The following is a 57,621-nucleotide window of genomic DNA, read 5'->3' as shown; positions in this document are numbered from 1 at the left end:
ACTGCGCGATGTATTTTAGATGGTAGCAGATACCGTACGTAGGTAGCTTGTGTGTTATAATACTCGTATAAATACCAGATACTTATGTTGGTAACTGCAGTGACAAAAGGCGGACTTAATGCTACACGGCATTCTCTACCAGTCAACCTTTAGGCCAAACAGAGAAACATAGTTGGCGCGGGGTATGTAAAGAACACTAAAACTAAATGCTTTAATAGACTCAAATATAAATGTAATATGTAGATAAAATAAATATATAGGTACAACAATAAATATATAAATATCAATAAATATAAATCATCTTGCTGTTATATTATCAATAACAGAAAAAGGTGTATAATTTACTTTATGTAAATATATATACTTCTTTAGAAACTTATGTGGCATATTATATTTGGTTGGCATTTGTATTTTAAGATTACTGGTAGTTTGAAAATTATAGGTGTATTGTTGTGTATTTTAACCCGAGATTTTTCGTGTCATAATTTAATACGCTTTTCTTTGTGGGCGTACCCAACAACAAAGTAATAATAGGCTTCAGTACAAAACTTACACAATGTCTAGTAAAATACGTCTATACGTTATGAGAAATAACCCCTCGAGAAATTTCAAAGACCTAAGTCCCGGGGCTTCAGTTACATTTTGATAACAAGTCTAGTTATTGTATTACATGACAGTTTTCTCTTCTTTAAAAACTTTTAATTAGGCCCCTCGTACATCTTGGCATGACTTTTGAAATTATAAGATAATTTTCCGACATATGTACAACTGAATATTTTGTAAAGGATGTTGACGTGATCCCATTCCGCATGTTTTGTTTTTGTACGGAACCTAAAAAACTTGATTTTAACATTTTGTTAGTCTTATAAAATGTTAAGCTGTTCAGGCAATTAGTTCTTGGCTTTTTCTGCTCTGATTTTAATCCTAGAGCAATGTTGTTATAATTGCATCTGTTTTTTTAAATATTTAATATCGTCGTGATAAAACTCTAACTAATACCAATACCAATAGGTTCCAATTGGTAAAATACTTTCACTCTCGAAAAATGAATAATTCATTATGTACAAAATGACATGTCTGTCAGCCTTTCAATTAACTACCTATACACGTTCGCAGATACGAATACCACATATTATCAAATACGGTAAAACAAATGCAAAATATATACCTCGACATTCTAATATGACATATCTCATGCTTACACGTGCGAAAGTACGAAAGTAAGACGGAATCTTATATTAGGCCTGAAGGTGCGCGATAATAACATGAATGTCACATAAATACGCGTATATGCTCTCTTACGTTATGGGTAAACGGAGTGAAGTGACTCACTCGTTCACGTTATTTAAATTGCTGGTTGTAGGATCGTTAACCGTATTTACTTCTTCTTCGTCGTTTTCACTTGACAGAGTGGTCGTAGTCATCATGTCATCGACCTATTTACTACCGGTTTGTATATATATTTTATGATAATGTGGGACCGTATTTACGGTCTACACACGAATTCAGAGCAATTGCAGGGGAGCCCCGCTTTGCTTGCTACTGAGTTGCTAGGTACATACCCGCATTCATCTCCCGCGCCCTGAAGGTCTACCGCGAAAAGCGAAATTTCGTTAGAGTTCTTATCTTATCTTGACTTGTCTGCAACGATTTTGATAGCACACGCAGTGCAAGTTATTATTTATACGTCATAATTTCATAGAAGTTTGATAAGATAAGATAATTATTTATTTGTTTAAACATGGTAATGGTTAAACATAGTTTGACGTTTGAAATAACACTTGGACTGCGTGTGTTATCAAAATCGTTGCAGTCTTGTCTTGGTTTGACTCTATCTGCCTTTCTTGCACGTACATATTCGAGAGATTGAGAGGCAGATAACGAAATGTATAATTTCGATGTTTGCGGTAAACCCTCTCTTTGTTCTTGAAAATCCACGGAGCACGTGTGCGGATTGGAAGTTACTTAATAAAGAGGTAGCTCCATATATCCATCACAGTTCAATAGTTGATTTGCAAATTTTTTTTATTGTGAATTTTGGAGAATAAATATGTACTTTTTTTATATTTATTTAAACTTTATTGCACAAGCAAAGAAAAAATGTACAAATAGCGGACTTAATGCCAAAAGGCATTCTCTGCCAGTCAACCATTAGGTCAAACAGAGACATAAATGTTGCTGCAGGATAGATTCATAAATTATAACGAGAAATAGAACCAAAAAAAAGTCAAATATTATGTATATATATATATATATAAACATAATAACGTAAACTAACAAAATTATGATTAAATACTAATACTTAATATATGATATACAAAAGTTAAACTAATACATATAGTACATACAAGATGGAGAACATTATTTAAATTCTTCTGACAGAAGATGCTTGCGGAGTAAACGCTTAAAAACAGGCTTGCTTGGGGCTTGTCGAATCGAGAGAGGGAGGAAATTCCAGAGACGGATTGCCTCAACGGCGAAAGAGTTGGACATAAAACCAGTACGGTGAGAAGGGATGGAGAGTTTGAGTGAGCGGGAGGAACGCAGTTCACAGCCTGGACGGGGGGCGACAAAAGTGAATTTACATCTAAGATATCCTGGTGTAGAAGGCTCGAACAAGATGGAAAATAATATACTCAGGATTCTAAGGGACCTACGCCGACGGATGGAAAGCCAGTTGAGCTGACGTCGATAGAAAGAAACATGGTCGTATTTGCGAAGGCCGAAAATAAAACGTATGCCATTATTAATGAGACGGTCAAGTTTATTGAGGTACTCCTGCGAGATATTAGTCATACATACGTCCGCATAGTCAATGACTGGCAAAACTAGAGCCTGCACTAGGAGTTTTTTGGTACCTACTGGGAGAAAATTCTTAAATTTGTAGAGATTACGCAGCGTCCAACAGACTTTCCGACTAACTTCTGAGATTTGGTAATTCCAGGTAAGGCTTGGATCTAAAACAAGGCTGAGATCTTTCACTTGTTTAGATACTGGAATGATGGTGCCATCAAACAAGATCGACGCGATAGAAACCGCACCAAGCTTCACTAGTTGTTGTTGGCTTCCCAGAATAATAGCCTGACATTTCGATGGATTGACACTAATGCCAAAGCTACTGGACCATTCAGCTATGTGGACTAGGTCATCGTTGATGAGGGAAATGGCAGAATCTATATTTTCGACAGAAGCTTGGGCATATAGTTGCAAATCATCTGCATACAAATGATAAGAGCTGCGGATTTTGGAGGTGATTTGGTCAATAAAGATGGAGAATAAAAGAGGGGAAAGAATCCCACCTTGTGGTACCCCCGTGTTCAGGTCACACCAGGCAGATAAGCAACGACTGGCTTTAACTGCTTGAACGCGGTCAGAAAGGTAAGACGCGAACCACTCAGTCGCTTTTGATGAGACCCTCAGATGTGTAAGAGTCGATGTATGAAGGTGCTCAAATACAAGCAGTGAACTGCTATGCACTCGAGGCACAATACATGCTAGAGATGGGTGTAGCCGCCGTGCAGGTCTCGACCATGTCTCGACGACTCAAATAAAAAGGCTTCGATTTAAAGTTAACTGATGTAAATGTAGATAAGTGGTGGTTATTGTATGGATGCTGATGAGAGAGTGATCTAGCAAAATTAAATATTAAAAAAGTGGTTTATATTTAGGTGCCTCTAATTGGCCGCGATACAAATTATGTGGAGCTAGCCGAGCCCAACGCCTGCGTTCAGCTACTGCATTGGGAATATTTTAAGATTTTATACAAATAAAAGGTTGCGTTCGCAACAATGCGCATATCGACCGGCGGCCTGGCCGCCATCCTACCAAAGTTTGATGCAGTTTTGTTATATGGTATAGAGGAATAAGATAAGAACCTCATTGTACTATCTTCATTGTACTTCGTGAAACCAATTCTTGGGAGTCGATAACATAAAATTGCGATAGGTAATAATATGTGAGTGATTGTGATGTGTTTCTTAATAAGTAGGTAATACGTGTATTACTCAAAGTAATTTATATAGTGACTAAATCTTTCATTGTTGTTTAGTTACTATCTATACATATAATAAAGCGGAAGAGGGTCGAAAGTCTGTACATGGAAGATATTCGAAAAAAAATTGGCTGGGGATACTTAGAATCGATAACAGAACACATTCCAACAGTTTTTAGAATTTTTGTCTGTTTATCTGTTTGTCTGTTTATCTGTTTGTCTGTTTATTTGACCGCGCAACTAATGAAAACGGCTGAACGGATTTTGATGCAAACTTTACTAATCTGTCGAAAAAATCCACGGCCAGGTTATAGGCTATAAAAAATTGAGAAATTTTACCCCTAAGGGGGTTAAAAAGGGGATGAAAGTTTGTATGGGGTTCAAGATTTATTTTAAGCTAGCAATTTGAAACTTCGTAAGAAGATATATTATTGAAATACAAGAAAACTAATTTCAGCGTTTTTGAAAATTCATCCCCTAAAGAGGTGAAATAGAGGTTGAAAGTTTGTATGGTATGGAGATCTTTTTTTTTAGTGCGTTACTTGAAACTATGTATAATGGGCATATTATTATAATACAGGAAAAGTGATTTTAGCGTTTTCAAGAATTCGTCCCCTAACAGGGTTAAAAGGGGGTTGAAAGTTTGAATCCATTACAAATGCTTTGAAACTTCTTAGAAAGGTATGATAGACGATTACAAAAAAACTAATTTTGACGTTTTTGGAAATTTAACCCCTCAGGGGGTTGAAAAGGGGATGAAAGTTTGTCTTGGGGTGCAAATTTCATTTTAAGCTAGGAACTTAAAACTTTGCAAAACGTTATTATATTAAAAAGCAAGAAAATTACTTTCAGCGTTTTTAAAAATTCATCCCCAATGGTGGTGAAAAAGGGGTTAAAAACTTTATCTTGATAACTATATCATTTTAGCTACTAGGCCAAGTTAGGTATCGTTTTTGTATAAATCGGGTATGCCGAATTCATTTATGATATCAAAATGACACCATTCCCGAGTGAAAACACAAAAAATATGAAAAAACTTTTTTTAATTTATTTTTACGCTTAAACCGCTAAACCGATTTAGATAAAATTTGGTATAGAGATAGTTTGAGTCCCGTGGAAGAACATAGGGTAGTTTTTAACCAAAAAAATGGAGACTGCGTTTGCATGGAGAAACGGCCGTGCCCTTTCCTCTTAATAATGGTCACGAAGGTGGGTACTTTAAAAAAAAACATTTTTCAGTAAATGTCAAACGATTTGGGACAAACGCGTTACCATGCCTTCCCGAAAAAAATCGAATCTTTCGCGAAAGTCTCGCAATGCATTGCGGCCACAAGGGGCACGGTCTCAGGAGTCTAAGAAAAACCACGGTGAGAGACTCAGTGGCGCTCTAGCCAGGCAGGTCGCTTCGCTTTCGGCTGAAACGGCAAGCCAGCGCGAGTTCGATTGTGATCCCAAATACATCGTACGTAATACATATGTACGCCGGAGAAGCCGTGTTCATCCCGCGTATCCCCCTCATTCCGAGCAACTTCCCGTTCCGCTTCAAGCGCCTACAGGTCCCCGTGAGCGTCTGCTTCGCTATGACCATCAACAAGTCGTAGGGGCAGATGCATTTCCCACTCCGAAAACAAAAAAAAAAAGAGGCAGACGCTGCCCGCCGCCGGCGTCATGCTTAGACTGATTTGACTGGAGGACCGATTTGGATGACATGATTTTGATGGGAACACCCAAATATTTTCCTTACGTTTTTCCGGTTTTTATAACCACGACTTTCATAATCCCGATTATTTATAAGTCCGAAATATCAAAATTACGATTTTTAAAAACACGATGGAATAAAATCACTAATGTGCTATTTCCAAAAACTTAAAATCCGATTGTCACTTGACAGAAAGCTTAAAGTTCCGATTTTACACTTTTCCGAAAATATTTTTTTTTTCCGAAAAATCATTGTCCGATCGGAAATAAAATAATTCGGTATTCAGAAATTCGGTTTTTTACAAGATCGGAACAATGAAATCCGTGATATTCAAATGAAGACTCACGTTTTAGTAATTATTACGGGTACCTGTCATGCCGCATCATGTTAAATTCGGCATAAAATATTTTTGCCATAAAAAATCGGCATAAATAAATTAGACAGAACTGCGAACCTGCGAACCTGAACTGTTGCTAGAAGTGGGTTAGGTTAGGTTAGAACACGAATTAATAAACTAGTGGATGTGAAATGACTCCTATTTAGTATGAAAACCAGTGTCGCTAAACTCACACATTCATAGCCACGTTAAAATACGTCACACACTTACAAAATTGCTCTGATTCGTAGCAACTTTCCATACCAAAAAGTTATTACCGGTGGACATTTCTCGAACGAATATCAACTGTAGGCTACATGAGTGACGGTTTAAAATATAATGTCAAAGCTATATGACATACGACTCTTTCATTATCTCATTCATCTCACAAAAGCTCGCTCAACGTTCACCTAATACAACTACTCAACACCAGATGGCGTTATTTTATATAATTTTAAAATCACTTACTTATTACAGGCGAAAAGGGCTAAAAAACCAGTATAAGTAAGGTCTAATTACGCATGGTTTGTTACGGATCTCACGGTCACGTTACACTGGTGTTTTCGAGACCTCTACACGCCTGCGAGTAGCTAACCGTTGGAACTTCTTTCCATTCGACGATATAGGGAGGGGACAGTGTAATCGGAGTGTTTTATCGATATTTGTGTGTTCAGTTAGGTATTGATATTTCATTACCGTATGTTTTAACACATTTAGATGATACTTTATTTATGATTATAATATAGGTAGTGATAATCGTGATTGTATGAAAAATAATATGTAGTACAGTACAACAAATATCTAACTAGAAATTTGTTTCTTATTAATTGACCAACTAGGTTGTTAATGTGAACATTAAATATATCTTAAAGTCAAACAGATAAAATCATAGTTCTTTAAAGGTCTATTAACTCGGTATTGCTGTTATTTTGTGATCACAAATCTGCAATTACTTACATAGGTAAGTATTCGTCTTTAACAATATATTTACTTGTAGCAGCATTTAAGGCCAATCTAGACGGGACAACCTGATTAAATTGTCAAATTAATTGTATGGTGTGAAAGCATACATGAAACTGGCTCATCGATCCCACTTGATTTGATTGTAAGATTGTGACCTATCAAATCAGGAAGGGGGGCGGCAAAATTCCAATATTTCACGCTAGTTTGCGTGGTACGGAAAACTTTTTATTAATTAAGTGAGCCCGAATGTCACTAATAATTACTAAATTAGTAACTAAGTTTTAGGCGTGTGGACGCTAGATGAGATGTATGGCAATTTTATCTCCAGAAATCTTTCTCTAAGAAATGCTCCTAGCAAATGGTGCTATATTTTTGCGGAAACTAATTTTCTTGCCCAGTAGCATTGACCCATTTATTTTTAATATCGGCATCTTGTGGTAACCTACAATAATTAATAATAAAGAAATAGAAAATATAAAACGTTTATTCATGGCACATTGCATGCATTGTACGCATAAGTGCATTAAGTACCTAGTCTAATTATATTAACGATGAAAATATGATGGGTGTAAAAAACAAAGACGTATGTAAAGGAATACGAAGGTTTGAAAGGTTGCCATGAAATGACCCCGACTTAACTTAGTGCTTGATGACCAGAGCTGCCATATTTACTAAGACATTGATTATCCCAAATAATAATTAGAAACGTGTCTAAAATAATAATTTATTACCGAACTACCAAACATCAAACTTGAAATATCGTAACTTTAACTTTATCGATATAAATATCGACATTGCGCAGCATCTGAGTAGCGAAGTTATTTGACATTTAGGATAGCGAATATTCCAGATAAACGTAAAGAATAGTGACAAAGGATTGTGAACTCTAAGTTCTAACTGATAAAATATAGATTTACTTAACGAACATTCGTAAATAATGCAATAGAAACAGATTTTTCGTATTTATCGGATTATATTTAAATAAATAACCACCGGTGATAGGAAATACCTCCACGTGAAAGATTTTTTAAACCGCTGTGATTTCTGCAGCTTAATACTGCACAATACGGCATTTTAAATTTAATTATCAATTTTTGTTAGACGAGCGTACGTACGACGTGAATGTCATTCGAGCATGAAGTTTACACAACAACTGAGCATAGTCTGTGCATAAAGTGAGTCGGTCGCTACTAACTGTCGGATAGACGGGAACGCCCACTTGCCATCTCCATCCTACTCCGTGGGTTAGAACTGCGACCTAGCCCCCCCCCAGAGACCTAGCCCCCCCCCCCCCCCCCCCCAGAGAAGGGCCCGCTGCATGTGGTAGTGGCGGGCGGCGCCGGCGTGGTCACGGTTGCGTACTTAAGAGAACCCGTGGCCACGCCCCATTGGCGGCGCGCAGGCATACCGTTGGTTTTTTAGTGGGTAGTGGCGCCTTTTGCCGAGTCCCACATAACCCGCACTTTCTCCCCCGAGGGTGTGGGTATGCATAAAGCATTTTTCCAACGAAAAAAAAAAAAAAAAAAACAAAACAAAAAAAAAAGGTTAGAACTGCGACCCCCAAGAAAACGAACTGTTGCCAGAAGTGGGTTAGGTTAGGTTAGAATTGCGACCCCCAAGAAAACGAACTGTTGCTAGAAAAGTGGGTTAGGTTAGGTTAGAACTGCGACCCCCAAGAAAACGAACTGTTGCCAGAAAAGTGGAAATTAAAAAATTAGGATATTTAAAATAGGAATCACGTTAATTCGGAATAAGGGCAATTCCGAATTCGTGATTTTGAAAATCGTAAATGTTAAATTCGGTGTTTGCCACCATCGGAATTGTTATAGTCGGATGTAGTTCGGAATTAACAATATTCGGCTTTTTGGGTTTTCGGAAATATAAATCTTCGTGGTTTTCGAGAATAGGCAAAAGGTAGTAGCGACATCTGATCGAGAATCAAATTTTCGTGATTTTCTAGGCACTTTTTTTCCTTAAACTGTATCCATCTATTACGGAGTTATATCTATCTTTGGTGGTAGGTACCTAATTGTAAAATATTTTATCTGGACTACAGTCCTCTAGCGTATCCATCTGTCAACTTTACTTTAAGTTCTGTCTCCAGGGGACAGGGAGATAAATTAGGGGTGAATTAGCCGCTTACTGACACAGACCGAATTCCACGCAGGCGAAGCCGCGGGCACAGCTAGTCTAAAATAAAACTGTTGGGAGAGGGAAGAAAATAAAATTCACTTCTTGAACCTTATTGAGCAGACATCTTTATTAGAATGTTCAAAATAATACTCATCATTCAATTTATATATAGGTACTATGTTTGACATATACCTGCTCAATCGTGTTATATATGTCAAATAATGTACTAATATTATTTGACATTGCAACACGATTGAGCAGGTATATGTCAAACATAGATAAATTAGTTTCGAACATTCCGATAAAGATGTCTGCTCACAAGGTTCAAGGAGTGAATTTATATGCTTCCCTCTCTCTCTCTCTTTGCAGTTAATATTATTTATTTATTTTCATACATGTCATATCCTCGACTTACAGTGGAGATCAAACGCAAAAGCATCGGAAAAATGTGTCAAAATATTTTATTACCAACCTTCTTAACAGAATCATGTAGGTAATCCTTTATTTTCAAGGCCAGGCCAGCGATAACTTGATTGGCTTATCATCACAAGCCTACACTGCTGAGCACATGCCTCCTCTCAGCTGTTTCCGAGGTCTGGTTACTGAAATACTTGGCTCATGATGCGAGGAGGTATGGTACATGGCGCATCGTCAACGTGAACCCGTTCTTGGCAATCTTAGTGCTTGAAAGAGATACCTCAGGTTTTTTGGATACATATCGCGCAAATGACTAAAAACACTATAAAGAGTTAAACAGTAAAATTAGTCTAATGTTAGCATAGGTACTATTTAACAGTTTAAATTCGACTATGTGGGCTGTGTGTAATGATGTTTATATCTGAATTTTAAATCGTCTTTTCCTAAAATTGAGATGTTAGAATTTTTTTAATACATATTTAAGTAGATAAACATAAGTAGATATTTTATTAATAGGATCGTACATAATTCAACAGATGAGTTCCTCTTGGATAAACTAGGTTTTTCTTTTCGCATTTGTGTTTATTTGATGTATAGCTTTGACACAAATTGGGTTGTTTAGGAAGTTTGTTTACCGAAATACAATACTTCAACAACAATGAAAAGGAAACATAACAAATAGTATAGAATAAAGTACCTCATTTGGAGTATTGTTTAATAAATATATACGAAGATCACATGACACTGAAAGAATTTTAGGTCCAAATTGCATAGGTACCTATGGATTATGGAATGTAAGTAAAAATAATAATAAAAGACACTTTTGTACGTAACTAGGTTCTAATATGTAGACAATAATATATGTATATAAAAGGATTTATGGACATATGTACGTTCGTATATATCTCCATATAAAGGTATTTATTAAAATCTGAACGTGATTTCCTGATTTCATATTAATATTACATTAGGTACTGACATGCATCCCGCTCTTGCTTATAAAAATTGCTCTATATAAAAAATAACCGGCTAATTGCGAGGCGGACTCGCGTTCCAAGGGTTCCGTACATTACACAATTTTTTACAATGTATTTTTTTATGTGAAACGTGAGTGAAATGTCTTCAAAAAACCCGTAGGGGTCGGATCAAAAACTAAGTAATTAAGTACAACTCACGCTTGAATGCACATTTCTAATAGGTTTTCCTGTAATTTTGTGTATTTTTTTCTGGACCTAGTAGTATCGAAGATAAAGGGGGAATGGTCAATTATTGTCTATTTTCTTTAATAACTTCTAAACTATTTATTTTAAAATTACAAAAAAATATATACATTTGAGATTCTTAAAATAAGGTGTTTCATTTGATATGTAACACGATATAGTTTGAAAAACGTTATTTTTTAATTTTCTCATTTACCCCCCAAAGTGGCCCCATGTTTAAAATTTATTTGTCCGTCTTTGGGTCACAAATTTACATATGTGTAACAAATTTCAACTTAATTGTTCCAGTAGTTTTGGAGAAAATGCGCTGTGACGGACAGACAGAGAGATGCACGAGTGATCCTATAAGGGTTCCGTTTTTTCCTTTTGAGGTACGGAACCCTAATAACCGTCATAGGGATCATCATTCGGCGCACCACTGGCGAGGCGGCGCCAGGTATAGAATTCTTCTACTTTGAATAAACCTGATGACTTCTTTAACTACCTAGAGGAGAAACTAGGTATTTGCATTAAATCTAGTTTCTACAAGTTAATTTAAAAATCAAATGAGATTCGTATTGACTAGTCGCACTAAACTATTCGTGCTTTTATAGGAACCACAGAGGTTCCAACCCACACTGGCCGTTTATTTACGATAAAAGATATAATTATGTCGACAGACTTAAGTTAGAAACGAGTATGTTCTATGCAAATATAATGGTTTTTTTTAAATTATTTCTCAAAAATTATAAAGCTATTCATTTATTCGTTTAAATACAGTTTATGAATGATTTGCAATGGTTTGATTGTGAAACCACACCTTCTATAACAAGAATAATTTATCTAATAATACCTTCATGGTAGTTTATGGAGTCTTTCTGGGCGACTGCAATGAGGACTACCGTTTTTGTGCTCACCCGCTGGCGCCACTGTAGATGTAGGTACAGAAATACAGATCTCAAAATTCTTCTATGCTTATTTTTATAAAATCAATACGTTCTAATATACATAAAGGTATTTTAACGTCTGAATGTGCGATTTTTTCAACCTGTTTAATTTTGTATATATTTTAGTTGGCACTTTTTTTAAACCACTAACATTTATCGAGCTTTTATTGTTTACCATGATTAATCAAAGATGGACAAAGATTTACCACAATTATGAATAAGGAGTGAAAATTCCCGATAAAAAGGCTTAAACCCCCAAAACTTCTATGCATTTGACATTTTGAAAGACCTCCATCTACACTAGCGCCCCTAGCGGCGAAATTAAACGCGGTAGCCCTCATTCGGTGGACACAATGGGATGATTCCAAAAAGTGCTGGCCTCTGCCCGTGTAACCGTTGTACGTGATTCGCGTATTAGCGAGCGGTAACGCCAATCTGGGTGTCTATTAGATACAGCCAAATTCATTATTTTCTATATCTTTATTAATATAGCCGAGATCTGCGTAGATTTTCCTTACACAAGCATTAAGCACATAAATATTATACCCAGTAGAAGCATAATGTTTGTTTATGACAAATACGGGCCATTGCGATTCAGTGGGCAATGTGGGATGATCCCAACAAGCATTAGCCGGCGCGCTTGTAGCAGTGCGACGTGCTCTCGGCGTGGCGAGGGGTAATGACGAGCTCGTCCGTATATTATTCAGACACGTAAAATATGAATGAAATCAGTGCGACGTCTTAGTATATAAACACAACACAACAGTCACCAAAATTGGTATCAAAATTGAAGTCTCTAAATACAGAACATACTTATATTAGACAGAAGCCAAAATTTTGTACATAGTTTTACTCTTACTTCCTAACATTCCTCAGCCGTGCACGGAATTCGCGCGCGGACAGTATTTGTAGACTACCTTTCATTTAGCATACTTACATCATCATTAGCAAAAATCAAATAGTTTTCACAATTAGGTATGTTAGGTAAGTGACGCTTGCGAAGTTTAATGCTAGTTATTTTATAATTTTCTTATTTATATTTTTACGTCAAAAATTCCTGAAGCTGCCACTTTCCTCTGCTTACCTTTTACTACTTATTAATGGTTCAGTTTCCAGCAGCTATTCGTAGTAGGAAAGCTTAGGAATTCCCAACAACACTTGCGCAAAAATAAACAGCGATATTTGCCTGGCTGACCAGCTTGGGAAATATGTTTGCTCCGGGCTCCCTCCGGGCGGTTAATTGAATCAAGTGATTCAAGTGGAAGAACTTGATTGTTTGCGGATAACCCACTTAACCTGGAGTTTTTTTTTATGTAAATAGTAATCGAACCACTAATTAATATCGTTGAACTGCCCTTTTATTTATCCATTAGGTATTTGTGAACGGGATTTTAAGATAATAACGGGCCAATTCGAACAATGATCTAGATATCCACTAGATATGAAACAGAAACGATAACGAGATATTTAAGAAAGTCATGTCAAATTTGACATTTCCGCGATTCCGAATATCCTCTTGAACGATGTCTAAGATTTGCTTAAGATATTACTTAGACATCCAATGGATACCTAATGGATATCATATCCCAAAACGTCACAATAATAATTGTAGCGTGAAATGACAATTGGTTTCTCGAATCGAACTGCAAAAGATAACGAGTTAAGAAATAAACTATAACGTATCTATTAGATCTCGTATCTAGTAATTATCACGTTGTTCGAATTGACCGGTATATCGATGCAACTATTTAGACATATATATATACCCGGCTTATATACACCACTAGAATACGTAGACAGTTATATATACCTAAAAACTCTTTCACACATCACGGCAGTAGAGTTGACCGGCCGCATTGTACGTATACACGTAGGAGGGCTTAGGTCTTTCCTTTAATTCTTAGGATTAGTTTGCCACGGCAAAAAGCCGAGACAACGCCAAGAAAATGATGATAATTAAGTATACTTATTGGTGCGAGAGGGATGCACTGAGAATGCTATCATCATCACTACATAGTATAAAACAAAGTCGTTTTCCGCTGTCTGTCCCTATGTATGCTTAGATCTTTAAAACTACGCAATGGATTGTTAAGGTTTTGTCACAGAATAACTAATGGTTTTGTGTAAATTAGTTGAACTACCCGCGCGAAGCCGGGGCCGGTCGCTAGTTTTAGTATAATATGTTTTCGACTTGAATTCACCTTAGAGCCAACGTTTGTCTAACATGCTTATTAATATGTATTGTTTATGCTATCTCGATAATATCCTGGCAAACTACTTGCCTTTGATTTGTGAGAGGACATGTATACCTTCTACATAATTTACTGACTATTAATTAATGTACCCACTCGTATGTATTGTTCGACGTCACACAAATTTACGGTAAGCCATCTGTGAAATTCTGGAATTGAAAATGAATTAATGTTTTCCATTTGATTTAAGACAATGTATTTTATAAAGTAGGTACGATTAAAACATCGAGGTAGTGTTTCTGCAGGCAAATTAATGAAACAGGAGATTAATGAGATCGTGTCATGATTTATGACTTTATAATTTGAATGCATAATTAATAATTAATTATGTAAATGAAAAACTCCGACAGTGTTCATTAATAATTAGTTAGTGTTTCGTAACGAAGTAATCGAATGAAATGATAACAGATAAAAGGAATATTTATTTGTACAACAAGAGAGCAAAGTTTGATATTTCTTCGAATGGTTATTTTGAGTCCCGTGCAAGCGAAATATACTATAAGAGATTCAATACTAATTTAGAATCTTGAGCGTAGTAAGGGACTCAATAGCGCACGAGATGTAAATAACTTTGATTTCGTGTTTTACATACAAACTTTCACCTCAGCAGTGAGAAAAAAGCAGGAAAAATAAAACCTTAAAAATGTAATATAAAATGTAATTCACTCATGTTTTCGATACAATACGGGCCTATAGTTGCAACCGCTCTGTGGCGCTGTCGTCGTGCACGGTCCTAAGACTTTTCTATGAATTCCAAATGCGGTGTTTAGTTCAATATATGAATTTCACTTTACTCGATTAATAAACCACAACCACATAACGATAACACGACATAACGATATTTAATAAAATTGCCACGCAGGTTTAGCAAGATCGTCGCCACTGTTGCCTTATGGATGATGAAAAAAAAATTCTGTTATATAGCACAATTGCGTTCACCATAATCGTATTTTTATCGAACAAGGAGCGGTTTCAGTTAGATCTCGGAGCATGATTACGGCCGCGGATTTCATATTAGCTATTATTAAGAATTGATAGAGGGCCCGAGGGAAATTTCACTTAGATATGAAAGAAATTTTCAATGTGATGCTTTTTGATGTTATTCGGTGATTTTTATTAAAAATTATATAGGCTCCCATTCTACAAATCTTTACGACTTACGTTTTGTAAATATTGTTATATACAGTACACACACACTATATACAGTGGAAGAAAAAATGAGGTAAATTTCTGACAGTCTTTATTGTTATTAAGAAGAAGCTAACAACATCATCAATATAAAACATTGTATAATAATATAAATCTGGAATGAAGGCACTCGGCGAGTTACATAAGGCCCTAATCTCTAGTATACATCGGTGAGTTAATGCGAGGAAGCCTCAATATTATAATACGATAAAGCAAAAGTGTCTGCCTAAAATAATGCATAACCCTTTGACACTACAATCCCAGTCGGACAGAATCGTCTAAACGTCGAGTAAACGTCACAGCACTTGAAGCAGTCAATATTGCTCTGCTTATTAAAGACAAGATAAATACCCTGGCCGATTTGAAGTATGTTTTATCAGACGAACAAGATAATGGTACTTATGTAGTGTTACTACTGTCCGCGCGCGAATTCCGTGCACGGCTGAGAAATGTTAGGAATGTTGGGCGTTATGACCGAGTGGTGTCATTTTGTACGTACGGGCGCGGCGCACGCCCTCCCACATCCTCGACCTCCGAATGCACGGAATTGGCGCGCGGACAGTAGTTAAGAGCCAACAGGAGCCGAGACCAAACTCAATTTTGAGATTTGAAAGAGAATATCGTCGTCGCGCTGACGGGGGCGGTACCGCGTACCGAGGGACTATCCCAGTGTGTGTGGTGCACGCACACCGACGCGCACGTTATTTGCGCTCCTCGCCGGCCTCACGCCGCTCGCGTTTTTAGTAACTAAATTCAATATCCTTCTACAACCTGCAATCTAATTAACATTTCGAGTTACAGAATAGTAAAAAAACATAACATAACATGGACATACAAGAAAACATTGTTGTATAAAAACATACAAGATAACGGCTGTTAAATTAATCTAATTAAATATTTTTAAATATGATAAACAAAAATATTAAATTATAGTCGTGAGTATTTTAAAAGTAAAACTCCCTTATACCTTGATTTTAAACAAAGTATTTTACTTATAACTTACTTGGTTCGTATGAATTAGTGATATACCTAATTAAAAAAGAAAGCTATAACTCCCGCGGAAACAATATAGGCCTTTTCCCTTCAGTACACCTGCATGAAATAAGATCTTTTCGAGCAAGCGTCTTGAAAAACAAATTTGCCGCTCTCCGGCTCCGTTGAATAGAAAAAAAGAAAGCCTCAGGTTAGATAAAATTATCATAATAAAGAAACATGTGACATGTGATATTTCTTACTTTGATGTAATTATACAGTTTTATTGATGGTCCGTTTTTTTATTTATGTGTCAGATTTTGATAAAAATAGGTATAAATTGAAGAGCTCCTAATTCTGATCGGAATAAATATGAAACCCAATAAATAAATAAATAATAATAAATATTAAATCCATATTATAGGACATTCTTACACAGATTGACTAAGTCCCACGGTAAGCCCAAGGAGGCTTGTGTTATGGGTACTCAGACAACGATATACCTATACATAATATATAAATACTTAAATACAAATAGAAAACACCCATGACTCAGGAACAAATATCTGTGCTCATCATATCATATCATCGAACCCAGGACCATCGGCTTCACAGGCAGGGTCACTACCTCCTAGGCCAGACGACCGGTCGTCGCCCAATATTTTGGGACAATAGTCTAGTCTACAAAAGGTTCAAGGTGGTGAAAAAAATAGTGTAAGCTGTTCGCATAAAAAAACCGCAAATCGATGTACAGGTTAGCCGTTTGGTACACGTATATACTAGTCAAAACAAAAATTTTGACCCGCAGTTCCTAAAAAAAATTCCCTTAGGAGGGGAGTGCTGAAACCTTTTTTTGTATAAAAAAAAACTTTTTTTTTAAACCTACTTCTCATCTATCATACGAAAGGGCTTTTTGAAGCGATTCTGAAAATATACCACATCATTGCATTTTAGCCATTTTTAGGGTTCCGTAGCCAAATGGCAAAAAACGGAACCCTTGTGGATTCGTCATGTCTGTCTGTCTGTCGTCCGTCCGTATGTCACAGCCACTTCTTTCCGAAACTATAAGAACTGTTGAAACTTGGTAAGTAGATGTATTCTGTGAACCGCATTGATTTTCACTCAAAAATAGGAAAAAAAAAACTAATGGTTCCCCATACTTAGAACTGAAACCCAAAAATTTTTTTTTCATCAAACCCATACGTGTGTGGTATCTATGGATAGGTCTTCAAAAATGATATTGAGGTTTCTCATATATTTTTTTTCTAAACTGAATAGTTTGCGCGAGACCGAGAGACACTTCCAAAGTGGTAAAATGTGTAACCCCCCCTCTAACTTCTAAAATAAGAGAATGATAAAACTGAAAAAATATATGATGTACATTACCTTGCCAACTTTTACCGAGAACTGGTTTGAACGAGATCTAGTTAGTAGTTTTTTTTTAATACGTTATAAATCGTAAACCACAATTTACCTTTCACTCACGTTTCACATAAAAATACATTGTTTAAATTGTGTAATGTACGGAACCCTCGGCGCCCGATTCCGATTCGCACTTGGCCGGTTTTTTCTTAAATTGAAAGAAAAAGAATTTTCTAAACATACCAAGTTTGGGCTCCTCCAGATACGATATGGCTGATTTTTTTGTACAAATGATACGTGATATCCTCATATGTAACCCCAAAAAAGCAATAAAAAATTTATTTAGTTTTTTTTTTCAATACAAAGTGACACAGTTCTACTTAACCCTTTAACTTGACCCCAAACTTGGTGTGTTTTGAAAATTCTATTTGTTTTAATTTACAAAAAAATGGCTAAAATGTAATGATGTGGTATAATTTTAGAATCGCCTCAAAAAGCCCTTTCGTATGATACCACACACGATAGGTTTTTGGAAAAAAATATGTTTTTTTTTTTTCATACAAAATACAATACAAAATACAAGCCGTAAGGCCTGCGTTATTATATGGATCGGAATGCTGGGGTTTAAGGAAAGCTGACGAGAAAAAACTTCACACCACCGAGATGAAGATGCTACGTTGGGCGGGCGGCGTCACAAGACTTGACAGAGTTCGAAACACCTATGTCCGAGGAACTTTTAAGGTTGCTAGCATTAGCGACAAATTGGCGGAAGGCCGCCTACGCTGGTATGGCCACGTCATGAGGCGTGATTACGAGAGCGGTATTAAACATAAGGGAGGGTAACCGAGGCCGAGGACGACCCCCCACAACTTGGAGCAGCACCGTTGAAGGAGACATGGAGGCAGCAGGCATAGATAAAAGTATGACAGCAGACCGCATAAAGTGGCGTAATGGTATAAGGAGGGCCGACCCCAACTAGAGATGGGAATAATAATGGCCAGGAAGAAGAAGAAGAAGAGACAAAAAAAATGTTTCAGCATACCCCTTTTTTTAGAAACTGCGGGTCAAAAAATTTGTTTTGACCTCTTAGTATGCGTGTGCCAAACGGCTAACCTGTACATCGATTTGCGGTTTTTCTTTGAAATTGGGCTTGTACGGCTGCCACTAATAGAGATACTCACTCCTAAAAATACGTATGATACCTCATTGGATTCAGAATGATGTCTAGAAAAATGTATTCGAAGCGTTTATTCCCACATAAAAAAAGTTCAAAGCTATTAACAAAAAACGGCCAAGTGCGAGTCGGTTCCGTACCATTACGCAAAAAACGGCAAAAAATCCCGTTTGTTGTTTGGGAGCCCCACTTAAAAAAATATTTTATTCTGTTTTTAGTATTTGTTGTTATAGCGGCAACAGAAATACATCATCCGTAAATATTGCAACTTTTTAGCTATCACTGTTCACGAGATACAGCCTGGTGACAGACGGACAGGCAGATTGACAGACAGACAGACAGATATTATTTTAAAGGTATTAAATATTCTTTTAAAAATTAGGAAATAATATGGTGTATTTAAAACATATCATGGAATATACTACGGTTATAAATTGATATTATGTAAAGTAATTTTTTCAACAAGTTAGGCAATTATTAAGTAACCACATTTTTTTCGAACTTTCGTCTTTGTTGTAAATTAAAAAAAAATAATAATAATTGGCGTAAAAAGTATTTCGCCTCGTGGAGCCCCTTTCATGAGATCACGTCACAAAAGTTTTAATAAAATTAATACTTTGTTTAAAATAAATTTTTGAATAATAGTGAAAATTGTAAAATATAAAGCAATATAATAATACGTACTTAGAACTGATACTTTTCTAAATAAAGAATGAATAAACTAAATTGTGTAATTAATTTTGTGCAAAGTGCAAATCACCACAATTTGCTTCTAAAGAGCAAATCTGTGACCAAAAATTATATATAGTTTTAATTTTTCGTTCGTATATTCAGATTTGTGTATGAAAATGTGAAACTATTATTTCTAAAATAAATTATTCGTCCCTAATTTACACAAAATTTATACCAAATTTGATCTCATATCAAGAGATAGGTAGAAATAGAGGCAAACTGGACCGCAGAAGCCGACTTTTCCCCTCCCTTTTTGGGGGGTAGCCAGGACTTAATCTCGTAGCTAGTGCGTCAGCTCAGCTTTGTATGAACCAAGGAATAATAAATAGTGTTAAACGATATCCCCTGAGGCCAAAGTGCATACTCACTTTACTTACTTCGCCTACTAAGAGGCAAATCGCGACTTTGTTATGGTTTATCGATAACTTATCACATCACTAGATTATCGACTTTCAATGTCGACTATTGCCCATCACTTTTCTGTCCGTGTACGTATTTAGAAACTTGACCCCGCCCCTAAAATTAGTGCGATAAGGACAACTGCAGCTTAGGCGAAAAATCCTGCGTAAAAATCTCAAAAATCGAGGTTTCGTACTCGACTGTTTCCTCCTCCAAAACTTAAGCAATCGTAACCAAATTTGGAAATCTAAATGATTATGAAATTGTCTGTGTCGGACTGTTTTGATTTTTTGGCTAATTGATACCAGTTTTGAATACCACGCCTCTCATTGCGGCATAGTCAGTGAGGCCATTTTTGGCCATGTTTGAAGGGCTCTAGCGCCTTAAAAAACAAAAATATCAAAAAAAGCAAAACACACCGACACAGATATTGACAATATTAATCTGTGTTGAAAAAATCATTCCTCTAGCTTCAAAAACCAGGGAGGAAACAGTCGAGTACGTTTGTATGGAGAAATGACCACTCCTGTTGGCTCTTAAAGTTTCGGACTAGCGACAATACTAAATATTGTTTCATATAAAGTTCGCTCAATAGAAAATCACTAATCGACATAAGTATACAATACATTTCGCTTTAAAGGATGATTCTCACGCTAGAACGGACCGGGTCCGGGCCGGCGCGTCCGACACCACAACTTTCTATAGAAAACATCACGTTAACACCCATCATAGGAAATCAACAAGCATCAGACAAACAATAAGTAACAAAAATGTTGTTTCATATAAAAATACAAAAACATATCGTGGAGCAGTTATCTCCGTGTACTACCGAAGGTATCAAAATAAAAGAAAAACTATACGCCTGTGCAAAAGCGCATTTTCAGCACATCTTTTACATACTTACAGACAATCAGTCGCCTTACTAAATATATCCTAATTTTTTTCATATATTTCCTGGGGTAATTGAGTCCATAGATCAAATTTAATGTGCTTTCTAATTAGTAATTACCAAAATCTGGTAAGTGCAAAGGCAAGTGTAAGGAAAATACATCTTCGTTGGAAGTGCACCTAACCGTATCACATTTCTGTAATTCTACAGAAAGCTAGTTTCCCTTACGGACGCAATTATCTCAGATTACCTTATTAAAATACAAAATATAATAATATAAAATACTTCGACTCAACATGAGTCAAGCTAAATGTTGTGTTGTCAACATTAAAAAATATAAGTAAAACTATAGTTTTCAGCTATAACTTGCGTATATAAAACCATTGTAATATATGTATACATATCCCCCAAGGCACCTGAAGTACTAAGGACTGTGTGTAAATATATATTTGATATAATATCTTAAATAACTAATATGTATTTACATTTAGTTTATCTTATTTACATGGCACATGATTGGCTTTGTCATATTGGAAATGCCTAGTTTTAGTAGCAATAATATTTACATTTGTAATTGTTTAACTTAATAAGATTTTATAAAAATAGATTGTTTTTACAATTTTAATCACCATGGCACTGGATTTCTCATAAAATTCACTCATTCATAACCGCTTATCACATTAACAATACAAGGAATCATTGAAACAACTTACACAAAAAAAAAATTAACAAGTAGTAGGGCAAATTCAAATGTGACGTGACTTTACACGTGAAGTTACCTATTATTATTAATATTATTGCGGTGCTATGCGACGTAAGCGCCAGCCGCCATAAGGTACCTATTACCGTGGAACGTCACAAATTATTAAAGATTATTCAATGTCAATATTTAACGGCATCTGCTGTTTCTAAAATCCTTTTAGAAACATTCTTTGTTTCCAATAATTCTCAAGGAGTGGCAAATAACACTATTTCTTATTATCTACTAATACCCATAGTTCAGGCACATAACGTCTAATCCCAACGGTTGCGATACAAAATTGTACACAACCAGTGTCATGTGTCTTCGCCCAACTGATTCACACAAGGCTAATATTAACCCCGTAAAATATTCCCATCAGAGATCTGAGAGAGATAAAGCACTGCGACCTTGACATGGTCACGTTTCCGCCATATTTAGACTGCAATATGAAACTGAAGGCGTTTGTCTGTTAATATTCGTCAAGTTTACCCAAGTTTGACCAAGTCAAGTTTAACCAAAATCATACTCGCATTTCAAGTAAAAGGTACCACATTGTCGCTTAACATAAGGACAAAATTTGCTGGTATCTTTATACGAATAACCTGTCAGAGCGTCCTTATGGCAAGCGACAAAGTGGTACCTTTTGCTTGAAGACACATTTATACTGTAACCAAGTCATGCTTAGTATTGACTACCTAAGTCAACAAGTCAGGAGCGTAAGTAATGAGCTAGCTAAGGCTTGTCTCACTACATAGACAAATTGTAAAAAATTTGAACCTAAACGGGTACACCCGCGAGCTAAACCTATGAGCTAATAAAACTTGTCCTCCTCACTGTCAAGGTTGTTCCTATTATTGGGCTGGTTGGAATGTCTCCGCAGCGTCCCCATGGAGTCGTATTCATTGGCGATGGCTTTGGGGTAGAGCTTGGGCGTGGTCGCGGTGTTGTTGTGGTTGTTCGCGTTGGCGATGTTGTTGCTTTTGGAGAGCAGAATGCCGCTCGAGTTGCCGATGCCGGTGAATGATGGCTGTCGCTTTGCTTTGCGAGGCTGAAGCAAAAATAAACCAGTTGTGTCAGATTATTTGTACATTACTGTATAGTAACAATGTAACTGCACTAAAGTGGAGTTCAATAGAAAAGACAAATAATGTAAACAAATATGATTTTGTTAGCATTTGACGTACAACCTAAAAGTTTTACGATGGTTGTTTTAATTGAAACATTAATAATTAACATATATTTTAACTAGTAATATTGATATAAAGTGTTGATAAAATCATGGTTGTCCACGAAAAGTGCGAGATTACGAAGAAATGAAGGTAAATTGGTTTGTTTAAGTACATTATTTGTCTTTTCTATTGAACTCCATTTTACATATAAACACTTAATGTAAAAGAAAAACAAACACGAACTTCAGCTATAGTTGGTCAAGCTAATCCTGTCAGTAGAAAAGGCGGCAAATTTAAAAAAAATATACGCGCGAAGGGTTATCGCCCCATAGAAAATTAGAATTTCGCGCCTTTTTCTACTGACAAGATTTGCTTGACCAACTATAGCTAACGCAGTTATCACACTAATGCGTATCCGCACGCCGCTTCGGTGTGAACAAGACAGCACCATGCACGTATGTATACTTGTATCGCATGTATATGGTGTCTCGCTCGCACACCGGAGCGGCATGCGCAGATCCACATCCAATGTGTAGCCGCTATATGTGACGTTTTGAATCAAAAGGTACCACATTGTCGCTTACCATACGGACGAAAATTGCTTGTATCTTTATACGAAAAACCTGAGCCTCTTTATGGCAAGCGACAATGTGCTATCTTTTGCTTGAAAACGACACATATTAAGATTAAAAATAAAAATACTTACAACATCTTTCAGCGGGACTGTGACATAGCTGTTCTGCTTGGCCGTAATGTAATGTGGGCTTGAAGGAACACGAGTTGAGCGCCGCCACGGTAAGCGGGTACCGCGTCTTTGGATGTATATCACGCCCGCCAAGCAAACTAGGCAGCCTGAAACAAAAGGTAGTTGATTTTGTGCGTCACTTAAGTGTTGAAGAATAGATAAAAACTTAATGAGGGCACAATTGAAATCAAGATGGGCAAGAAAACCGTTTTTTTTAATTCCTTTTTACACGACGGGTCTGCAGTTAAATTATACCCCGTTTTTTTGGCATTAGAAAAAAGGTAAATGTGTCGTTTTCAGGCAAAAGGTACCACATTGTCGCTTGCTATAAGGACGCTCTGACTTCTGACAGGTTTTTCGTATAAAAATACAAGCAATTTTCTGTAGTACCTTTTGATTGAAAACATCACAAATAATGACGCGTCTTTTTATTGAATATCATAAGTCACGGCAAATATGCAACAATTATAAATCAAAATACGATTATTTAAAAACTTTTGCTTTCATAAGTAATAGTTACTGATTTTTAAAGTGTTTTTCAATTAAAAGACACGTCAAGATTGTTTACCTTTTTTTCTAATGCTAAAAAAACGAGGTAAGTATATCACCAAATTACAAGAACAACAAAACATCAAAAGCAAATATTCGTTGTACAAATCGAACAATATTATTTGTAAATACAAAAACCGCTACATTAAAAAAATGTGGTCAAGATTGTGCCCTTAACCATTTTGTGTGTTCCATCCTTGTCAAGGGGAGTGCTAACCGTCTCTCCTTTCAATAGACACGGGCTGATACAGTTCACATTTTCTTATATACTAACTCCAGTCAAAACTTTAATAGCGCGTTTTACGAAATTTGTAAAAAAAATTAACAATACAGAATTTTTTATAACATATTCGTACATACCGTACAATAGTAAGGCTTTAAGAATTGTATAGTTATAATTAAAAATTTATATAGTTAATATTGGTAAAAAAATCCAGATAGTAACGAAATTCAACCAGACTTGACTCGTTAGCGCCATCTATTGATAGTGTTGCGCAACTGATAAAGTAAAGGTCAAGTGCTCAAGCAAACAAATTGCCTACAGACATTTACAAACAACATTCAGCAGCTAAACACGTAAATCTCACGGCCTGATTCGAACTTTGATATACGTCAAAAATTAGTATCTATGAGCAAATTTGGTGGACTTTATGCCTTTTGTAATAATGTTCACCGATGGACAGTTAACAGTGTGGGCGATGGTACCCACAACACAAGGCTTCTTGAGCTTTAATGTGGGACTTAGTCAATTTGTGTAGAGATGTCCTATATTAATATTATTTAATATCCTATAATTTGTCCTATAATAATATATATAACACGGCTTCGCACGGGTTGTTAATAACTAATTTACACATAACCTTTACAAATTGTACATATAAACCTTCCTCTCGAATCACTATCTATTAAAAAACCGCATTAAAATCCGTTGCGTAGTTTTAAAGAAAGAAATCTTATGTATGTTTAGCATACATAGGGACAGACAGACGGACAGACAGCGGAAAGCACTTTGTTTTATACTATGTAGTGATTATTTGTGCCATTTTCATCCAAAAGGGTATAATGTATTTATTGTCGGTTGTCAATAAGGCGCTATTTCCATACAGCTTCAATTTGAAATCAACCTTATCGACAAGCGACAATGTGGTACCGTTTGGTTGAAAACGTCACATTTGTTTTATTTATTTAAAACATTGCAGTAGACGTTTCATCATCATCTTCCTCCCGTTTTGCCGGCATTTTGCCACGGCTCATGGGAGCCTGGGGTCCGCTTGGCAACTAATCCCAAGAATTGGCGTAGGGTACTACTACTTTTTAAGAAAGCGACTGTCATCTGACCTTCCAACCCAGAGGGTAAACTAGGCCTTATCCAGATTAGTCCGGTTTCCTCACGATGTTTTCCTTCACCGAAAAGAGACTGGTAAATATCAAATGATATTTCGTACATAAGTTCCGAAAAACTCATTGGTACGACGAGCCGGGGTTCGAACCCGCGACCTCCGAATTGAAAGTCGCACACCCTTACCGCTAGGCCACCAGCGCTTATAGTAGTAGTACATTGCAGTAGACGTTTATTGACCCTATAATACAGACACAAAAAATAAATGGTTTTTATTTTTTGCTATCCCAATGAAAAATTAAGTATCCCATATTGTGAACCTTATGCCATGACAATAAGTAGCAATATTAATAACTTACCCATAACGAAGGCGGCTACAACGCAGCCAACAATGCCTCCTACGCTGAGTGAGTCTCCCGCCCTCACGAACGAGGCCATCTCGATGCTGTCGCTGTACGCGGGCAACGCGTATAGTTCTGTGAAAAAACATGTCGATAACCGTCATCTTGTGATGTCTTTGAGAGGGCTCAAAGTAGACGGCGTTACACTAACATGCATGATAGAAAGCTGAATCGTTACATGTACCTCTTGCGTGATATAATTCGCAGATTTCTTGTCTAGAATTTGAGAACTGCAGAATTTGCATTTAACATTCATTTTGTTTTTTCCGTCTTCAATGAGATCTTCCTTCGTGTCTTTGAGAGGGTTAAAAGGAGTTGGCGTTACAATCTAATATGCATGAATGCCTTTATTATGTTTCTTTTGCCTATGACAGCAGTTAGGCAAGTCGATCTACATAAACGATAAGGTACGCTTATTTTATTATTCATTTACTTTTCTCCAAAAGCGCAAACTGATAATCATTTATGTTTTTGTACGTGCCATGAAATTATGAAAGAAGGCGATGTAGGTCGGTCTGTTAAGACATGCTTCTTGTCCGCGCGTTTGTTTGCCTCGGACGAGGCTCGTTTTCAAAAACCGAGTTGCTTGTTGAGCAGCAATTTTTTTGGTTTTATACTGTGTGGCCGAATCGGATAATGATATGTTAATTTCTTACAAGAAAGACGATTAGTTTAATCGGGTGTTGTTATCGGTAGAGTACTAACCGTTGGTCATGTCGTCGTTGTCGCAGGGCGCCACCTGCAACACGGCGCCGGCGCAGGCGCCGCTGCCGCAGCTCCGGCGCCGTGTCCGTTCGTTATTTTCGCACTCGCTCCATTCGCCCCACGCGCTCCAGTTGCCTTCCGATTCTGAAAATAATAAATACTATTCAGTACAGGAATTTCTGGTAATTTCAAACATTATTAAACATCGAGGATTTCCTTGTTCCTTATTGACAAGTGTTGCTACAGTCTGAAGGAATGTTTAGTTAATTAACTGTCACTTAATAATTTGTTTGTAACAGTCCACGTTAATGACTTAATGGCTTTATAACTAATTTTTATAATGCATGTTTTGATTAAAATAATAATGTCAATTAAACTTAAATTTAGTATAATTTCAATTTGCATGGCTTTATAAAGTCTAAATGTGTATGGCCCTATAAATAATAATGTAACACCATTGTATATTTGTAATTTAGTGTCGATACAAACCCGATAGGGTTTCACGGCACTTTTCTGTCCAATTTGATGTAAGATTGTAATATAGAATAAATAAATGAAATAAAGGAGTAGATCTATATATTGTGTAAATAGAATAGAAACCTTTCTACCGATAAAGCACCTGCTTTATAGATTACATAGACAGAAGGTCATATAATTTGTTTACTAGTGCCAGCTACAGTGTAGTCTGCGGTGTCAGATGTGAAAATGAGAGGAGCAGCGTGTAGGGTCGAGTCTCGTACGGTAGTACCTGCGCAGGGCAGCACGCAGACGCGGGTCTCGAGCGCGGCGCCCGCGTCGGCGCAGCCCTCGTGCGAGCGGCACGTGCGCGTGCGCGAGCGCCGCCCGGCCGCGCCGCAGCCCGAGCTGCCGTCGCTACTGCACGGGCTCCACTCCGACCAGCACGACCATTCTCCTGAAACAAATGTAAACTATAGGTTTATCGCATAATAAAGTCCCTCCTGTTGACAATTGAGAGTTTGAAGATTAGAGTAGCTAAGCAAACGAGAGCTAGTTGAAATATAGGTGCGTACCGGAACAGGCGTGAACGTTACAGGCTCGGAGCATGTCAGGCGCGCCGGCGCAGGGCGGGCGCCTGCAACGCCTGCGCCGCGCCTGCTGGCCGCCGCCGCACGGCGCCGAGCACGCGCCCCACGCGCCCCACGGCTCCCAGCCCGCGTCGTCCGCTGATACGCATGATCCTTGAGGGTCGCAGTAGCGCTCTTCTTCGCGGGCCAGCGTCAACTGGTCAAAACAAATGTATGTGTAAATAAGTAAAAGATTAATTGTTTTCATTCAAAACTGACAGACCCGATGCTGTTATAAAAGCGACGCAGGTGCCCGCTGTTTATAATTCACTAAAGCTTACGTTTCATTATACTTGTTGCGAACTTCTGGTCTATGTTTAATTATATTTTTTAAAATGTATATTACCCATGTATTTCTTTGCTTACTTTTACTTGTTCCGGAGATGGTGCCTTACATGAGAACTTGAACCTCTTTTCTGTGTAGCTCCCATCCGAAGCATTACCTGTAAAAATTAACACGCAATTAATATTATAAGTTATAGCAACATTAATTGTCACATCATGTTAGTTTAGACCGAGGAAACCACCAGACCAGACTAAAGAACAGTAGCAAACGGTAGCAAGTCTCATGGTGTGCACCTAAACAGCCACAAGAGAAGCGAATTCACCATTTATAACGTAAATAACGTTCATTCAAGAAACAACTTGTTCAAAACTCTGAGCTCTGCAGGTATCCTCCTCCTTAAACTGGGTGACATTAAATCACAATATGTTACCCGGTATCTGCACCCAGGGCGTCCAGGCCGTGCCCTTCCTGATCTCGCAGGGGCGCATGTCGCAGACCTGGCGGTCGACCCGGCCGCCGTCGCAGTCGCCGCCGCCGTACTTGGGCTCGGGGTTGGTGCAGGCGCGCCTGCGCTCCTTCCAGCCCGCCGAGGGCCCGCAGCCCGGCCCGCCCGCCGCCGCGCACGGAGACCAGGGGCCCCACGCCGACCAGCCGCCGTCTACGGGGGCTAGCGCTGGATCTGAAAAAAATATAAGGTTATACTACTCAGTGTTCACACACTTGGCAGGGTTATAGCCAGTACAGCCCGAGTATCATGTTCACGCTTTTTCGACCGGTAAGGATGGTATTTCTTGGTCCAATGTGTATTTGCGTCTCACATTTTGTCTAATAAAAGTGAGACGCGATGCACATTGGACACAGAAATTTAATAGGTGGAATACCATCCTTTGGTAACGTTCGGATGACGAATGACATCGCCCGCAGCAGTAACATTGCAGTAATACTGCCGCAATTGCCATCTAAATATAACTTCATCGACGCACGATGCATAGAAAGCGAGTATGTGAGGTGCAATACCTCGGAACTTGTGAGCAAAATAGTTCTTTATAATACAAGTTTCCAACCCAGTACTTATTTATATTGTCAAACTCCTGTTTGCGAGCAAATGCGAATATTTTTCAACGACTCGAGTTGAAAAAAGGGAGTGGGACGTGTGCGAAATTGGATCTTTGCAATCTCACTCACCGGGGCAGGGCGGCAGGTTGTTGCAGTACAGGTCGTTGGTGTCCTGTCCGACGCACACGCGGCCGCCATGCTTGGGCTCGGGCGCGGTGCAGGCGCGGCGCCGCGACTTCACGGCGATGCCGCACGACGCCGAGCACTCCGACCAGCCCGACCACGCCGACCAGCCGCCGTGCACCGTGCAGTTCGTTACGGATATGCTTGCACCTGGAAAATAGATTAGGATTGTAAAAACCCGCTGAAACATCAACGTGCCGTGGATGGTGCGCCGATAAAAAGAGTACCGGTTTTGTCTAACGCCAGTAGCCGTCTAGCGATTCACAGCGTAATAATAAAATTTGTAAAATTAAAAACAAAAATACCTATTTGACACGATATTTCTAGCCGAAAAAAAAACTACTGAGATGCTATGTTACCGTTATAACCACCATCCTTTCTGGTTACATGTGCATTATTAAATTAAATATTATTACCTTCACACGTCCGCCCGCCGTTCACCGGTTTGGGGTTGTCACATTTTCTCGTGCGACACATGCACATGTCGGGTTTCTCGTCCCCATACACCGAGTGCGACGTTCCGTCCTGCATACAAGGTTCCCATTGCGACCACGACGACCAGCCGCCGTCCACTGCAACAATAACGAAACTTGAATAATTGGAAATTATCGAAGCCCCCAACAACGTTCTCCATTCGCTGCCTACATCGCATGGTAGTTTCCTACCATCTTAACCAGATTGTCAGTCGACCTTAAACTTGTTATTTTTTGTTAGTGAATATTATTCTCCAGACAGCCTCTGGCACGTAGTGCCCATCGAATAGGCATAAGGCCTATACGAAGGTGCGTCTCGCGTCATAATGAAGCCTAGTTAATGAAAATGAAAATGAAAAAAATGAAAAAATGTTTATTGGTTCCTTACAAGTAGTTTACAGCATGGGATGGGATCTTCTTTTAAGCATTAGATATGCTTGTGACAGAAAACCCCGCTCTTCCGAAATCGCTAGTGTATAAACCATTATGTTTGTGTCTTTAAATCTAGTATTTAACACTTAAATCTAAAACTAAAAGCCTAGTTAATGGTAAATAAAAATGGTTCAAAAACGTGTGTCAAAACGACCCTCAATAATTCTAAGTAGGGATCGGTACCTGGTGCAGTCTTCTCTGGGCAGCTAGCAGTATTCTGCACGAAGTACGCGTCATGTAGATGTGTAGTCGTCCGTACGCAAGTATCACGGGCATCGTCCCACCCGCAATGCGGGTCGGCCGCGCCCACGCAGCCGGAGCGGCGGGCGTGTCGCGAACAGCGCTCGCTGCCGATGCGGAGGACGCCGTTGTCGTTGCCGATGTATAGCGACATCTGGTGGATTTTAAAGGAGATTTTGTTACTTGACCGATCTTGCTAGCCCAGCCTCAAATAAGATTCGCAAATCGTTTTATAGGGCCAAACAAAAATATAGTTAGTCCGTCAGTTACCTAGGTAATAAAAAAATTATCACATTTTTTTTCGATTTTTAATTAAGGTAAAAATGATGAAGATATATAGGTTGTCAAAGTTTCGCGTAACTTTGACGCACATTATCTTTAAATTTTTGTTTGATTTCAAAATATGTATCCAATGTTTTTTAATAATTAAACGGGGTCATTTTAATATTTTTTATCCAGGAAACCTTTTTATTTTGGCAATAGATACTTACTGTATCCTTAACAAACTGCATAGCCCGCACCGCAAACCCCTTCCCATCCCTCAATCTCCACCTCTCCACCAGGCACGCTCCATCATACCGCGGCAACACGGTCAGTTTCAACACATCACTGTTCTGAGTCGCCACGAACAACACCAGTTGTTTGCCCACGTTCTTAGACTGGGCGACGTCGACGGTAACGTGGGTAAAGCGATCGGAGGTAACGCGGTAGACGGGCTCGTCCGATATGGGTTGGATGGGATAGTGCATTAGCATGTAGTTGTGGTATTCCAGGCTTTGTTGATTTCTGTAAAGAGGTTTCGGGATTAGTTGGTTGACAAGCGTGTCTTAAGAACTTTTCAGGTGACTTAACCCTTCGTATGCCTTTGTCAAAAGTTTGCTACTGCATAAATTACAGTTCAAATTGTGTGGTACGTATACGGGACAAGGCATACGAAAGGTTAATCCGTTACTTTATCGCTCAACCATAGGGAACGTAAAAACGTATTAAAGGTGCCAACGAGTTGTCAACTGTTGCAATTATCGATTCTGTCAAACAATAGAACATTTGATTTAACATTTTGCAACGCATTATTATAAAAAAATATTAGAAAAAAAACCTATTGGAAACATTTATTTGCTTGCTGTGATGACTTCTCGACCATTCAACAACCGAAACAATAACGAATACGTACTCGTATATTATTTTTTGGGATTTTCTTCTGATTGTAAGTGGTGGTTCTCTATCAGTATTTAGAACTTACCTTGGGTTCTGCACGCATCTGTAGTGCTCCCTTGCCCAAGTAGAAGGCGACCTGTGTTCCCAAGAAGATGTCGGGGTGTTTTGAACCTTGAATGGGCCTTCAAATGCAGCATCAATGTCTGACATGTTGTATATGCATACAGCACTGCCGGCTATACCGTTTCTGTAAATAAATGGAAAAATAAGTAAGCACAATTTCTTTCTTCTTCAATCTTTATATGATATATCTATCGTAGTCTCTAGTATTGCCAACGCAAAACACAAATAATATCTCAATTATTATTCGTTAAAGGAGCGTGATGTCGGAATTATGTTTTCTCACCCTTTAACCAACCTCTTCTAATTATCAAAATCGCATTGTGCGTTTTAAAGTAGATTGGGTGTGTCATAAGGCACCAGAACTTGGTAAAAAAATTGTCATATAAAAGCAAAGCCAGCAACATCCACTTTTGTTGGAGTGGACGTTGCTGATTTCGCTTCTATATGACTCAAATGTGCAGCGGTCGGCGACGAGTATGATCCTTGAACCTTATGTGGTTGCACCGAAGTTACAGTAAAGAACACACCTGGGCGTGGTGAACGTGGCAACGAGCAGCTTCTCCTGCGGGAGGTACTCGACGCCCTGCACCTCGTCGTAGTGGAAGGGCACGTCGCCGGGCACAGGGCAGGCGAGGCGCGCCTTGAGGAACGTGCTCCAGTTGTCGCGTCGGAGCTGACTGCCGTTGTCGTTCTTACATACTCGGGCGATGCGGGAGTATAAGGCCTAAGAAATAACAGTATGTTTTGACATATCTATGTGTATTTGGGTGCATTGCAGTTTCTCCACCCTATTTCATTTATATAGCCTTTTATTAAAATAATTACTCATTTCACACCACAGAAGGCTTCTCATTAGGCTATTGACAAAAATATACTACAATTTAAACAAACTTATCCAGAATTAAAAGATCTCAACTAAGTAGTAATCTTGCTGTTAATTTGTACTTTAAAAACATTTACCTATGTAAGTGCTATGAAAAACCACGCTTTAGTCAATGTTAGTCACTTACCTACTAGTTCGATATATATTATATAGAAATAATTAAAGAAAATTGTTATTAGTTAAAATATAAAATAAATCGAATAAAATAATCATGCAATTCTAGCACTATAAAAGCAAATTAAAATTGAAGTGTCTAATTTAAAGCATTAATTGTCACCTTGCCACAGTTCATGAACTCCACAGCGTACTCTCTGAACACGAAGTAGACATAGAAGTCGTCCTCGAAGCTGCCGACGAACTCGGGCTGGTTGAGCCACGTCAGGTCGTATTCCCGAGTGCGGAGCGTGCCCGAGTTGTGGGCGGAGGCGCCGCGCGTCCTGCGAGCGAAGTGGTTGTCAAATGTTTCGGTAGATGGCGTTCGTTTCAATTACGAAACATTCATAATCATAACATATAATATAAGGCACCATCTAAATGCCACCGACAGTGGCAAAGACAAAAGTTAAATGCTGATTGTTAATAAGGCGTTACTGCTTAAATAAATTGCTCTTATGAACATTGCTATGATCAAAGATAGATATAACTCCGTGATAGATGGGTACAGTCTAAGGAAAAAACGTGCCTCGAAAATCACGAAAAATTGACTCTCGATCAGATGGCGCCACTACCTTTGACCTAGTCTCGTATACAGGGCGTTGACGGTTTCGTTTGTTATTTAACAATTTTAACGCATATCAGTGAAAGAACATGGGTCAAAATCATATAAAAATAACTTATGCAAATAAAAAAATAATTTATCCATATTTCAATACATTTTATCGTATTTTTATAAATCTTCATTTTTAGTTTTAAAGTGTGTGGATAGATGGCACTGAAATTACTGTGGTTACAAAATTTACTATGACAGTACCTCTCTATCCTATTATATCCTCTTTGCTATGATTAAAAAGTAGTCATGTAGTGCTGGGTGCGGCTGTGCGAATCATTGTTTAAGCCGGTTTATAAGTAAATTTTCTACCTGTAAATAGCAGTCTGCGAACTGGCGAAGTCGGTAGGAGTGGCCGCATACAATTCGCCGCTGCTGGATAGGATAGTAGTCACGTTGGAGTGCGGGGAGTACGGGCAGTTAGCCACGCCGGACACCCATTCTGTCACCGTGTTTATTGACTCGATCTGTAACAAAGAATATGGCTTAGCAAAAAAAATAAGCACCAAATTTATCCCAATATCGTCAAGTTTTAATGGGGCTATTTTTTTAGTTTTCTCTAACCGTAAATTCAACGCCTGTTTGAACAGTTATAATGAATATCACTGTAGGTAATGGTATAAAAATATGGGTATAGCAAACTTCTGATTTTCTGAAATTCTAAAGTCAAGAAGTGCGCGGTTTTCGCGCAGTGATCTAGATTTTTTCGTAACAGGTTATTGACGTAAATCCTACCTTATCAAACTAGTCTAAACTTACCTCTCTCCAGCTGCACTCAGGGCTGAACGCATTAGTTCCGCAGGCGAACAGCTTATGGCCGTAGCTCAACAACACTTTGACGTAGTTGTGGCAGTCGTCCTCCGTCTGGCCCTTGTCTTGGCACAGGTGCGACTTGTTAGCGGGCGCGGGCCAATCAGCGCGCTCTAGCGGCCGGAGACCACGTAACGAGAGCCGGTATAGCGTATCCCTGTTATAAAATAGTACATTATTCCAGAGGCCGTGAAGTAAGGGGTTGCCGGCCGAATACATACAGTTGTTTATGAGGCCGACAACCCCTTTTCGCGCCGATGTATGTATAGTGCTTTAAATAAATCAATAAAATTCCACGAAATCAAAGTTTTATTTCTAGAGCTTCTATTTGTATATTACGAGCCATTATATCACCTTTGTTATACAAATAAACGTTTTTCTATTCTATTAGAGAAACTAAAAGTAATCTAGACACAAAATATAAATAACACCTATGCCAATCTTTATCACACGTATATTTTACACATGTAGTTTTTCAATTTATTACACATTCTGCTTCCGCTCTCAATTTCGTAGGAGTACAATTAATATTTATTTTTATATTTTCGTCGAAACTCATATTAAATAACACAATCAACAACGCACAATAAATCCAATAAAATATAATTGTAGAATGAAAAATGTTCAACTTTGCCTCCTAACCGATTTAAAAAGAAATTCCTACGCGTGTTTGAGTAGACATTTTTACCGCTAATATTTAAATGGAATATTTTAAATGCCTATTTGTGTAGTTAAATTAGCAATTCACGTTTAACGCATTCACTGCCAGGGGGCGTGGCCTAGGAACAAACCTGTATGACGGTGAACGCACATGTGCATTGGGGCAGTGAATGTGTTATTGGAATTTGTTAATAATGTATAATGTATTATTTATTATGTTCATGACAATTTTATATGAATAAAACTGCAAAATATAGCAAACATCGTTTATTGTTTTTTTTAGTCGTAGTGGCAGAATGTCATTACTATGTGCCTATAGTTTGTTTTTATGGCTGAATGCCATGATATTATGTCACAAATATTAGTGAAACGGAAATAAAAAAGAGCACTTTGCCGGCCTAGGCCTGCAAGTTTGTATGAAATGAAATGTCATTAAATACCTCTAGTCTAGCCGCGCCTGAAACGTGATACTTCGCAGCCTATTATATGGAACATAATATAAATATTTAATTGCATGTTTGAGAAAAAGTTTTTTTTTAGTTTATGTTGACTGACAGTTCGCAAACCTTATTGTGAAGACATAAGGTCCACCCTTCGTCAATTAATAGGGTTGCTGTTAGTGCTGTTAAAACTTTACGACTATCCTGGCTGTACAGTTATTAAGTGTTCAAGATACCAACGTCAATGTGTGACTTTAAGTTTACATTGTTGGCTGTTGGCACACTATTTTATGTTAGAAGACAGTTGCCTCTGTTACGATGTTTTTCATAGTGGTTCGCCTGCATAGATGAATTTGCAGTCATTCGATGTCGTGTGAGCGCATTCCATTCTTACTTAAAACAATAAGGTAACAATTAGGTAAGTATACAATATTGAGTTATCGCAAACAATACAATAACACAACCCTTCGCTTACCTCAGGCTTATTAAAACATGCTATTGATTTTCTGGGGAAATATAGGTTATCGAGGGCATAATACGATCGTAACGTATTTTGTTCGAATGCTACCGGGTGTTCGAAGACTTCTAAGAATTAAGGAAACTAAAGCTAGCTGTTGTTCTTATCGGTAACGATAATAATTATCGTTTAACCAGATTATTTATCGGTAAAACTTTTCGGCCAAATGCACACTTTTTAGTGTATTCTCTGTACTCGTTAGCTCCAATCTTATACAACAACCATTAAATAAATACCTACTCTCTCACATCTGAATAAACGAACCAGTATTTAATAATTTCAGACAACCTTTAGATAGCGGAGATTGATAAAATAATCAAATTCAGTTATATTTATAATGTATAATGCATTAGGTACCTAATGAACTTAAATCAAATATTTGCATCAACGCAGTCTAATTAGTTGATATTATAGTGTAATGTGTATTTAAACATTTTTAAACAAAAAATCCATTGGAACAGGGTGAAAATCTAAACCGCCAATGATTCGGCACCAAAGCTATAAATGTGCGAGTAAATAAGCCATAAAATAAGGCTATGCACTAGACCGCAGCGTAACATAACACTCCGGCGCAATCGTACGTTTCCTATATCGAATGACCCCCACGGCCACCGCAGTGACTTAAATCAGAGACAAGTAAATTATAACAACTATCAATCACCATACTGATGTTGTTTAGTAAGATCTTAGTGTTGGGCCTAAATATTTTGTAAACATTCAGCGAGCTTCGAAATGTCGTTATTGAAAAAGTGCTTTAAAGTTTATATTTGTAGTTCAAAAATGCGTGGATAACGATGACAATTGACAATAACCTATCGGGACCTCTGCACAGATGACTGTTTAATACCAGAATCGTATAAACTTTGGTAGCTATCAGTGAAAAATAAGTACATAACGATGCCTCTGCTTGTCTGTTCTGTTTGTTGGACCTCTGCTGTCCACAGGTCCACGCAGCATAAATGAGTATGAGTATGCGTATAACATAGATCTCCAGTCTGTATTATGGACTGGTTATCTGCTTAACATACTGTTGAGTGTAATATTTCTAGCGTTGTGCAAACTGTGCACTATCCGATCGGGGGCTACTCGTGCAAGAGCTATAAGATTTCATACTTATTTGTGTCGTAATTATAATCGTAGCATATAACTAAATACGTCCGGGAAGTAAAGGAACGAAGAAATTGCAGTTAATTTTATAAATAAAAGCTAGACAAAATAGCACGACAACGGCAACGACATATCATTCATAAGTCTGTTTTTTATCCGCCTGGCTTTCATCAGATCTAAACAATCGCCAACGGTCGAAAACAGGAAATTAAACACTTGTTTAAACTACAGCTTTAGTGAAATCAGACATGAGCTCACGTAATGAACAATTTAAATTGACTTGATTGTATTGATGGATCGTAATAATTGTTTGTAGTCAGAGGCCAAAAATGCCGATTAGTCAAATTAAATTGTAACTCGTTTCTAAGAAGACGATTAAGAAGAATTAATATTAAGAAGATTGTCATGTTCTCTGACAAGCATTATACCTAACTTAAAAAATAGACTCGTTGTTTCACAAATATTTTGATTTTAAATTGTCTGTTTGGCACAGAGAAATGTTAATTAATATATACAAATAAGAAATAAAAACCGGACAAGTGCGAGTCGGACTCGCCCACCGAGGGTTCCGTACTTTTTAGTATTTGTTGTTATAGCGGCAACAGAAATACATCTGTGAAAATTTCAACTGTCTATCACGGTTCATGAGATACAGCCTGGTGACAGACAACGGACAGACAGACGGACAGTGGAGTCTTAGTAATAGGGTCCGTTTTTGCCCTTTGGGTACGGAACCCTAAAAATGAATGGCATTTTAACAATAATAATTATATTAAATTTACAGATTTTTATAAACAACTACATAAAAACCTTTTACCAGTTTAAAACTATATAAGAAGAAACTCAAAAGTTAATTACATTTGAGTTGAGTTCATGATTTGAGTTAATCCATTCCATTGACCTCATTTTTTGTATTCCACACTGCATAGAGCTTCCTGCATGAACAGCGGACTCGAAAACCACTTGCTCAAACAGAACTGTTTTAATACTTGCCTATACGTTCACTACTTGAAGTGCCCTCTAAAAAAAGCTTGTATAAGTTCTTCTGGCCAACTCACAAAACGCTGTTTTATGAGAGTATAGACTTAGTGGTATTGACATAGTGCATTTCGGTACATTTCTCTTTTTGATCGCCGCAGCAGTAATTCTCACTGGCTAATGTTACGTAATCCATATACATCGTAAAGTTTTGTGTTTAAACTACCGTGCGTAAACTTTGTAGGTGTTGTAGCCAAGGAAAACATAAAATGCTGCTCTTGCTTGCTGGAATCACAATGGTCTGGTTTTAGGTAGACGTATAAGTGAATATGTTGAAGATTCTTCAGTCAGTTAGCAGGCAACATCGTGACTGTTTCTTGTTTTATTTAGGACTTAGCATTAAGCCGCGATTTGTCAATAAAGATTCATATCTTATCGTGCAAAACATGAAGACAGACGTATGCCGTATTGTAGCGAATTGTCAATTAACTACCCTCTCCACAGACTAGGTACTTCGACCAAAAATATACATAATTGATTGATTGAGTGGGTTGAACTGAACATAGATCACACACCTGTTGGTTGAGATTAAGTATCATCTAAAGCGTAGTAGCTTTAAACCGCCATCCTACCTATTCACCGCAAAGTTGTGGTTAAAATTGAGACTCATATACTTTATACTCAGACGAAATAAGACAATGTTTCCTTCGTTTTTGAAGTACCTAAAGTAGGACGTTTCAAGCTTAATGTGTGGTCGTCATAAAAATCATACAATACATATTTATGCATTTTATGGTCTTTGATATACGATTGTGAGTTCAAATCGGGGCATATACCTAAGAGTTTCACGGACTAAATAAATGTTACGGTTTGACTCCGGTATTTTATTAACTCGCTCTCAGGTATCCTACGTCTCCATTTTCCAGCAATAACATATAATCTTAAGGATGGTATTGAAAGCACTACGTTCCCGGTAAGAACAAAACGGCTTAGTGACCAACATAACCTCACTTTTTCTGTGTTAAAAGCTATGTACAACCAGCTGTAAAACTACATATGTATAAGTCAACAGTGATTTATGAATGTGTCCATGTTATTATTGCAGCTTGCTGTAACTATTTTAGAATACAATCGGGAAAAGCGACAAGATCAGGAAGTTCAATATGAATTTAGTAAGTATCAATAAACTTATCGGACCATTTACGCAAATCCCTTTTTAGTTGACCTGACAATCGACTTGAATATTATTAGCCAATAGCCATATATAATACCCAGTGCCCCTTATACGTTATAGACCCGAGTGCCAATTTCATGAAAGTTATTACGGCAACGGCATATAATACAAGCATTTTCATCGTTATTTTATATTATTATTACCTATACTCGTATTATACCTAGTCTAGCCATAAACTCGGTTATATAAACGTAAATTACACATAACAACTATAAATTAAAATTGATTGAAACAAATTAAATGGACAAACTAATGACGAATTTAATAAACATAATGATTATTAGATTTTGTCATCCTTTGCGTATTTACGTGCTTACCCCATAAGCTTTAAATTTTTTTATAACAAACAATTTTTTATGTATCGCATAGAGCAGGCCTTGTTCTCATACATTTTTTTTTATCCAGTGGATCAAAAAATGATCTTATCTTATCTTACTGACTTGCCGAGAGTCAGTAAGTTGCCTCAATAACCTTGGTACATTAATCCATAAAGGGAAGTAGGACCAGGGGGGTGTCACTTCGCAGTTAAGGTACATTTGGCCGGCGCGCCTCCCGGGCAGGCGTATGGCAATGGGCTGCCGCTCGACTCGCGCAAAATTGAAAATACATAATGCCTTCGAAACCTAAATCTATAGATATTGTTCTGTTTACGGATGTCTAAATAAACGGAAGAACAAGGAAGAAGAAATATTTTTTTTTTTTAAATTCCGGACTATATTGACAGACATATTATCAAAGGAATAAGTACTTCTGTGACATACCTACTTCCGTGAGAATCAGACATACTATCTCCGGATAAAAAAAATATGTTTACAGTATCAACGTTTGTAATTCCTACATATTTATCTTAAAAATAATAAATCAGTAGGTATAGGTACAAAAACTTGTCAAGTGACAACCCCGTGCCGACACTCGCAGCTCGGTCATAGAACTGCGGCGCGCAAAGAAGATTCACGGTTCGTGCGCGATTATAAGTTTCAATTTTGCTTGCAGGCAGCGAGTGTAGGTATAATTTTATACCTAAATCTGGCTTTTGTGAAGGAGTGAATTTTCTGTACGGTAGTACTATTAGTTATTCTGTGGTAGGACTTACGTCTTTTAGGTATGAGCTTTAACGTACATAATGTCAATCTTTTATCATGGAATACGGTGTTGCAAATAGATTAAACTTAAGCGTCTATTATGGTATTTTGTTACACTCGTACACGTGTATTAACTAAAAATGGATCAATTTTTCGCAAAAATTGGGCTTAGTGACCCTATTATCTGGGCCTGCTCACAAAACCATAAAATACACGAGATGATAGTCTCGCAGCACTTCGTTAATTATTAACTAGATCTGCCGCTTCCTTAGATCTGTATTCAGACAAGGAATGCATTGAAAATTAAAATTTGATCACCTGAATACTTTTTTCAGACCAAGAATGTCATATTTCCGCAAAAATGGTGCGTAAATAAGGCCCTCTTCCCTTGCTCCTTAAAAGGCATGTATTAAGTTAAGGTGAGGGCTGGCAACATGGAATAATTATTAGGCATTTTTTATTCGTTATTAGCAGAGACCGGAATGATTGTGGCATTTTTGAACTGTCATGGTGAGTTCTCATTTATCGACTTCCGATACACAAAGGTATATTCGATACAACGTGGAACAAAAAATATTAAAAAGTAATAATAGTTAATGGATATTTGACTGTAAAAGAAGTGATGTAAGCAGATAATATGGAAATAACATGACTACTAAAAAACAAGGAATTGAAGTAATTTAATGTGAAACTATTAACTATTAAGTTTTCATTGTTGGTATTGCATATCTCTATTTCGCATTATCAACTACTCAGAAGTTATCTAAAAGAGATCGCTCTTTAGCTATAAGATAGCCTGTTATTTACCTCTACCTTTAATCGTCTTAAAATGATGTATACATTGTATCGATATCGGTACCTATATCGCTAAGTCGATATATGAGAAGTCCCTAATGACAATAAAAACTGCCACGAGAACTCCGGCCTCTGGTTATTAGTCCTTTTATTAGGTATATAAAACTTTATTAAATAACTTTAAAATTATAGTCACTTAGTCACTAGAGACAATTAACTTTGTAGCAGAATTTATGGCTAGACTAGGTATCTCGTAGACAGTCAGGCACGTAGCAGATTTCTGCTGTGTAAACCACGCCATAATTATAGGTACACGACTCCTGGTGATCTTCGGGCAAAATTATGCCCACTTTTCACGCGTGAGGGAGATGAAACTTGTGTCGTGTCACTTTCTTATTGACCACTCGATGCGGAAAGAGCCAGGCGCTTTATCTAGTCTTCATAAGGAACAAAATAGGAAAATCTGTTCTTTATTAACTAAGTAAAGAGTATTTACTAAGAAGCTTCATTAAACTAAGAAGATACAAAACACATTATTTTTACACTCTCTCGTAGCTATTTTAACGGTCGTTGCAAAATTTATTATAATGTTCTCGAGATTCATGAATTTCTTGACTTACATGAGCCTTCATTTACTTTGTTCCTCACAGGTGCAGTTACTCTTATAGAAAAGGCTAACATGTTTTTTTTATTAATTAACATACATGGCGAGTAGTTACAGGCCCGCTAAGAAGATAAATCGCTCAAGTGCCATTACGGGAATGGGCATTAAGTAAATCTGCGTAACATTGCCCACGAGCAGCCCGTAACACTGCCCGCGAACGCGAATTTCTAGGACAGGCCAGATTAGCGTGGCCTGAGAATCCTTGAGAAATATCAGTAGTTGAAGAGCGCTTTTATATCGGTTCAACAACGCGATTTACTCCAGCGAATGCAATGACACCCATTGCGTTTTTTGCCTCTACTCATTTCCTTTTACCGCGACATAATATTAACTACCAACAGCGGATGAACGAGTGGTCTTACACGTTTTTTACTTATCAGTACTTATAAGGTTTCTATTTCACGGTATTTTGAAGTCGCTCTGGCCAACTGGGAATTCTACCTTGTATAAATACAAGAAGATTTAGATATTTTTTGTTTGCTGTATGTAATTAATCACTGTCATAAGTCATCAGAAGTGCCGGTTGGAAAATGTCAAGTCAATTAACTTCTAGTAATTACAAATGAATTTTAATATATGCGCATACATGTACCTGCAGCCTACAGTAAACAAAAAAGTTTTTATACAAGGGTGCGTACAAGTAACTTTGTAGGCTGTAATAAACTGGTTTGACGAACTATTAAAGAAAATAATCTCTGCTTGATATTAAGTAAAGATTTTAGAATTTTGAAACTTATGAATAATAAACCGGTCAAGTGTGATTGCATAGAAGATTTAAAGGACTTTTATTACGTACTTGTTAGGCAAGTTCTCATATTAAATGTCTAAGATACCTATAGCAGCAGTAGCAGCACCCTAAACAGTTTTATGTACCGAACATTAGAAAAACTTATGTAAATTTCATAAGATCAACTTCCACGATCCTAAATCGCATACAATCTCGCGATCAATAAACACGAAATTACTCAACAAAATACCAAGCGCCAGACAACATTATTATGCATTTGCAGCGGCCTCAAACGCGAAATCAAGCCATTTGTATAGGTGCCTAGATTAAGTTGCAGTGACATTCCGCCATAACCTGTCCGGTGCAATGATAAGCAAGTACCTGACAGGTGAATGACTCAGTGTTTGTACAACTTATTAGGCACCATTTATCAACATTAAAATCGTATTAAGATACAGTTTACGGGAATGTTTTTTTATCTTTTGAGTTGTGAGCAACGCGCCGAGTTTATAAATTGCAAAATTCTTTCAACTTTATTTTCCTCAGATACAATTGCCCAAAAACAATTGAAAGTATTGCGTTGTAAAATTTCCTTCTTAAAATTTTCGTAAAATGGAACTTTCTTTCAATTTTCGTGAAAGGTTCCGGATATGTACGAGACTGATCCTTGCGTTTATGAGAATGTTCTCCATCTTTTACATTGCTAGTTGTGTTGTGACAGCAATTATGCACGCCTTTTAAGTTATCTGTAGCCAGTCGTCGACCGTCTCAATCAAGTCATTGTAATCTGCGAAACCTCAAACATGTCCAGTTTTTTCCGTACTAATTGGCAGTCAACCGTAAACATGTTAATTAAACTTGCAAGGCCGGAATGCATTTAGGTGTAGGTACATTCGCGGACATAAATAGCTAAGGCACTCACCTTGCGCCCACGATCAGCTGGTCCCTTGCCACGTCGAACAGCAGTTGTGAAAATGACTTAGTGCTGTTATCTTCAAACATATCGCTGTCGGACGCCAGGAGATCTATAACACAGGAAACTCGTTAATTTGCAGCTATGTAAACATGACATACCCAAATTAAGAGACGGGAAAAGTGCTGTTATTACTCATTTACCGAGCGTAGCGACCTGAGGCTTAATAATTATTATCTCCCATGATTACATATCTTTTTACGGGTCTAAAGGACATCATCGAACTCTAAATTGGATGTCTCTATGTTTGGATGATAGGTTTTTAAGTAGCTAAACTGAGGACACCCAATTAGAGCTTAATATTTCATAGGCCCGAAATTGTGACGTTTTCAACCAAAAGGTATCACATTGTCGCTTGTCGATAAGGTTGATTTCTAGTTGAAGCTATATGGAAATAGCGCCTTACTGACAAGCGACAATAAGTACCCTTTTGGTTGAAAATGGCACAATTATTCGTATAATGCCCGGGATACATCTCATTTTAGCTTAAAGAACTTAGGTTGACACTGCCAAGTCGTGAAGATCTGAAGCAAAGCACTTTATAATGAAATTAACAGCAGCACAAACTAATTAACATACGAAAACTTCACAAAAATGAATACGTATCATGTTTAATTTCTCACGAGAGCGGCTTACTCTCGTGCCTGCTATATGGTAAATACTCTATTAGCTGTGTAAACTTTACGACGGCACGTCCATCAAGCAGATAAGTCGTTTGCGAGCTGTTTCGCGGTAAATATTTAATGTATTTACGATTGTTAATTAAAGCTTGTGAGTGCTGGGACGACCTTAATGCAAAATGTGGACGGCGGCTAAGAATTAAACCTGTTCACATATTCTTCACGTGTATTATGGTCATGAAAAAACATTTCTGAGTCGCTTTGGGGCTTGATTAATTCGTGATGTCGCCGCATTTGCATTTTATCTCTCAACAACGCATAATGCGTTAGCATACGCTCTCAATGTCAACGAACTGAACGTAGTCAACTTTGTAGCAATTTTTTTATGCAGACACCGAAAACAAATGAAAAAACTCTTTTGTGTTCACCGGCTTTTAAAAAAGCTGGGAACGTTGTACGTTCAAAACTTAAGTGAAAAGCGTATGTTAATGGGCGGTAAACGAAAATAAAGAACCTCACCTTGTCTGTTGACTATCCTGAAGTCATCTTCGGGCAGTTGCCCCTTGCTCAGAGTTCCGAGTAGTATTAAAGCAGCGACTTTGTACAGTCTGGGCCCCATCATGGCTGGCGGTTAAACTGTCGGACAAAAGATAAGCTCACATTAAACACAAAGGCTGGCACTTGACGTGTTCTCTCCATAAAGAGATGGCAGGAACTCAAACCACACAGCGCTTCCATGCACCTAATAGAAGTTTTATGCAAATCAGTGTCTATTTTTATTACATACAAGATAATTACTAAATCTCTCCTTTATGGTAGCCGAATGGGTCGGATGCTCTAGTTCTGATTTAGACTGGTCCAATGTTTTAATCAAGCCAGTTTGAAGTACGTTTAACATGCAAAGCTCATTGTGAAAACGGTCCATATTCATTTAAGTTTTTGTTACAATAAAAAAGAGGTCTGTCTGGTAATAGACTAATAAATAAGTCAATGCCAATCGTATCGTATGACCAAAGATAGATATAACTCCGTAATAGATAGATACAGTCTAAGGAAAAAACGTGCCTCGAAAATCAAGAAAATTTGATTCTCGTTCAGAGGGCGCTACTAGTTTTGGCCTACAGTCGAATAGATGGCGTTGACGGTTTCGTTTGTTATTTAACAATTTTAACGCATATCAGTGAAAGAACATGGGTCAAAATCATTGCGTATAAAAAAAAATCATTTATCTATATTATTATAAATCTTCATTTTTAGTTTTAAAGTGTGTCGACAGATGGCAGTGAATTTACTGGGGTTACTAAATTTACTATGACAGTACTGCTCTAGTATAAGTTACTCTATGGTATGACTATATCATATGCGTAATATTTTATAACTACCAATAGAAGTGAACTGACTAGATGATTTGTCTCATCAGCCGGATTGGTGTTATTATCTTATCTTTGGAGAGGGCAACAGTGTCGTGATTAATGATTAGGTTATTGCATCGATTAGTTGGTAATGCAGTCATCGGCGCATCGAGTACAGGCTTTTGAAATTATTGTTGTATTTAAAGGTCGTGATTGAAACGGTACTTATTTATATTATACTAGCAATTCACATGGTAAACGTTTGATTAAACATCACCTCATGACTCAGGATGATCCAAGATGAGCAGAGATGACTACACATGAACCTTTGAATCTTAGTCTTCGAGTCATATATATAGGAATATTAGCGAGATCGGAATGATATATTTTTACAATTAACTATTAACGCTAAAAACAAGACTACACTCGAGAAAAACGACTTTAGTTATCGTAATCATTGGTTACTTGCAAGATTCGTAGGTATTCAATTAAAAGTTTCACTGAATGTATCCGTCATCTATACGTATGTTGTTTTATTTCAAAAACATGATACGAAACAATCAGATTTGACTTATTGACAATAAGGAAGAACTGAGGTCACACTAATAATATCTACGAATATGATAGTGCTTTTATCAATAACCAGTAGATACCTATATTATTATCTTAATAACGCAAGAAAATAATTATAAAACTGCACTGTTAACCGGTATCGATGAGTGATAAAACTGATAGATTGTTGATCGTTGTTTTTGACGACCAATTTTATATTTTATTTTAAATTTCGTGTATTAGAAATTCTTGTAACAAAGACTGTATTTTCTTAATTTTAAATGTTATAGCTGAACGAAATGAGTTATTGTTATTACTGATATACTGATTACCTATAAGACACTATTGGAGAAATTATTAGGAATTTGTACACTTGTATACAATACAAGTCACCTAAGCATAAAAATAAAATAAAATTGCTAACTAAGGTTGGACCCACTAGACTCAACAATGCGACAACATTTTTATCGAATCGTTTGCATGATATGACGTTGCTGACTCAATAGCTAATCAAGCCCTTATGCTTGTTGTTATTGAGGCATGTTTGTGTAAGACTAATAATTATGCCAACGTAGGTCGATCCATCATTATTTAACCAACTAATAATTTTCGTAACTCGCAACAGACGGGCCGTCTGATAACACACGTCTGCTTATAAATTCACTATTTAATCTGTATTAAATATATGCCTCAAGTGCGTTCAATAGATTCGACCCACATTTGGAGAGCTCCGTTTCATATCTGAAAGATAGGTGTGTGTGATATTTACATTAGGCAGAGTACAGATAAGACTAGCTCTCTAGACAGACAGACTAGCGGGAGTAGCGAATCGCGAATTCTAGTACCTATCCAGACTATCTACCTCTTTGTTTCACCTACTTGTTTGTTGCAAAATATGTCACGTCAGTGCACTGATGACTGGATCCTATAACTTTATAACTGTTGAGGTGTGTATGTGTAAGAGTTTTGACAGTAATATTAGTTATTCCGTGGTTTTGAAGAGCACAACTAAGCTATTTACGGGACTCATTTTGCCATTAAGTAGGTATTAAATACAAAATACAATATTGATAGTCTATACGCACCTTTACAATTTTTGTTAGCGTAAGCTACTGTATATTTAGATCAAGTGTAGGCGCGGCAGGTGGATAACCGTTTGGTAAATAAAATCGATAAAAACCGTATCAATTTTATAGAAGTGCTTAAACATTGATTATGTACTTAGTAAGCGGGTAATCACCTACATCGGCTACATCTGGACAACTACAGTCATTAGCTTGATAAAGCAACATCTAGTTGACTTAAACTAGCACTTAGTTAAAAGTAGGTTAAAACGAAATCAATCATTATGTCAATTATGTGTTGCCTAGTTAGTTGAGACGGATTATTTAGGTATGTATTAGGTACGGATTATTAAAAAGAACCTATTCAATTTTAAACTAACAATTTTAAATTTTTATTATCATTCATTGGTTAACATTACACTTAACTTAAAAATACGATTAGAAGTAAAAGAACAAGAGTAAGTACAAGGTAGATACCCCGTTTTTAATAGTATGTAGTTATGTTTGTTATACCTGCAAAAGCCAGTTTATTCTCTAATCCGTACCACTTTCAGTGTATATTGAAAACGTTACCACTAAAATAAGTTAGTACCCACCTAGGTACCTACTTAGTACTACCTGTGGTACTACTGTCCAAGCTTCTAAGTAGACGCACCAAAATCCGAATCTACAAGACCGTGATTCGCCCAATTCTAACCTACGGATGCAAAGCGTGGACACTTGACACTCAAGGAAGAAAATATGCTGCTACCCTGCTAGTGGCCGAGAGGAAGATCCTCCGTAAGATACTGGGCCCCAAAAAGACCGGATGAAAGCTGGACAGTCCTTAGGAACCGTGAGATGTAAGACCTGGGCCTCAACCTAATATCATGGGGGAGACTAAAGCTCACAGACTCCGTTGGTTGGGCCATCTTGAGAGAATGGATGAAAATCGAAACGTGAAGAGCCCAGCAGGACGACGTCCTATGGGACGCCCCAGGTATCGCTGGTGCGACATGGTGGAGGCGGATCTGCGCGAACTTCAAGGCACCAAAGGAGGTCGCACAGGCACAGGACCGAGAAAAGTGGCGCTGTCTTGTGTCGGAGGCCAAGTTTCATTTTGGGTCGCTGAGCCAACGGAGTACCTACTTAGTAGTTACCACTAATTACATGTAGTTAAGTAACTAATACTGCAAATAACTCTGTTGTTTTTATAATGTATTGAGCATTTTTTGCAATTATTTCGCGGTTTTAAATAATCCTTGATAACAGTTGTTTTATATTTACCAACGTATATTATGTTGCAATAGTAATAATGTGTAATGTATTTTAAATTAGTTATTACAATTCAGGCAGAGCAAGTGTGTTAATTGCCGTCGCAGGCCTGATTTAAATCGTAATCGTGTGGTGCAGTTAACGACAGTTAACATAACGCAAACAAGGCACGACCTTAAGAGTCCCCAGCAAGCTCTGTTCTCCATACAAACGTAGTTACGCTCTCGTTTTAAAACAACTACCTAGATTGCTCAAACTTTGTACTTACAATAGGATAAGGTATATCTAGTCCTGTAATTAGTTTATGTAGCTTCAGATACCACAGTTAAAAAAATACAGCGAATCCTACAAAACTTGTTTTTGCTCTGATTCGTTTGTTTTATAAACTCATGTCATTGTATGTGCAGTGTCATTACAATCCAACACGTAGTTTTAAAATGAAAACGAAACTCCGTTTTTATGGGAAGGTGAAATTCGGCCGAGCTTGCTGGCGACTCTTAAACAAACAAATAATTTTAAAGCATTACCGCCTGATTGACCCGGTTCGATACGGAAAGTGTACACATATAGTAGTGCTCCTTAACAGATAAGATATACCGGCACTTATATGTTATCGCTCAATAAGTATAGTAATGGAAAACGTGCGTTACGGATTATGCAATCCTGTAATAGGTATTTGGAGTTAAAACGGTATGGGGCTAACAGCGTAGGTATCATTAGAAATTGTTAGTAACCAATTTAGAGCTCAGACTCGAAATTTGTCTCATTTCACAAGTTTGACCTTGATCGGTAGTTTTTAGCACAGTAGTTGTTATGGCAAGAGTGGCCACATGAAGATCGTGGTTCCTGTCCTTATTTCTACAAAAACCTGGCCGGTGCATCTTCACCCAGTTGTTAAAGGGAATGCACTCCAATATGTGGTTCAGTTTGGCGTACAGGTTTATTGAAATTTAGTCAGCGAACTAATGATCGGATACCTGTCAAACATAACTTAGTAGATTCTTCTCCCAATGTGGACGTAAGACGGAAAAAATGTCTGTAATAAACGCATATTAAGTTGTATAAAGCCTCTTTTCTGTCCTCGGCAATGAGTATACAAGCCATATGGCTGCAATATGCACCGCAAATTACATCTAACCTACTAGTACTAATGGTCGATAAGGTAATATTCCACCGGATGCGCAAACCAAAACAAAAATAGAATAGATGCAACTAATGCAAACCCAAGTAGATGGGTGTTAACATGCGGTAACAAGGTGGGTATCATTTTGTACGCTTATGGAACAAAACTAGATTCCATTATTTCCATCATGTCTGTCTCAGTCTGGCCAAAATCCGGTTGGTGAATAAGTAAAAAAAAACCGGACAAGTTTTAGTATTTGTTGTTATAGCGGCAACAGATACATCTGTGAAAATTTCAACTGTCTAGCTATCACGGTTCTTGAGATACAGCCTGGTGACAGACAGACGGACAGACGGACAAAGGAGTCTTAGTTCTAGGGTCCCGTTTTTCAGTTATTCAGAAAATCTAACAAATAGTAAAACAGCTTTGTGGAAAGGTTGCGGAAACATGTTCGTGTCACCGTCATCACACATATGGAAAGCGAAAACGCCCCAAAAACTATTTTGGGTGTGGTAAATTTTCGCAACCACTTTCGCACTAGCCTGTACCTAAATAATTGCAGGTACCTAGATGGAGCGCGTACGTGCCAATCGTGCCATCAGCCGTGTTCACACTCGTGTGTTCGGTCGGAACACATAAGTAGTAAACAAACTGAACAATGGAGGCCCAGAGTCGGAACAAGGGCCACTGTTTCTCGGAATAGCGTCGGGCCCATATATCAGAGTGAACTGGTTAGGTTAGGATCGCGCGTGCTGCACGGTAACTTTTGGCTATACGTATACCTACCTAATAAATATGGGTTTTGTGCGTAGTCACTACAAGTCATATAAAATTTCGACGGCCACATCTTTCTTTTTCCGGTGCACTCGGAATCGAACTGATTTATTCTCATGATGTGAATATCGTGTACCTGTATTATTTTTGGAGATGATTTTAGGTATTCGAATGGTATGTCGAAAGCGCTGATGGCCTATCGGGTTCGCGGGTTCAAACCCCGGCTCGTACCAATGAGTTGTTCGGAACTTATGTACGAAATATCATTTGATATTTACCAGGCGGTGCAGGGACAACGCGAGGAAGATGATGAAAATGAAGATGATACAATTTTAGGTCAGGTACTGTAACATTCCTCAGACAGACTACAAATTTTTATACTACATACTTTCATAAACATAAAACCTATCCTAGTTTTAGTCCAAAGTATGATCTATCCAAGATGAACATATTTCTGAAAATCACATCAAATATCAACCTTATTCTCTATGGAAGAAGATGTGAATTGTATAAACAGTTTTTACAAATGTTTATCAGAAATCATTTCAACCGTACAAACCAGTAAAAACAGACATGTAAAACATGACATAAATTAACTTTACAACTGACAAGCTATAATACCTGGCAACCTAACAAATGACTAACTCTGCCTCGTCAGACAAACTTAACTGAGCTTTTAGTACTTCAGCATTAGAAAGGGACCTATATTCCTAAATAATATAGGTAACCTCTTAATTAAGGTATGTTTAATTGTAAGTTGTACCGGAAGTTTTGATAGTAAGAATTTGTACAGTGCTCATGAACTTGCAACTGTTTTTAGTATCATTCAGTGCTTATGTGGTGCTTAGGTAGGTAAAGTTATTAGGATATTTTTAAGCGGTTATTTTTTTTTTACATATATTACCTTGTTTCTAATCACAATTTATTTCAAGTAAGTTAGTTAAATTATTTGTATTTGCTACACCCTATACAGGGTCCAAAAGTGATATACAAAAATTTACCATGTAAGCAAGTAATAAATGAATGACTGAAAGTGAACAATATTTAAAATGCTAAACTCTCATTTTGATTGGTGTCACTCAGCTACTACCAAACAATAAATGAGTTTGGCCTCACCTAAATGGTATTGTGGCCATGGTTATGATTTGATGTTCATTGTGAGAGTAATTTGCATTTTCGTCGGCAACACAGCCGACAATTGAGGCTTGCAACATGTAATTTCAAAGTGTGAGGCGAATTCAACTTGATTTTTAGCAGTTTGTGACTTGGTAACTATTAAAAACTATTATTTAGATATTCCTTAAGAAATATACATAATCATGTTCAGACAAAAATATCTGTAAGTTGGACCACTGGAAATTTAGTCTACTACCCTCTTAACAACCACCATAAAAAGTAAAAATGTAAGGCAGATTATCTATGTATAAAAAGCAGCCATAACATCTAACAATTACAATTGTACTATTTTGAAATTAAATGCACTAAGCATACAAAGTTCCTGTTTTTCTTGAAGTGCATCAAGCATACCTACGAAGTTCAATTTATAATCGCAAGTTCCAAGATTTATGTTGTCACAGACAGAAAATGATGTGGCATTGTATCCCTCATTTTTTGAATGAAGTCATCCACAATGTCATTTTGTCAGTTTGTGTATTCATTTATTCAAGTAAATTGTACATGGCTCATTTCGCTCTGTGGCCCCATTGTTTTATATTTACAAACAAAGATGGTGTCATTTCCATTCAAAATGGAATGTCAATTTACATGTGAGTAAACAGATTTATGAGTTTAAGACTCATTACAACCATTTGGTTGTTAACTAAAGTGGAAAAGGAGCTTAGAATGTGAGAGTAGGCCCAATTTATAAATATTTCTTTTATACCTTAGAAATAAATTATTTACAAAATTTGACCTGTTGTAGTTAGACTAACAAGCAGGCTCACTGATTTCAAACATCAGGGCATTTTAAACATATTTTTAACAAATATGAATCTAGATTTACTAAAGTTCTAACCAGTGTGTGGGCACTGGGCATAGACATAGTAATATTTAACTAAACAAGTTTACAAGCTGCAGGTATGGCAGGTAAGGGTTCGGAAAAGGCAATTGTATAGTGTGTGGGCTTCCCTACACCATTATAATATTTGCGTAGGCACATAAAAGTTTCGCAAACATCCTTCCAACACAGTTCTTGTTTGAAACCAGTACACATCTTTACACAAATTAGGTTCATAACTCGTAAATCCCCGTGCGTGTATTTTCAAAAACATTTAATTGAGTTTTGATTGTTTTAAACTCGAGTTCTGTGAGTTTTGAACTTATAAACAAAGATGGGTTCCAAATTTGAATATTCGAAAATCATTCTGGGAGGATTATGAAACTTATGAAGTGAATATAAGCATGGTTTAACTTAAAAATTGCATGCGAAAGTAGTCCGTGAAAAAATTAAGTTACGAAACAAGACACTTCATTCTTACCATAAACGTTATGTGGGTGAAGTCGCAACAAAATTCAAGTTCCAATAATCCAGTGGCGCGAGTGAATGAAGCCCATTCTCCAATATCCAGTTTAGACCATTGTTTAATTCATCACTATACGCTTTTTGTTTCGTATAACTCGTCCTGATCACTGTTTATATTTTGTTGACACAAAACGAGGTTGTTGCCGTTTGCTCTTCTAACATCTGGACTTTACTTGACAGATTTCACTTGATGTAACTAGTAAATTTATATAATTTCACAGAATTGAAACACCGGTTACGAAGTAATTCGAGTCAGATATAGTAAAACAAAAGTTATACACTTGTAAAAGTCAGTGAACAAGCCAAAGCAGCAAGTGGCTTGCAGAGATTGAAAAAATAACAAAAGCGACGACCACCGCCACGCAGAAGTGTGCGTGAATGCGCGCGCGCTACTTGCTAGTCTTGCTACTTCTCCCGCCTGCGGAAAATATTGCCAGCTTTAAATTTATTAAATCCAAGGAAGTGCTGATGAGTTCAATTGGTTATTTGATTTTTTTTATCCTTAAATTATTATAACAAAATCAAGTCAAATTTTTATTCTCACCATGAAATAAAGACAAAAGAAAATGCACCATTTTTGGTTTCAAAACTTGACGTTATTTCAAAATGTTCGCGTTATTGTAGCAAAAATTAATTTGAGTTAGCGAATCGTGTAATAAAAAATGCAGTACGTAAATAAAAAAAAACTATTTACTTGAAATAAAATAAAAATATGATCCATTTTGGGGACAATCTTCATCTTACACAGATCGACTTAGCCCCAAACTAAGCAAAGCTTGTACTGGGTACATGGCTAAATGGGTACTAGGCGACGATATACATACTTATATACTTACATAGAAAACAGCCAGACTCAGAAACAAACATCTATGTTCATCACACAAATAAATACCCTTACCGGGATTCGAACCCGGGACCATCGGCTTCATAGGCAGGGTCACTACCCAGTACCCACTAGGCCAGGCCGGTCGACTTGGCAAGAAAATTACTATAAAACGAATTGATAACTCGAAACTAACAGCATATTATGATAGACATAATTGTGGCCATATAAAGAGCAAAAAAAAATAGTTCGTGGCCACAGAACTAAATCAAGATAGAAGTAAAGAGCTCGGCAAATTGTAGGGAGACCGAGCGTGTAACATTTTGCGTAGGTACTTTGACGTCACGAGCGTAATTTAGTGATGAGAAACATAAGCCGCGCGAAACGATTCAAAAGCATCGATTCACAGATCGATTAGAACACGGCATCGATTCTAAAATATCGATAAGAACCGACAGAAGAAATGATAATTATTTTCGACAGAGGAAATGATAATTCACGTTGACGATTCAACGGAGCCACGACGTTCTATTGCCAAAATAGTGTTTAGTTTTTAAGTTTATGAAATTTATATGTATGTTAGTCTATAAAGTATATGTAATATGGGCTTTGTTGCCTGAATTACGTTTTAAAGTAAAAATCACAGAACTATATCAAGATAGAAGGAAAGAGTTCAGCAATTTGTAGAGACCGAGCGTGTAACATTTTGCGTAGGCAAGCATTTTTTACGACCAGTTGCTTCAATCCATTTATTTTTAATATTAGGATCATTCGGAAAACTAAAACAAAATTTGACAGAAAAAATGAGAAATCGACCTTGAACGTGACTCGACAGTGCTCGACAGTTTGAATAGCTTATTTTTACATCGCTGGTTTTGAACGCACGCCAAGTCTGGCTCGTCAAATTTAAGCCGCAATGGAAAGCTAGCGTTGGCACACAATCGCTCGCTACTGTTTTGATGAAAATAATAAAATAAATAGTTTTTTTAATCAATAACAGATATTTAAGGACAAATTATACTTACCAATGAAAGGAAATACCTCCATTAACAGCTCCAACTTTATTGGTAGTGTTTGAACATTGTAGTTCGCGAACAGAGTAGTGTTTAATTATTGCGCAACAAACCATTTTGTTTTTAAAACCTGACGTCGCAAGCAGACATCGATCGGGAGCAGACTGAAGTTCGCGGCGAGCAACTGAGACACCGTGTCTTAGTTTCGCCACGCAAGGTACATACACTCTTTCCTTCTATCTTGATTTAGTTCTGTGTTCGTGGCATTCGTTGACCGTAGGCGTATTAAGGATGGCATTATCCACGTGATAAAATAAGTGTCACTTTTTAACACCACGCACGAAAGAGACAAACACTGTTATTATCACGCTGTCACGTAGAAAAATACGACCATCATATCCGTACACAGTCACACACAGCGGTCTGTAACTGGGCCAAAGTCTAGTACAAAACAAGAAAATCTTCATCAAGGACAAACTTTAATAAATAAAAAATTAAAATTATTAATGTAGTTTTAGCAGATGGGAAGTCGTATCGCAATCAATTATTGTGATTTTACCTTTTTACAAGCTTTTATTTAGTTTCACCTGTCCCGTTGTCTGTATGTGTGTCTATTATCTATTATCAAATCTTGCTTTTTTTGCCAAAAACTTATTTTACTTTTAATAACATGATTAGACTAAGAAAAAACGCAAACAACTATTATAGATGTAGACCAAGAAAAGTCTGCAACAATTTTGATAGCACACGCAGTGTAAGTGTTATTTTAAACGTCAAACTACTATGAAATTATGATGCATAAATAACACTTGCACTGCGTGTGCTATCAAAACCTTTGCAGACTGTTCTTGGTCTAACTCAATACTCAATATTTTATTGCAAATTCACAAAGTAGCTCTAATTAATAAAGCCCCATTCTTACGGTCTGTGACAGGAGTCTCAGACCTCACCATTTCTACCTATTTATTTTTACAAATAGGTACTAGTATTCCTAAATATACTCTGGCAAACCCATTTTGTCAGTAGAAAAAGGCGCGAAATTCAAATTTTGTATGGAAGACCAATCGTTAACGCATTCATTTTTCTAATTTGCCGCCTTTTTCTACCGACGGAAATGGCTTACTAAACTATATATATGGGCGTTTTTGCTGAATCGTGTACAATGCCAAAAATGGCACTTTTTTAATATTTCGTTTTTTGTGGGTATGTTTATATCCCCAGGATAGAAAATACTTTAAGGCATATGAGATTGTGTTTTATTTCACGCAATAAAGCTTGGTTTTTTAATTATTAATAAATTTAACAGACATTGTCGCCAAATTCTGTCAGTTATGTGACGCTGACGACTGAAATAATTATCTACTGTTTTAACTATTTCCTTCCTCAATAGTATTTTACATTTAAATTATTAAAATATATTAATATTTCAACATAACGGCAAAAAGTATTTAAATGATTAACGAATATTGCTAAAGCATAAGTTTTTACTTCAGTTTTATAACGGCTGGTACCGTTACTTACCGTTACTGTACCGTTACTTACTTTATTTTCTTTTTAATAAGATGATTGCGATTAAAACATTATGAAATGTCACTATTTTAAATAACATTTTTATGCAGTTTTATAAAATAATAATTTTATAGTACAAACGTAAGGAAAAATCGACAGTGGTCGAAATTTGGTACTGATAAAGAGGGACAGTCACAAAGCTGACATGTTTGAAATTCATAGACATGGCGCATGCTCGCGGTGATAAAAAAATAATTTGTTTTTATTAGTAACACTAACAAAGTAATACTAATAGTATTATATTAGTAGTGATTCGAAGTAAGAAAATATTTAACGCGTATTGTACGTATATTTGCCTCCACTGTAGTATTATTAAAGCCAAATGCTGTAAAAATAACTGGTGCATTAAATAGGTTCCCTGTTAAAAAAAAACATAAATGCAAGAGCTTCATTACAATTTTATTATAATCGAAACATTTTTTATCACGAATTATCACCGCTCTTCAATAAGCGGCAACACCGCCATTCAATGTCAGGCTTTGATTGCATACGTATACGGATGTACACGCACACTAACGATACAGTGTTACGATTGGCCAAGAGCTTTGTGAGTTTACCTCAGCCCGCGTACGAACGTCCTTGCGGCCACCGACCGCGGTGCCTCCATAGCTATATCATGGCTATAACCAACTATAACTATAACTTATGAACATGGGTCTATTACAGAATCCATGAAGATTACATTGAGAATTAATATTTACTTAACTTAAATAATATTAAAGCGAAACAAAATCAATGAATTTTGATTATACTGTATGTATGATGTATGATGTATGTGACATAATCATAATAAAATTCAGTTCAGTTTTGTTTGTGGCATAGTTTGGGGTAAGGAAAGTCCTAAAGTAGAGCCTTTTCAGACTTCAAGATTTCAAAATGAGGAGTTCTCAATTCAGTTTTAGGTATTTTTTTTAATGTTTTCATCACACTCGCTCAGTAAATGTGGTATTTTCTATTAAAAGGGGCCTTATTGTCGATGGCGCTTACGCCATTAGAAAGGATGCTCCGATATAAATACGATGCCGCGCGACGCTTTGCGACGTAAGCGCCATCGACAATAAGGTCCCTTTTCACAGAAAATGCCCCAAATGTGGAATTGCACGCAGGTTTAGCGGGAACTATAGAAAAAGCGTTTGCCCTAGGGAGTTATGAAGTTTCTAGTATTAATTCAGTTTTTTATCTTTATACTTTATTTTTGTATCGCGAGTGTGATGAAAAACATTGTGTGTAACTCGGGGCGTAATAATTTTGCAAACTCGAGTCTATAAATCGCTCCGGCAAGCCGTCGTGATTTAACTATACTCTCGTTTGCAATATTTGACTTACGCCCCATGTTGCACAATGTACTATGGCCTCAGAACTCCGTCATTTCTCGACCGATTTAGAAAAAATATATTTTTTTTAAACTAATATGTGGTATTTTCTATAAAAAGGGGCCTTATTGTCGATGGCGCTTACGCCATTATAAACGATGCTCCGATATAAATACAATGCCGCGCGACGCTTTGCGACGTAAGCGCGATCGACAATAAGGTCCCTTTTCATAGAAAATGCCCCATATATGGGTACAGTATACAAATTGGTCCCATTTTTGTCAAAATCCAGTTCTGATGATGGGTTCGATGGAACTCATCAAATCTTTATAGGCATACCTACGTATAGGTATTTTTGTAATTTCATCAGCAAATCAAGCATTTGTCACATTAAAAAAGTGACATCTGATGAAGTGGAACTGCTGATGATGACCAGAACGGAACTCTTCAACGACGCATAGTTCACGTTTGGCGATTTGTCCTCTTCGTTATGTTGGTTAAGGAAGTTAGGTTTTTAAGCCAAAAATCAAGCTCGAGTTCTGATAGTGGTTTCCATGAGAAATTTAGGGAACTCCCCAACTTATAAGCATAGGTACTTATAGCGTTTTTTTTATTTTTATCAAAAAAA

At 37.2% G+C, this 57,621-nt stretch overlaps 1 protein-coding gene and 1 non-coding gene across 2 annotated transcripts; both read right to left on the bottom strand.

Annotated features, from left to right (window-relative positions):
* Positions 1-22,092: 22,092 nt before the first annotated feature.
* On the bottom strand, positions 22,093-52,663 carry LOC134755861 (semaphorin-5B). Its single transcript, XM_063692498.1, has 20 exons — positions 52,232-52,663; positions 44,155-44,271; positions 42,965-43,067; positions 33,788-33,995; positions 33,341-33,495; positions 32,540-32,699; positions 31,907-32,103; positions 31,342-31,503; positions 30,590-30,884; positions 30,042-30,252; positions 29,370-29,525; positions 28,900-29,103; positions 28,145-28,393; positions 27,795-27,871; positions 27,375-27,585; positions 27,092-27,256; positions 26,344-26,487; positions 25,597-25,713; positions 23,311-23,456; positions 22,093-22,483 (listed from the first exon to the last, which is right to left on the bottom strand). Exons 2-20 carry the CDS (start codon positions 44,255-44,257, stop codon positions 22,247-22,249), a joined length of 3,300 nt encoding a protein of 1,099 aa, XP_063548568.1. The 5' UTR covers positions 44,258-44,271; positions 52,232-52,663; the 3' UTR covers positions 22,093-22,246.
* On the bottom strand, positions 24,046-24,137 carry LOC134748502 (U6atac minor spliceosomal RNA). The gene has a single exon (XR_010128420.1). It is a non-coding gene; the product is annotated as a U6atac minor spliceosomal RNA (small nuclear RNA).
* Positions 52,664-57,621: the final 4,958 nt, after the last annotated feature.

This window comes from Cydia strobilella, chromosome 1, assembly GCF_947568885.1.
Source record: "Cydia strobilella chromosome 1, ilCydStro3.1, whole genome shotgun sequence".
NCBI lineage: Eukaryota > Metazoa > Arthropoda > Insecta > Lepidoptera > Tortricidae > Cydia > Cydia strobilella.
Note: the sequence above shows the minus strand (reverse complement) of the source record. Positions and strands in the feature narration are given on the sequence as shown.

Excerpts from the sequence above, each read along its gene's own strand:
- LOC134755861 (XM_063692498.1), bottom strand. The coding sequence starts at position 44,257 with ATGATGGGGCCCAGACTGTACAAAGTCGCTGCTTTAATACTACTCGGA. Across the intron at positions 30,253-30,589 it reads TGCAGTTTGTTAAGGATACA|ATGTCGCTATACATCGGCAA; the intron begins GTAAGTATCTAT and ends AAAATCCACCAG. Across the intron at positions 27,872-28,144 it reads GCCCTGGGTGCAGATACCGG|GTAATGCTTCGGATGGGAGC; the intron begins GTAACATATTGT and ends TAATTTTTACAG.